We start from the raw sequence: 65353 nt of genomic DNA on the forward strand, positions 1-65353 counted from the left end.
GTCAGTTGTCCGGCTCTGAACGCGTCGAGATAACGCGGTTATCGCGGGCGATTTTTCAACGAACAAACTCGGTCGTTACGTAACGTTTTCGGAAGTAACGTATTAAATATTGCGCGATTATATAGTTATATCCGCGTATACGTGTGATGCCGGTGGAGTTATGTCAAGCATCGAGGGAGCTAACAACCCGAGAGGACAGCCTGAGAGGAGGAGGAGGCCTGGGAGAGGCATCGGGCGCCAGCGGAACAACATTGTGGTAAATATTACTTTTTATTTTGTGTAAAAGTAATTTTAATTTTTGCTTATACTTGAGTCGTTTTATTTCATCATGATTTTGAAATAATAATTAGAAAAAAATAAGTAATTTGAAATTTTATAAGAATTTATTTTTGTAAAGATATCTTTCTGAAAATGTATAATTATTTAAATAAAAGTGTAATTTTAAATGATGAATAAGAAGTTTGATGCGTAAGAATTATTTAATATCAAATCATTTATTTATAGAAGATTTATGTTACAGAAGATAACGACGCGGAAAGTGTCGCGTCGAAAGAGCTGACAACCCGAAATGACAGCCTGAGAGGAGGAGGAGGCCTGGGAGAGGCATCGGGCACTAGCGGAACAACTTTGCGGTAAATATTATTTATTTGTGATGTAAAAGCAACTTTTTTTCTGTTTATTCTTGAATCACTTTATTTCACCATAATTTAGAAGTAATAATTAGAAAGAAAGTGGTAATTTGAAGTTTTATAAAAGCTCATTATTGTAAAGATCATTTTAGGAAAATAATTATTTAAATAAATATCTAATTGAATGATAAATAAAAGGTTTGATGCCATAGGAATTATGTTTTAAAATATTGAGTTTTTTAAGCACCATTTTAATATAAATTTTATATTTGTATGTTACAGTATCAACGTAGCTACGTGGCAGATATAATTCCGCTATTGCGCATCGGTGTCGGTGAGTGATGAATTAATATATTTATTGAGGTAACGGATGTATGGTAACTTATCAAATATACATACTATATATCTAGATAAAGGTATGAAATTTGTTAACAATATAAAGATCTTACACATAAGTATATAGCATTCTATACATCCGTTGCCTTGAAATGGATCAGTTACAACAGATTAGGATAAGTTTAATTCTGGACGTTTCTTTATTATTATATTTATTATGGATAATTTATTAATTTAGTGTGCACACGAGAATGTACTCGTATGCATACGATGTGTATAAATTAAGATAGAATCTTTCGGGAAATTGGGAATACCATAATAAAATTTATGGAGGACATAATAAAATATTATTTATTAATACTTAATATTAGAATCAAATGTATCATATTTTGTTGAATTTTAGATTGAAAAATGTTTATTACAAGTATTCTATTATAAAAATGTAACAAACACTATATTATTCCTTTTTTCATCTATCTCTTTCCTAAATACTTGTCCAGGGTTAAACTTTATATAAGTTAGTGCAAAAGAGCTATATATATATGGAATATATATATGTATATATATATATCGCATAATATATTTTATTAAATTTATTGATCTCGCTTTTTTATAAAGTTACATGCCTATATGAATTTTATTATTACTTTCTTAACACATTGACTTTAGCCTAAACTGTTGTAATTAAATCATATGTAGTGATTGATAACTGGATTTTATACCAGTTAAAGTAGTAATATGACGTAAGATCCAATATATATCTATTTTGTTATAAAATAGATTTTTTAAAGTAATTATTTTAGAGTTAATCAGATCACTTAAAAATGATTTTAAAATAATATATTGTACAAAAAATAATTTTAATAATTTGCATAATACAAAGAGATATTTTTATCATTTCTAATTGTGTGAAACAATTATCCCTTTTGGATTTTACGTCATTCATCTGAATCTCTTATCTCTGCATGCTTTTAAGATGAGATTCAGCAACGAATCGTTCGAATCGATAAAAATACGCATATGGGCCTTAGATTTTATTGGAATGCGCGTCTAGTAATTTTTAATCATTTATTTTTAAATTAAAGTTTTATTAGTTATATTATAAAGTTTATATATTTAGAAGTTTAATCTGTTTAATATAAATTTCATAATTGCGATTGAATTAAAACGCTGTCGAAATTTTTTTCAAATTTAGATTTGTTTCCAATCAAATATTTATTTTAATTTTACTGGATATATTTTAATTGCTATGAATAAACGCGTGTAAAGTATAAATGCAAAATTAATTCATATACTAATGAAATTATTATTGTTATTGCAATTAACATGTTAATTGTTAATTTCGTATTTAATTGATTTAATTATTGTGATGGCCTCTTCGCGACGCGTTCGTGTTTCGTGCATCGTACAAAAGCGTAAAATCTTTACGCTTATTGCCGGCGATGATTAGCCGGCAGCAGAAAGAGCATTTCTAGGATCAAGGTAGGTTGGTGGTACACCAATCAATTTGTAAAAAATAACATGTAATAGTAAGCCTAAGATTAATCAGAGATGGAAAGATGCCGTCTCGAATTAAATCTCAATTAAATCCGAATTAATTCCCCGCGTAAATTAAATTCCCCATAAAACTCCTAAACAGTTCCGATTTAAAACCAAATTCGCGCGTACTTTTCTAATTTCGGGTAATCGCGATCGTAACTATATAGGTATACCAGACAAAGACACGGGTAGGTAGAAATATTATTCATGTAGGTAGGTAAGAACGGGTAAAAACTAGATAAAAATCGAGTAGGTAAGGATATGGATAGGTATAGGAATGCGGGAGGGGTGATTCGATGACGAAAAGAAATTAATATACCTACTTTATAATTTTAAGGAATTTAAATTTATTTCTATAATGTCTATTTCTACTAATGCGGATTTTATCTCGAACTTTTTTAAATAATATGAGGCTGAATTAAATTGCATACATATTTTACTACATTTCTTATTTTACATACGTTACAAAATAAATAAATGGCTTATTTACATTTACTTGCTATTCTCAAGTATTTTTAATCTGCATGTAACATGAATTTATATTTAGATATACTTCTATAGAAAATAAAACGTAAATTAAGAAACATATCGTACAGTTTTATATCTTCTTCTATGAATGTCAGAAAATTATCCACGAAGAATATCTAATTCCTCAGGTGTGACGTGCATTCTTAATTCTTTCTCGCGTATCACATCTTGAATTTGAGTGAGAAGTTGAGGCGCTACTTCAGCTGCGTCTATGTAAATGCTTCTTGCCCATGGACACTGTGTGACGCTCTCATGATAAATCTCTTCTCCTTTTTTCTCACATAAATTATGTTCGCGCAAAAGGAGCATATACAGTCTCCATAGCAATGGACAACATTGGGTCGATGGTATCCTGAAAATAATTTTATGTAATATAACATATAAATATGATAGCATTTAAGTATTTGTCATCTTATAAAAATTTAATTATTTTATACCTGGAAAGTGTTAGATGAAACGATAATAGCTTATTCAGTGCAGCATTCACTGCGTCAGAATGATCAAGTTTCATTAGAAGACCAATACGTCTACGAACTGCCAAGCACATCGCTATAGCACGCCACAGTTCAATTTCAGTGCTTCTACTATTGAATCTCCAGGTCGGCAATTCACTCTGAAACAACAATCATTTTATGATTATATTATCAATTTAGAAACATCCTATAGCAGTTGTTTTAATTTAATTATATAGCATTGGTGCAATTAATTAGTGTTTTTTACCTCTATGCCAGCAAATACAGATAAAGCATAAAAGTTATTCGGATATCTATTTAAAGTTTTGCTTAGAGTTTCTTTTAACACAGTCTGCATACTCTGAGTCCGTTCATGATGCAATTGCAGGATTGCAATTTGACTTTCGTACAACATTTCCTGTAACAATTTTAAAATTGTTTGCACATAATTCTTTTAATTTAAATTTACCTGTTAGTAAAAATTTATAGTCGTTCATAGAATATTAAATTAGTACCTGCAAGTAAGGATAATCTTTGGAGTGATCAATACAACTCTTCAATATGTTGACAACAGTTTGAATATCGTCATCTTTAATATACAGGAAATATGCATAGCATACAATCGCGTCGCATTCTAAGTTCGACAGAAAAAAGGTATCCTTTTCCTTCTCATTAGAAGGGACTTGCAGAAAATCTTGTACACACGAATGTAAATACTCTTCAATCAGTGATTCTTGATTTTCGTTTTTGCTAGATACCATTTGACCAAAGACTTTTAGTATCCATTGTCTGTGCGACTCGTTATATGTTCTAATATCAAGCAAGGTTTCGATCAACGTTCTATATACGTTAAAAAGCGCTGCCCTTTCACACATATCAGTAATCGCAGATGGACATGTTCCTTGAGACTGAATGGCAGTCTCAAGAATGTTCATGCAGTTACTGAATCTGCCCATCTCCAATTCTATTAGGGCATATTCCTTATAGAAATACAAGTTATTTCTATTTTCATTCTTTTTCAAAAATTCCTTCAATGTTGCCCTTAATTTCTTTCCTCTGTAATGAAAAAACTTGATTAATCTCGCATGTGAAATAAAAACTATTAAATCTTAGTAGTAAACACGGATCTTACTTGTTATCATGCTTTAAAGGCTCGTCTTTGCTGAGAGAAACCAATAGTCTTTCTAATCGCAACCACCAGACATATATACTTGTCCGTTGAAGCGAAGACAGACTTTCCGCGATTGTATGAAATATCTTGCGTACAAAATCTAAGTATGGTTCCTGCGCCGGATGGAACTTGAGATATTGAGGACCTGACGTTAAACGTCCTTCGAGAACATCCTTCAATAATTCCTTCCTTTGGTCATGACCAGCCATTTCACCTACCATAGGGTACATGAATGGAAGCAGCACTTCTAAAGATTCTATTCCCCAATGAAAGTTTTCCAATGATAATTCCTATAAAAATATAAAATATTCTTTTTCGTGATTTCTATTTGCACAATTTTATAATCTCAATGTTTTATAATTTCTTGTAATTCTATGCTTGCAAGTAATTATAAAGCGATACATTTATAGTTTTTGAATGAGATAATTTCACTTACTTTCATGTAGCAGTCTCGACAAGGCAGAAGTGGTACTTTTAAGCACAAAAGAGAATAAATGGCCATTTGAAAGTTTGAATTACGAGAAAGAATTGGGTGTATAAAATCCGCTACGTCTTCTGGCAAAATAAATCTTCTAGAATCTCCAACCAATTCCAATTCGTCTCTACTAACGCTAATCCAATGACAATTCTCTCTCAGTGACTCTGTTCTTTGCCATAGTTGATTTAGTGGTAATCGCGACATTAATATCATTTCTTCCATTCCAACTGGAAATTATTATTATTATTATTATCAATAATAGTATATTCAGTAGTATCACAAGACTCCTATTAAGTTTTTAAGAAAATTCATTAGATATTATATACGTAATATGTATAGCATTTTTCATTACATTTACCTCCTGAATAATTACCATTAATTTATTATGTAATGATTTGGCATAAGTAAATAACTCGAAACACTTGTTTCATCTGCAATTTGAATAATCCGTGCTTAATAGAAGCCTTTTACTGTAACTTACAATTTATGTACTTACTTAATTTTTTTTCATCTATAGATCCTCGAAAGGATAAACTAGTTCTGTTCAAATTCAGATTCAAATTCAGATTTAAACGTATTGTTTCCCACATTTGTTCCCATAATCCTGTATGCCTCAGGAAAGTTAAACATTGATACAGCATATCTAGATAAAACATAATACATAAAAAATTAATTAGATATGAAAAAATATAAAATAAAATAAAAGTATCGGTGAGACGCCTACTTACACAGCAACTGTGTATCGTAGACAGAAGGATTTGTTCTGGCGCGCTGTCTGAGAACGCAGAAACACTTTGAATACAAATCCAACACTCTTGGTACGGTACACATCGCCACCGAACCTTGAGTGACCATGATAAAATGCTGCCATAATATAATATTTCCTGAATCTTTATTAACTAATGCTTCCAATTGATTCGATAATTCATCAGATGGTGTTAATTCTGTCATAAAACGTAGCTTTAATTTTAATAATTCCTTAGAATCTGTATTTTTCTCAAGTGCTTTTTCAACAATCGACAACTTTTTCAATACTGTAGATTGATGCACATCTTTAGCTAATTGGTGTCTTTGATAATAGGCCAGAGTATCCTGTAACATTTATACTGAAATATTATTAATTTAACTTGGTATAACATACATTTAAAAATGACAATGTTATTAATAATCAAAATGTACAAGAAATATTCTATTAAATACCTGAAAGTTGACGTATTGCAGCCAAAGTTCAATATTATGTGGGTTTTCTGTTAGTTGTTCATTATATTCTCGAGTTTTAGATTTTTGTTCCTCTTCCAAGTTCTTGCACCAAGAAGATACACTTGCTTCCTCGTCTTGTATCATCGAAGTCTCCTTCTCATTTGTCTTCTTGATAACTGTATCCTTCTTCTTCGCTGTTTCTACAGAATCAATATTTTTGACGTAATATCTGTGAAATGGATCTTTTTTTGCTTGTTTACGCTTAACGTAACCGAGATATTTTTCACTAACATCGTAATATGGCCTTGCTCTGGGGCAAAACGTATTTATGTTATTGTTCCCCTTATCTCTACGTCTATCTTCAAAGTATATATTCTTGACATCCAGCTCATGCTCTGGCTTATATCGTTTACTGTCGTGTGTACGTCTTTTCTTTTCCACTTTTTGCTCTTTGTCAGCTTTCTGTCTTGCATGTACCTTCGTATCCCGAGGAATTGTTTCGGGTATTACTTGTTTTTCCGCATTAAGCGAAGATTCATGTAAAGACTCATCCGACGAGGAGTACGGATCAGGAGGCTCCCTTTTAGGGACTTGCGTTTGGAAGCTTGAATTTGATAACCACTTGGAGGAAATATTATCTGAAATTAAATCATACAACACGAATATCAGATATATTAATCTCGAAGCAGAAACCAACAAATTACTACAATATTTGTCTTTGACTTAATTGACTTCACAATGTAAACATTGGTCGAATTTTGAAATAATTACCTATATCGTCGCAATTTGCTGATTCAGTTTTATCGTTCGAATAAGCAGGAAAGAGAGACATTCTTATTCTTTTACTTCTCTTCTTTCTTTTTTTGCGGCGTGAAGTATCAAGTTTTTCTTCTATATTTTCTTCTTTCTAATCTAACCTCTTTCTTATTATAAAAGGCAGAGAGAAGCAGAAGACTGAGACCAAGGTCGGTAAATGGACGCGGCATCTATTTTCGAAATTGGTACTACGTAGTCATGTTCATTTTCCGATACTGCCGATAAAACATCATTTTGGTGCGCGTCCGTGCTACATCTGCAAATTGCGCGGTTTCATCTGATAATACATAATTTAATTTTATTTAATCTGGTATTAGTATCGAGGAAAAGGTGTAACCAATATTTTTAAAGGCCGTCCTGCTTGTACCGAATGTCATTGCGATTAAATGCATTTTGGACTTTGCATTTTCTTAGTTATAAATTAAATATTAGTTCTTATCTTAGGTTTTAACTATAACATATCCGATAGAAACAGGTCGACCTACAGAGGCCCTCCACCACCCCCGCCGATTCCGATCGGCGGTCCTCTTTTATTTACTCCATTCCGAACAGCTGTTCGAACGCAATCACGTGACAGATCGTAGATGCGAGCATCACAAGCATGATGTAAGCATGATGCGAGCGTCATGGATGTGAGAGATAATCGCAGATGATCGCAACGTGTATGCGTGCCTGGTGACTGACAGGTGATAGACGATGGTGCGTGATTGAAGCAAATGTGGAAAAAGGGGAGCGAAGAATGACCGAGAATCTTGAGTTTGGAGCGCGCGATTCGACTGCGTTCGACGTGTCCAGAGGTAGCGTTCGCTCAGATAAAATCGAATGACAGTGCACCTAGATAAGGATACAAAAGCATCTTCACAGACAGCCGATAATTTAATTAGCCGATTATGTAATTTGTAATTGTCTCTTTCATTCCGAGGACACATAACAATGTGTAAGAAAGGAAGTGCAAACTCGTGACGAAAAACGTAACGTCGACTGGTTAACGTAACGTTACCATTTTTTGTTCTCTCCCCGTTTCTTTCTACATTGTCCCCGCAGTCTATTGATCGCACAAATGTTTCGGAGGTGCAATCTCGTCAGGCAACTTCGTGGTGCGTCGACGGAGGCTGCTGCAGTCGCGGAGACGCCGTCTCGGGTAAGCGTCGTCCCATCTGTCGATGTGGTATATTTGATGTTTTGTGCATCAGGCGTTGTCGAGGCGATTTAACGAACCTGTCTCCGTTTATTACAGTTGCAGCGGCTCAGAGCAAAGTTGCATGACGATGAGCAGCAGGGGATACTCACGGACACGTTTGGACGTAAGCACACGTATCTCAGGATTTCCCTTACGGAGCGTTGCAACCTTCGCTGTGAGTCTTCCTCAAACTCGTACAAAGTGTTGCACGAGAGTTCTCTTGCTTGAATTTGACGACCATTCCATAGAAATATTTGAAATTGAAACGCAGAATAAACATATCGAAGAAATACATTTGTTTTGAAATGAATAACAAGCGTTTATAATTATGAAAATATTTAACTTAATGGTGAACGCAATTAAATTAAAGATAAATATTTTCATAATTATAAACGCTTGTTATTCATTTCAAAACAAATGTATTTCTTGAACGTTGGTCAAAGTTTATGTACTAGACTTAGGCTTATTGCGACATGAAATGTCATGTTTTTTTTATCGTTGCAGGTACATATTGCATGCCTGCGGAGGGCGTCAAATTGACGAAGAAAGAAGGTATTCTAAAAACGGAGGAGATAATACAAATAGCTGATCTTTTTGTCAAAGAAGGTGTGCGCAAAATACGTTTGACCGGCGGCGAGCCCACAGTTCGTAAGGACGTCATTGACATCGTCGGTAAAGTCTATTTCTCAATAGTAAACTGTGATTAATTAACTTAACATTGCAAAGTTGTTTCAGTTTTCAAAATCTGTTCGTGTATGATTTTGCCTTTTAGGACAACTGAAGCAACTGAGAGATCTGGAGCAGGTTGCGATCACAACTAATGGGTTGACTTTGACACGTCAATTGCCAGCTCTTCAACGAGCGGGATTGGATGCGCTCAACATATCGTTAGACACTTTCAAAGAGGAGCGTTTTGAGTTGTTTACTCGCAGGAAGGGCTGGGCAAGAGTTGTGGCTTCCATAGATCTTGCTGTTCAGCTTGGTTATAATCCCGTGAAGGTAAATTTAGTAAAAATTACATAAATTGTAAATATAAATTGTGCACAGCGATATACAGCGATGCCTTATGTAACTATTTTTTTTTTATTTGGCTGATTAGGTCAACTGCGTGATAATGCGAGGACGCAACGACGATGAAATAATTGATTTTATCAATTTCACGAGAGACCGGCCTATCGATGTACGTTTCATAGAGTATATGCCGTTTCAAGGAAACGAATGGAAGGAAAATAAGATGGTTCCCTTCGACGAGATGAAAACAATAATCCGAGAGAAATATCCTGATTTCCGAGCTCTGCCAAATCAGCCCAACGACACGTCCAAGGCCTATCACGTGCCAGGATTCGTGGGGCAGGTCGGGTTCATTACATCCATGAGTCAACATTTCTGCGATTCGTGTAATCGCTTAAGAATAACGGCGGACGGAAATTTGAAGGTATGCCTGTTTGAAGGAAAAGGCGAAGTCTCACTTCGAGACGCCTTACGAAATGGAGCTTCGGAAGATGCGCTTAAGGATTTGATAAGAGGAGCGGTATCGCGAAAAAAGAAGCAACACGCAGGTATGCTATATATACCGTATATATCGATTAAGGTGGAAAGAATGCGCGATATCTCATATAATAAGACTTTTGACTTTTTTATTAAAAAACCTTAGTAAAAATATTTTTAATAATTTGAAGATTTTATTCTTGTTTTTTGTTTTCTTCTTTCTCTCTCTCTCTCTCTTTCGAGATTTTGTTTTCTGTTATCTCCGTTTATTTTACAACTGTAGCAGTATCGACAAACCGATCAAGCTATATTCTCTGCTATCACACGTGTGTTTCAGGGATGTTCAATCTTACACAGATGGAAAATAGGCCAATGATTCTGATTGGAGGTTAATTGATAATTAACCAACTGTATTAAATTATGTTCGGCTTTGTCGAAACGCGCAACAGACATTATTACAAATTTTCAAATTCTTATGTTAATATAGCATCAATACTTTTTATAACTAATTTTACAACGTATTTACGTTGCAGCAAATCGTAAGAAGAAACTTTCTTGCAAAATGAGTAACATCATGTCGATGCGGTACAAATATTTCCCATATATTCCAACCTATTTTAAAAGTAATTCAAGTATTAGAATGTATTCATCATTATCGCACATAGATGAAACTGGTAAAGCAAGTATGGTGGATGTTGGGTGGAAAAACGACAGTAAACGTGTAGCAACAGCAAAGGGATTCGTGAAGATAGGTCCTATTATCAGTAATCTGATCGCGGAAAACAATGTAAAGAAGGGTGATGTGTTATCGGTGGCCCAATTGGCCGGTATTATGGCAGCGAAACGTACCTCTGACCTCATACCGCTGTGTCATCCGCTCTCTTTGTCTTATGTAAACGTACGTTTAAGATTGAACGAAGAATCGCACGAAGTCGAAATCACATCGGAGGTCAGATGTACCGGCAAGACCGGCGTCGAAATGGAAGCTTTAACCGCTGTAAGTATAGCGGCTCTCACGATCTATGATATGTGCAAGTACGCGGCCAATCCTGGCACAATGCAAATTTACGGTATAGAATTGGTGTCGAAAACGGGCGGTACGAAGGGTGATTTTGTGATAGATAAAGCGTAGACGATATCTTTACCCTGTCGATTACACGAATCATCGACAGGATAAAGATTCATTCTGCCGTGGTTATAATTAAATTATTAAATAATACAGAATAGAGTACAACATTCCAAAAGCCTCAAATATGTTTGAAGAAAAGAAGTTTGTGAGCTTGTTGATGTGTTTAGATTATTTAGAATGTCTATTATACGTAGATTTTATACATATTTTACATGGTAAGAGGGGGGTAATTATATTTTACGCGCATAATAATACATAGAATACTTTTATACACACATGTGTGTCTATACATATACGTATATATAAAATATCAGTGATAAAAACATTACTAAATCCCGCATAATAATTATCAATTTTAATTCAAAATGGCTGTATGTCCAGTCTCGTCTACATATTTTTGTACTTATATACATATATACGCGTAATTAGTGTAAAGATAAGCTATTATTGGATTACGCATAACAATGAAAACCATGACCATTCCAATATTTCAACGGGACATGCAATAATCTCTTCCTAATTTTTTTATAAGTTAAAGAGACCTTCATAAATAACGCAAGGTCTTAAATGTAAGTGGAAAAATCTTAGAAAAACGATTAATATAATGATAATTAGATCAGAAGTTATGAATTAGGTCATTAAGGGTGTGTTAATGTTTGTGTACTAAGTTTAAACGAATATGTATGCATTTGTTTAAACGAAAAGGAAAAAATTTTACTACGATTATGTACAAAATATTGGTAAAACATGTAAAGAATTCGTACGCTTTGTCGTGAAATTTCTCTCAAAAGGGAAATTAAAAGCAGAGTGCAATAACAGGAAATAACACAACGATGCTTACATTGTTGTACCTTCCGACTAGCGCCTTTTAATAAGCATTTAATATTATCACGAGGACGAAAGCATCCGTTGAAGAAAATAAAAAGAGGGTGGTAATACGTAAACAGATTTTGCCAAGAGTTACCCTATATTACGGGTCACAAATAATTCTGTCATATTGTATTTTTTAAGAATATTGTTACGTTGTTGAAAGATTTTATCGCAATATATTGTTTAATATACAAGAGACAGGATCTTTCTTGTGTATATGCGTCCGTTCCTTTATTTTCTTATTTATGCGCAGGAAGAGATTGCCTTAGAAAAATAGCGGATACGCCGTAAATCGCTTTATCCGCGAGCGCTTTGCGAGCGGGTAGAAGAGATAGGTCGGGTGAGAGCTCCCGCATGCTACGGGGTGAGAGATCGGTGTGTATGTACGTCGATCGTTCCGGTAAATCGCGATAACGTACGGCCGCGTTGTCGCGGGAGTCGCGACGCGGTCGCCAGGATAAATACGTCTCGCCGGTTAAGGGAGATCGCATCCGATGCCGAGAGGACCTTTCGGCGCAATCGCACGTGCCCCCGATGGAACGGGCACGGCGCCACCGTGCCAGGATTTCCGAGCTTTTTCCCATCCTCCGCGAGAAGCGAAATTCAGTGCTCGGCCCGCAACCGTGTCGCACCGCCCCCGACCGCTTCGACGCTCCGTGCGATCGCGGTTGAGTCGCGTGGAGAGATCGAAAGAACGAGCGTGTCGCGTTAGCGATCGTTATCGAATTAAGTAAAACCTTCGAAGTTCGTTGAACGATCTTGTCCGATGTAATTTTTAACAATTATAATTTTCAATAATTAATAATTGTGGTAAAAAGCGCGAGAAACCGGCTGATTATGCTCGGAACGATTTTTTGGTACCGCGAGAACAGCGGGAACGTTCTCGGTTCGCGGTAACGTGAAAAACGAGAGGGACACACGGGCACGCCGAAACAGGCAGCAGTGACGACGGGGCATTATGCCAACGATCGGCGTGATCTCGCGGGTGTTTGACGAAGGGCCGCGAATAAAGAGCGATCGCTTGGATCGGACGGTGGTGGGCAGGTCGCTTAATTAGATCGGGCGCGGAGCGGCGCGTCAATTAGATCGAGAGATGTGCGCGAAGTGAACGATGGCCCCATTTCACGGCATGGCCCTGCTGCTCCTGGGAATCGGATACCTGTTACACGCGGAACCACTTCACAGCGAACGCGGCATCGGTAAATGTCCCGTGCATCCTCTCCGCCCTCGCCCCCACCTCCGGAGAACCCTTTTCCGGCCCCGGAATACTCTTTTGTATCCGCGGCTGTGCGCCGCGCCACGTAATTTCAGTTGGATCGTCCGAAGTAATTTCGGCCGCGCGAAGCCCCGGCGGCAGTCCCGGCATACGAGAGAGTGGCATAAATCATTTTTATTATCGAATTCATCTCGCTGTCGGGCGAGGAGGATAAAATCGAAAGCGCAAGTTCGAAATGCGCCGTTTGTAGCGCATCAAAGAACGAAATATTTCGGTGTGTCGTTCGTAAAAATCGGAGATCAGACTTGATCTAAATTCAATAAAAATTCCATTCCTCGAAGTTAAATATTTCATACGCCGACTTTTTGAATTAAGTGTGACAAAAGAAACTTTTTTAGATTTATTGTTTTAATCAATTATACACGGAAAAAAATTTTGACGAGTTGGAATTCGCTAATTGTTCAATTTTGTGTAATTTTTTTGATTTTTTTCCATGTTAATTAATATTCTGCAGTACTTATGAAAATAGAGGGTTAATTAATCATAATTAGCGTTAACCGAGAATCATATTTTCGAGAATTATAAAATCCAGTATACTTTTATTCTCAACAGTAATACACATGTCTTTTTTGGAGCTGGAAGAGAAATTAATTAACAAAGTGATTTATATACGTTCTTTAGCGGAAAAAGTAGTACCTGAAAAATAGAGAATAATTAACAACTTTCTTATAAGTTGATATCTAAAGCCATGAAAGAGCAAAAATTATGGCATTTATTTAAGGGTATTTTTGTTATTCCTGTCCTCTCTGACATAATTTTAACGCTTTGTTACCAGAATAGCGTAATATGTTGTGAAATTATTAAACACTTATTAATATCATACATACCAACATAAAATCGTAATTAAAAATATGTTTATACTATTTTTCGTTAGATAAAGATATCAAAATTTGAAATACATTGTAAAAAGGCAAGCCAAATTGAAGACGTGCGTAAAGTCTGATCTTAATTTAATTATTTAATATAATGTAACATATAATATACATATACAATAATCATCTTAACCGTACTTTTTTTAAAATGATTATCATATACGGGTCCAAGTGTGTGTATAAAATAAACAGTTCGTGCATAAATATTTCATATTGAAAACACTCAGGTATTTTTAATCGGAGACTTCGGGGTTATTTTTTAAACCGCGGTCTGTAATTCTTTCCGACGAAAGAACGGAAAGAACGTCACCGATGGGAATAATAGGATGTCAATTGTCAACACGTAGTTTATGTTTATTTCAGCGCTCTTTCATCTCAACGACGACACGGGCAAAGGGGAGAAGTCGCAGCGTGGTCCAAGGAAAACCTATTTTTTCAAAGACACGCCGCAAAAATTAACGGTGGCTATAGGGCAGGCCGCCGTCCTGCTATGTCGTGTTAAAAACCTAGGAAACAGAACTGTGAGTCTCACTGAACATCCCCCTACCCGCGTCCTGCTTGATCTCATCGATCTCAAAAGTAGTTCGCGTGTCTGCGATAACTTAATGTGCTCGCGCAACCCTTTCGCTGCTGGCAACTCAAGCGTATAGCGTGTTCATTAGTGTTCATTTAGATTCGATAGAGTTTAAAAAACGGGGGTTCTTTGCACGACGATATCATCATAATTCGTCGTAATTTTTTTGCGGATAAAAAGGTGGAGAGGTCTGAAAAAAAAGTGAAAGCATCAGCGTTTTCGTATTCATGAACCAGTGCCAAAAAGTCAAAATCGATATTCTTATCGCTTCGGGCGGCTCCTTTAAAAATGAATCCCCGTTACGACAACTATGCAGCCATAAAAGGAGGAACGTCCGCTTCCTCCGGGTCCTCGATTTTCCCGAGTCTAGAATCCTCCATTTTTCTAGCGTTTCAAAATGTTTGAAATAGAATGCAAATTTTCCCCGTTCGGACTTGTTAATTACGTCTTTGTATCTCTAAATTCTCTCCGGTCTCGACAAGATCGAAAACTTCATTATAATGCGAGGTGAGGAACGAGCGCGCGCGCGCGGATGGGTTGAATCAGCAATAGCAGCAGTAGCAACAGCAGCAGCGAAGGGGTTGAGGGCAAACTGCAATTACCTATGCCTTATTCGTGGCACCTCGCGCGTGTATGTGTGACCCAGGTGTCTTGGATCCGAAAAAGGGACCTACACATCCTGACGTCCATGTCGGTGACTTACACGGGCGACGCGAGATTTACGGTAGTCGGCAATCCGGAGACCGACGACTGGAATCTGCGAATAGATTACGTGCAACCGCGGGACGCCGGCATTTACGAGTGTCAGGTTAATACAGAACCGAAGATATATAGAGCCGTGGCACTGAAGGTTTTGGGTGAGTTTCCCTGCGACTTTGCGAGGGGCGAGGCGTGTGTGCGCGCGCGCGCCTCCGCGAGCTCCATAAATCGCGCTTAAAGATCTCCCCGGGCGTCTTTCGCGGCCGGCAGGAACCAATTGTTTTAACTTCCTCCCCTTCTTCTCCCTTTCTGACCGTCCTACGGCGATCACGTTTCGTCTCTCGCGTCACAATGACGACGACGACGACGATGATTTGCTGAGCTTTTCGAAATGAAGTAGAATCTATTTTCCAAGGTAGAATTCGACGCGGATAGCAATAGGATCTTGCGCGTCGTTTCTCGAGTGTAATAAAGCCAATCGCGAACGACGCGCTCTGCTTCGATATTTCACTCTTCTCCTCCTTTCGTCGTTATTGCTGTTTCTATCAGATATACAGGCGAGGATCACGGGTTCCCAGGAGTTGTACATCAGGAAGGGTAGCACAATCAGTCTGACCTGCATTATAGAGCTGCAGGATCTGCCTCCGAGCAACGTGACCTGGTACCACGCTGGTGTGGTGATCGATTTCGACGGTCCAAGGTACGCAAGCGGTCGGCGATATACCTCTGTGAGATACACAATTAGCTGATGGAAATCGTCGCTCGAACGGCACTAATATCGCGGTGGAACGAACAATCGAGTCTAATCGGTGTAATCTCCCGCCGGCTTCGAAATCGCTTTCGCGCGTACACGCAAAGCTGCTGCTGCGGCATCGAAAAATTATCGGTTTTCAACAGTTCGCGCGGATGATTCTATTCTTGCTCTTCAAGAATCGCTGTCGCACCGATGTGGATATCACGATTGAATTTTAACGCGGTCGAGCGAGAAATTGGATTGACGCTGGATTGGCGAAACGGGATGACGCGATTTCACGTTAGTCGTTGAGATAAACGCAAAGCAAACCGTGCGCGCGCACACAACACACAAAACACACACACACACACAAAACACAAACACACACACACACATATATACACGCAATGTGGATTTTAGCGGAAACTTTCGCAAGTCAGTTCTCGAGAGTAACGCTCTTACGTGTTACGTTCGACAGGGGTGGCGTATCGCTGGAAACGGAGAAGGGTAAGCGTGGTACCACCAGCAAGCTCCTAATAACGCGTGCTCAACTTAACGATAGCGGTAATTATACATGCGCTTCGAGCAAAGTCACCCCGGCGAGCGTCATGGTGCACGTGCTAAACGGTGAGCAAAATACCGGTGGCAATATCGGCAGCGAAGGGGAGGTTGCGACGGGGGGGGGGATTGCAACGAGGGGATTGCGATGGCTCATCTCGAAATTCTCCGCTTCGCGATCGAGCAAGCGAGGGAGAAGCGTAATGTACTACATTGCGAAATTACTCCCCGAGCGCGCTTCGCTGATAAGGACATACATTTGTTTTAATTTGCACTCGCAATCTGCTCCTAGATTTCCCGTGCTTTCTCTCTTTCTCTCTCTCTTTCTATCCATTATGTTAATATGTTTGTTATTGGTATAAATATAAATAATGCAGTCCACATATCATATTTGCAACAAATGTTTAATGTTGCGATGAGGCAGGGCACAATTTTCAATAATGTGATATTAAATAATAATAGATTCGCTCGCTCGTTGTGGCAATAAATAGTACATATAATTAAGTAACAAATTATCCGACGATAATTTCGATATTTAGTAACGAGAAACATGACCGACTGCTCGGTCATGTCTCTCGTCTGTCTTTCTCGGGACAACGCCAACGGTCGACGATCCTTTAAATCCTCGAGGATCCCTTCGCGCGCAATACTCGTTTTCTCCTATTACTGCTACTACTTTGCGACGGGCCGTTAATAAATTTAATGTTCGTTAGCGAGCACCCGAGAAGGATTGGCGAGATCGGGACACGTAAAGATCCGGGGAAGCGACACAAAAGCGACACCTTAGTCGTCCGATGTAATTCTCTTTTCCAGGAGAGCATCCCGCTGCGATGCAACACGGCGGCACCGGTGATGTAAATAGGAGACTCGTCCTGCTCGTCCTGATTTTCCTCGTCGATACGATGTTCCGGTGAGCGACACGCCGCCAATCTCTTGCGAATTCCTCCCGAATACGCTCCCTGAGGCGTCCGCACGGATGCCCGCTCCGATGGAGAGGAATCGATGACACAGTGTGTCCGGTGTATGATTTTGCAGTACTGCCCAATTGTTTTTCTTTTTCTTATGGACGTTTTCGCACGATCGACGTTAGGTAACGCTAATTCAGAATTATTTGTTTGACGGATTTTAATCGGCTCAGACTCCTTGGACTCTAATAATGATCGCTCAAATACCCCTGCCCCTACAGATGTCAGTACGGATGTAACGTGTATGTAATGTAATAAATCTTTTGGAGTTACACAATTTGTCTGGTTATGTAAATCAACATCACCATCCCCTGTTGATGATCATTTGTTACCGAGAGTTCTTCTATAATGTCAAGGTAAGATGTGCCAAGTAAGTCAAGAGGGAGAAAATATTAATCTCTTATAATCTCTTAAATTCAATAATAAATATATAATCTCTTAAATTCAATAATAAATTAGAAACTTGATCCCGAAATGCCTTTTACTTAACGCACTTTCAGCCAAGCTCGTCGATTATTCCTTCGTCATCGTAGTATAATAAAATTGAAAGAGACAATTACATAATTCACGTAATCATATGTTTAGAAACGCCGCGACGAGGTACAATTGTATGCCAGGTTTAAAGTGTAAACCGTGGCGGAGTATCTCGCAAGACATAACGACCCAATATAAAACCGTGCCAAAACGGGCATCCTAGCGTTAAGTGCAGAAATCGGAAAAGCATAATCCGTAAAAGCAGGCGCGTGACGCGCATTCGCGGCGCCGTTCGCCGCCCGCGCCGGGTCAAAGGGTTAACGCGTTGTCCTTCTTACTCGACGGCGTAACGGAGAATCCCCGGAATCGCCGCTACCCTGCCCCGGCGATAATGGAACGCCGGGCTCTTTCCGGGAACCGTGGTCCGGGCACCGGGAAAGCTCTCCTGGTGCGAACCCCCCCACGGGACCTGCCGGATCCTGTCCGGTCTCATTTTATGCAAATCGCGCGCGGGAAGCATCAGTTAGACGTCCCGCCGCGAAGCATAGTCGCCGTCCGGGTCCGATGCAAATTCATGGCGGACATAACGACGATCTCTACCACTCGCTCTATCGCCGTCCCTTAATCCCCGCACGCTCGCGATATTTTTCTGGCGAAAAGAGCTCGGCAAGAATCATAAGCTCTACAGAACGTAAATTATCATCCAGACTTGTTAACATATGCTTCCTGCACCAAATTAAAAAATAAAGGAAAATTAATTGAAAAAGCACCGCTATGATAGCGGATATTAAATGACGAGGCGTTATCTGCGGCGGTGATGCAAATGGGAACGGAACAGTTTGCATTCGATTAATGCTGAATTGGGAATATTCGTAATACTTTAATGCATGTGGTTTGGTCTTTTACTGTATTTTATAAACTATATTTGATATATTATAAAAATTCATTTCGTATAACACGTATAACAAATTTATGGCTATATACAATCTGGAAAAAATAAATACGTTTTAGGAAGATATGAAAAACATTCTAAATAAAATATTCGGATTGGTGAGAGGCTTCTCTCGCGAGTTTGGCAAACTTCGTTTGCAAATTTTCGTCTCTTGCTACGACAGGCAGGGAACGTCGACGCGAGAGCGAGTTCTATCTCGGCGAGAGAGTTACGTGAGATCGCGCGAGTTAGGTTCGGATGATTGAATTTTTGAACGCGCTCGAGCTATCGCCCGCGCGAGTATCACCCTAATGAACGAGTTTACGCCGTAATCGCGTGAAGCTTTTGAGCGCAAAGCAATTTTCATGGATATTCCCGCGGAAAATCCCGGCACGTCGGTGGTTCCGCAAAAGCCGCGTAAACCCATCGCCGCGAGCCTCGCGTAATTCTTTTGGTGTTGCGATACCGTTCTGTCGTATCGCATTTTGCATCACGTGCCGATACTTAATTACGCGGCACGCGCTTTAGATCTTTGAACATCGAGAGCAAGTATGACGCAATAAACACGCGTATCGAAAAGGTAAATAACTTATACTTTCCGCGAAGGAGGGATACAGAAACTCCTTCGGTAGTCCGCGTCGAAGTTTAATCAATAACAATGTTGTTTGGCGCTGGTCGCGCTCGCGATTCGGCTTCCCGAGTAGGTACGTGAACCGTATAAAGCGTATGCGAGACAAGTTGAATTATTCGAGGAATGCACTATACACGCAAATGCAGCCTTTATTGAGGAGTTTCGCCTGTGGTCGATGCCATACAGGCGAGAGGACGTATGTGGCGTGTCCGCGGGGCCGTATACAATATAAAAGAATGAGGATCGAGTGGGATGGGGCGCAAGACACGTTTATAAAGAAACGGAAAAGAAAATTCATGGCGTGTTCTTTTCGCGTCCGATTCACAGAATCAAGGCTCCGCGCACATAATAGTCTCCGAGCGGTTTGCCAAAACTGACACAATGGATCGTTTCAAAGATCGTTTCTGTGCGAGAGAGATTAGCATTGTGAGCGCGCAAGAAGCTTAGCTACAAAAATACTTAACGCCTCGAACTGAACAGCTGCGAGGAGGAGGATTACGTCGGATTCAATCTTCTCGCCGAGAAAATATCGATTTCAAATCGGCTGACGAGTACCTACCTACCTGGCAAGTGTCTGATTGAAAAACGCCATGAACAGCGAGCTTCCAAATCGCGTTAGACAATTTGCTTCTGAAACATTGATTCGTTTCGTGAGCCGAATTAACGATCGATCCAACATTCCGAGGGAAGTAAACGTCACATCTCTCTCCGCAACGCGCATTGATTCTTATCGGATTTCCGGGGGACAGCGGCACTATCCGCGCGGATGTCAAATACGCGGGGGAGCGAAAGAGAAAAGTTTCGGGGTTGAGCAGTCTAAGAATTTCGCTAAAAACTATACCGGGCGGCTGCTGCCGCATTAGATGCTTGTACGGCACGGGAGCGGAATTTTATCGAGTTAGCCAACGAGTTTCTGCGACACGTTCGTGAAAGTTAGCCGCGTAACTGCTGATCGTCCAGGAAATTCTGTCGATTGTTTATCCAATCCTCTTCTGCTTTTACCGAGTTCTGTTAAAAAGAGAAAGAAACAAAAAAATAGAAAAAGCAAAATTCCCAACTTTCTCACTCGTTGAACGGAAGTGGAACGGCTCATTTGCTTTTATTGCGTCTCTGTATGCACAAGCGGCATGGGTAGCCGAGAAAAAGGTTGAGAGAAAATTACAGTTAACTAAAATTATTATACCGCGCTAAAAGGGAGCGTTGTGAAGTAGTAATGTCGACATCGTCGCACAACACTACAGGCTTTTGGTAACAGCTTCGATTGATGATAATCTGACGGTAATAATGATAAAATGACGGTAATAATGATGTCATTGTAATGCAAATCACAATCACGGTGGCATTAATGATTTTATTAGTGGTCGGCGTTTCCCGACAACAAAATTCTCGACGAGATACTTTTTATCACGCGCGCAACGTGTTAAAGTATTGTAATCACTGTTTAATCAAACCGTTAGTTGCGTTACATCGATCGAGGTGAAGGTGAAGGTGGGAAGAGACGGTTCTGGCGTTTACCTTGTATGTTCTTATAATATTCGTAATATTCGTATTAAAGTAAGTATCTGAATATTGCAGCGATTACTAAATAAATCCCCGGCGAGGTGTTTTCGGCATAGTTGCGCCGAGAGCGTAGGTAAATTTCCTTTAGTTTGTCAAAGGAAGTACTTAACGTTCTACCGTTCAAAGCTGAGCAAAGCTCGAGGGCGTAACTCCTATCCTTATATCGATCGCGGTGTTTGCAACAAGCGTCGGATAAACGCGGTTCGTTTGTGGTGCCGGATCATCTGCAATTGACAAACCGTGTCGATGCTCAACCATGCTGAACCCGCTCGATATCGATATCGATCTCGATCTTAACGGTCCGCGGTTCTGTTGAGCCGGACACTCCGAGACAGCCGGGGAATGAGACTTGCAAGAGCGCATGTTACACCAGGGAACGATGCTGCCCGGCACAGAACTCAGCACTATACTCGTTGTCGTTATGCAAAGTAACGTAATAATAAATATAAAGTCAAAATGAGTAAAAAAATCTCAAAAATAAAAAAACCTGACAAAATATTAATTTTTATTATTATAACTCCTGTGAATCGAAGTAGTAGTGAATCGAATTTGTCGTAATTAATGACCAGACACCGCTTTGTCAAACTTAATTATTTAATTTAACATTTTTTTAAAAGTTTTTTAAAGTCGTTATTAAACATTAAAAAATGAAACTGTCATCCAACAGAGAGTGTTTAAAAAGATTCGGTCATAGTCCAATTTGAACGTTGTAGACTACGCCCGGACGTTTCTGTGGCAGGATTTATCACGGCGTAGCGCACGTAATTATTTGCCGAAATTGCTCGCGAACTACGGACGGAGATTGCAATAATTTCCTCCTTTCAGCATCGTAGCTGAAATTCTTTTGATGAGCGTCCTTTGTTCCGCGCCCCCGTTCGAGGCGGTCCCTCCTCTCGTTTTCTTGAGGACAATTCGTTTACGTCACTTGTCACTGGGGCTACTTAAAATGAGTAAACACCAGAGTAAACAAGATGCTTCGGTGCCAGTATCAAAGAGTAAATTATGGCAGAGTATAGTCCAAAGATTGAGCGTCAGATTGCCGACTGATACAGAGGTAAAACATGATCAAATATATGCAAAAGTAACAAAAAAAAAAAAAAAGAACATGACGGTTAGTAAGCAGGTTAGTAATTTTATGTCACGTATATTTGGTCAAGACAATATATCTGTTGCAGAAATAAATAAAGAGTACAATTCACTTCTCGCGATTTAAATTTAATCGACAGCCAAAACTGTCGGTCTCGAAAATAATATTCATGCTGCGCGGTGCATCCATCTTATTTTCGTTCCCTGTTTCTTAATGCAATATGTATTCCTTATCGATTTCATATTTTACGATGCGCAAAAGTGGATGCTATAAATATTCAAATCAATCAGAGGAACTAAGAAATTTATGCGAGGAAACCGCTTTTATATACTTCCTTTCTTTTTGCCGAGCGTTATATTGAGCGTTACAGAGTATCGCTATGGGATCTAAAACGGTACGTGTTTCTTATTTCCGGACACAGAGCCAGACCAAGAGAAAAACGCTGTCGAAGCTTTCCATGATTGGTTTCAATGGGGCCGGCATACTCTTTCACAGGCGCGGGGATCGACTTAAGGTACGTTCTCGATCCAGTGCGGCGGAATAAATTGGATGGACGCAAATAAATTGAGTGAGCGCGGAAAATGAACAAGTTTTAATACAGGTGAATCTCGATGCGCCTGAAGAATCGTCTCGCTCGTTCTTGAAATAAGATCTCTCTAAAAAAGAAGAAAAAATTAGATAATTTTGTGCAATAATTTTCGGGGAGACGTGGCTCCCGCGATTCCGGTTAACGATGCTGAAATTTTAGAAGAACTTTGAGATTTTATCCATATGCATCTTCGATATTATGCATTTTACGACTCTTCAACGCCACCGGCGTCTTCTTATAATCTGGCGCGGTCGTTTCCACAGTCGTTTCATTTATTATCGTCGTTGAATCTTTCCGCTGATTTATTGCCGCGTTAAGTTCCACCTCCGTGGACAATATTGGTACAGCGCTTCTTGTCGTTTGGACAGATCCCGAGATACCAGAACACTTTTCGTCTGGAACCGTTTAAAGCTTTTCACGCAGCGACGGTCGACAAGATCGTTCGTGACGTAATGGAGATCAAATTATCGGCGATTACATCATATCAGCCGGATCAGACATCAAAATTGTGTTTGGAAATTGCCAGTGACGTGCTAAAGGCTGTCGGCAAGAAGGATTACGACAGGTATTGAAATTATGGAAATTTATTTCAGATTGAATTCCACTTCTCCTCACTTATTCCCGTCTCACTTTCCTCGCCGCATCTCGCTGTAATCTTTTGTAAAAATTACAAGTATCGTGTATCCTACATTCTCTACGTTCTAAAAGGTGACATGAGTCGCTGTTGTATCCATGTGTGTATCTAGATAACTGTTCTAATTTATTCCTTTTACGTGTTGGAGAAGACACGATTATTTTTAATTAAAAAATGGTGAACGATACATGTACAACATAAATAAGTATCGACATTTACGGTCACCGAGTGAGAGCTTAACAACGATTAAGTAAAACTTATAAAAATTGTCCAAGATTTAAAAATTATTAGGCAGGTCCCGATAATCGACACATTATTCGCTTATTTTGTGAGACGACTGTTTGCGACTAGGTACAAGATAGTGACGCAAGTGTACATAATCCAGCGCTTCCAACAAAGTATGCACGCGGCCTTCCAGTGTCTCTGGGACGTGGAACGCGATAATTACTCGTATCACGTGTTCGAAAACAATCACATATACGCATGGTGCTGCGTATTCGGTGTGTATTACGATTAAACGCGGCGACGATCCTGAACTAATATCCTGCATTAAGCCCGTGCAGTCTCATTAGTTTGTAATATCGAGAGAGAAATACACATTGTAACGCTTATACATATTTATCGAGTCATCGTGAAACCGGCATTAGTAATTTCAATGATACTGGCTTCAAATACAATAATATATATCGTGAATAATAATAATGTTGTAACGGCTACGAATACAATGGCGTGAGAACGCTCGATGTAATTCGCGTGTAAAATGTACGAATGTGTCCAAAGTATAAAATATATGCATATAATGTGTGATGTGAAATTAAATAAAGAAGAAATATTAAATAAAGCGAAACATATATGGTCAATATAGCAATAAATTAATAAAATCTAATTCTGGCTAGTTTCCATACATAACTAATTATTTCGGTAGGAAGGTAAGACTTTAAACTATCGTTTTTGCAGGATCGTCAAAGAAACCAGCTGAATTTATTTCCGTAAAGCGTCTCGTTCCGTATAAAAAAAAAAGAAATAATTGCTTCATTCCGTCTTACGATTCGGGAATACAAAAAGTATGCTTGAATTCCTAATTCAATCCGTTGATAATGACGATAATAATTATCGTTAATGTGGCATTTGAGCAAACTAATCGCTTGTAGTAAAATGCACCGGGCAACGCTAATGCTGGAACAATTACTTTACCGCGAACGCATGGCTGCAGCCATACAAAGCCATTGTTTTACTTGTGACAAAACGAGAAGCTTCTTGCACGGTTTCCCTGATAATTACGTTTCTTCAAGTACGAGCGATGACCCGGGATCGCGTCAGGCCAGAGTGTTTAAAAAGTCCGGTAATTGTTTCTTCCCTCGGCAGAATGAACAAAGGACGACTTAAAAAGGTTTCCCGGTATAACTCGCTTCTTGCATAAAGTCCGTCGTATATATAAGGTGTTCCAGATTATCGGTGACTTTCTTCCTTCGATTAGCTCGACTTTTAATCTTACTAAAGTTTTACTCGTGTCATCTTTCTCGCGCGATTTATTAGAAAAAAATTCTATCTTAAATATATTAAACGAACAATTACGCAACACTAATTTTAAATCGATGGAAACGTAATTTGAGGTTGATTCTCTGAAACTTCCTTCATTTTTTATCACTCACGGATCAGGGATTATCGGCTCTTCACGATATTTTCGTTAGAGAAGATAAACGTCAAGTTTTGTCCCCAAAAATACGTACGCGAAAAGAGATGCGGGTAATCTGGAACATCCCGGTATACCCGGACGTACTCGATAGGGTTGTTTCAACTAGCGGAATGACTCTGGAAAAGTTCTGATCGATTATGCAGTAACCATTCGCTATTAATATTTATTGCTTTCGCGACTTCGTGCTTTCTACCCTCTCGGCCTCGGAGTGATGATTTATCGGGAAACTTTCGGTTGGCTCGTCTACGCCTCGTCGGAATAATAGACGGCGGTTTAAAGTTCCGGCGACACCGTGAACATTTTTATGAACATTGGCACGCTCGCCGGGACGTGCCTTCGATCGCGAAACGGCGAGATTATGTTTCGCGAGCGTGATCGCACTGCGGCGAAATGGAAGTAATTTTAACGTCTCCGAGAGTGAGACGACGAACGGGAACGAAAGAGGAAAGCAAGATCGAGAAACGGAAACGCGCTACACTTTTTGCATGGCGAATTTAAGACAAGGAATTTCCGTCTCTAATCTAACTCACGTGCCACGGATTTAAAACTCAAGCGGCGAGATAGCATGTGCGATCGAAAAGTGAGTTAATGTATATAAAGCGAATTAATTAAAATAATAATAATAATAATATTCTCAAGCCTGTTGATTCTCGATTGGATGCAGGATGCAATCGATCGCGCGCGTTACGTGCAGCTCGTGACGCTGTCAAACGCAGACGACGGTAGTTCAGTCGATCGAACCCTTTCAGCGTCATTACGCAAAGGTCCAGAAGAAAAATGGACCAATGTAACCGACACGCTGATAAGCAAAAGATGGAAGAGATTTTGTTTTATCGGCAAACGCTCTCGCAATTTATGCGTCACTGCGGATTCATTTCACAATCAATGATGCTAGCTTATAAAGTCGAATCAAACGAGTAAAATTTTATTAAAGATTTATTAGAGAGAAAAATATTGTGTTAATTTTATATACTTTTTCCGAAAGCAGTAAACTACACGCCGATTTTTTGTTGCTTTTTAAAACACAGCATCTAGTCGGAATAGTAAATCCACATTATCCACATACTTAAATCGATCGCAGTTTACTGATTTCGGAAAAAGTATATAAAATTCACACAATATTATTAGCTACCAAGATCCAGTCTGCATGGACCGTAAATGGCGTTTTTCTCTCTGATTGTATGTACAACGGTCGGTTTTATTTATTATTATTTAAAGAAGGTTTGTTGTAATAATAATTAGTTTATTATAATTATTATCGTTATTATTATTAACGTTATTATCGCCTTGTGATAATAATAATAATAATAATTATATATATATATATATATATATATATATATATATACCGTTTGTTTCCACAAATATTATCCAGTGATGTAAAATAAAAATTTACGATTTCCAAAATCGCAGCACGTTTCGATATATTCTGCGGATAAAAAACCATCTATAACATCAAGCTCCGGTATTCCCTCGCGGTACTGTTAACGACCCTATTGTCAATTCATCATTTAGCGGTTGTATTTAGTATTTCCCTTTGGCGAGAGTCAAAATAATAAAATTATTCGATTGGGGATAGAGATACAATGTGCCTCGCGGGCCTCGAAGCTTGCGCGACACACACAAGCTGTGTTCTCTGGCAATGCCTCACTGGAAATTACAGGGAAAATGTGTGGCGGTTCTCTCTCTTTCTCCCTCCCGTTAAATTAATGGCGCAATTTCGATGTCCTGCCACGTGACACCGCGGTGTAGCGCGCGAGGGATGTTGCCGCCGGCGAATCGAAGAACGAAACAGGAACCGAAAACATTTGCGAGACCCCTCTCTCGTAAAATAGTTCACGGCTGAAATTCCGCGACGTTCGCCTTACTTGCGTTTCCGCGACTAACGTATCGCCCGTATTTGCCGTTACGCTATTTAACTGATTAGCCACCCTCTGCAACTCCCGGGTTAATACGGTGAGAGACCTAAGGGTGCACTCGTCTGGAGAAATCATTAACGTGGTGATCTCTTTGCCTTTATGTAAAAAATGTTGAAGGGAATTATATCAAAATGAAATAAAGTCGGATAACAATTATTATTTAAAATTGTGAATCTTCGGATATTGTTTTAGCATCTATAATTAGCGTAATGTATAATTTTTTATACACTTTGGAAAACTTATTAATTGCTGCTCCTCATAGCTCTCTTGACAAAAGAAATCATGAAATTAATGAGGTTTATGGGACGACGGAATGTACGGGTATTCTTAAACCGCGACGCTGGTAATAGATACCTGTTTAGTAGCAAACCCCGGAATGGACGAGACATGTTTTTCCTCGGGCTCGTCTGTTACAAGTATAGCGTTAATATAATCCGCGTTGTTTAAAGAGATTATGTGTGTTCCCTCAGGGATTTGTAAAATTACACTTTATAGAACGACCGTGTATATGGCTGTGTATATGCGATAGCGGATACTTTGTTCATTTTAACAAGCCGTGCTGAGAGATCTCGCCTTCGAAGTTATAATTAAATTTTCCTCGTTAAAAGCGATCCGCGGATAGCGAAGGGAGGCGTGGATCGAATATTGTTTTCGACGATACGTTTATTTTATTCAACTTTTAACGAACCGAATTTCAAATGTCGCTGCCTAATGTGATAGAGTATACCGCGGTGATTTTCAAATATTCCTGACACCGAGAGTAATATAGATCTATATCGCGTCTTCCTCTAGAAGAAAACTGAGTTGTTATAATGCTTTTACCAGGAAATACTTTTTGCCTATGTCCGCAGCTACGTCCATTGTTCAGGTATAACAATTATTCGACTGTAAATTAACGCAAGTTATTTACCTAAATAGCAGAATTTTTTTAAATGTACTTAAAACTTTAGTTCTTGCGATATAAATGTGTATAATTTTCAAGGTGTCTTTCATTTCCATATCGTATAATCTCTGACATGATGCAAAATGACGTGCAACTTATAAAATAACTTTTTACGTTATCGGTTATATAATCTCTCGAAAGAATATCGCAACGTTTAACGATACATCCTTTTTTAACGATTTGAGAATTACAGAGCGAGTATATCTCATAATGCAATTGGTTACTTTGCGAAGCACAGAAAATCCTTTGCAATAGTTAATCCTCACGTTACACACACACACACACACACACACACACACACACACACACAGAGATAGTATGCGTTTTATGTACAGATTTTACATAGAATGCACCAATCACAGGAAATTCCGTAGAGCAGTAAACCATGCACGACTGCGCACGTGGAACGGAGCTCAAGGCAGATAGCGGAGCATATATGGCGATTTACGAATTTGGACAATGGTAATGATTATTCTGCATGTAAATCCTATTATACGCTTCCTTTACCTTTCTTTCCCGTCTTAACGTCTTTACCTGTTCGTTGCTTTCTCCACCTTTCTTTCTTTTAATATTTCTATTACCATACCAAGTTCTCTATCAAACACTGTCATGCTTAGTCGTCATTTATCTTCTTTGAAAAACAGCACAGCAGATGTGAGAGAGAGATATAAGAACTCGTTAAATTTATATCCATTTTAGTCTTTAATGCTTCCTTTGTTGTTAGTCTTCCCTTAATTCTTGTAAAGCCTATTATCCCAAGAAATATTCTCTTTCTGTCGAACATTCTTTATTTGTGGTTATTTATTACCGCAATTTTTGACCATTTTTGAAAAATATCACAGATACGAGAGAAGTTATAAACATTTTACTGTAGTAAATTTATGTTACATGTCAATTTATAGTTTTATTATTTATTTTTATAGATTTGTCTTTTACGCAAGACTTTGTTTATTTACAAAAATCTATTTTCTATACTTATTTTTCTATATTTATTTATAAGTTTTTTGGCCGATCGATGCTACCACCAAGATCGAATTAGGTACATACTGAATCGCACATGGTATTTTTGGGGGACATCACCCACCATTTCATAACAACCATACACACACACTCCTTTTCTACAATCATCATTACGCTACATCAACGACACTCGTTTCCCAAAGCATAAAATAATACAATTATGTATATTTTTAAATATATGTATACATATGCGCGCGTGCACAGAGATATAAAAATGTCAAATTCTATTTAGAAAATTACAAAAGTAGATTGAGTACGAATAACAATTTCGCTAAGAGATCGCTTTAAAGATGCTGATCTTTTTCACTTGTAATATATTCCTAAACGTACAGTACAGAGGAGATGCCTGATATATATGATGGGAAGCACTATCGTTGACACATATCACATATCACGTATATTTGAACGTTAAACTTTAAACAGTTTCTCAGTCTACTCTGAGATCGCATTTTAGACGCATGTATCATACATATCGAGATATATTGTCAGTCGTGCCTATACTATCGAAAGTTATGCGGCAGAGTAGAATGAATAAATGATAAAGTACATGTTGTTTGGCTTAAAAAGCTAAAAAATATTGTAAAATAATCCAATTTTCAATTTTCAACAGTTTCTTCAATCTACTTTCTCCCCCTTGGAGCAATCCTGCAAAAGAAATAATATAATTTTAAATATCTAACGCATATCAGCAGAATATTTTTTTATACGGTTCTTATTCGTTTTTACTGTATTTCACAATTAGTTTAATTAACGTCTTTAGAACTTTCTCTTTTTCTAGTTAAGCAAAAATTATTTTTGATCTTATCTATCGTAAAATCATCAAGCATAGCTGCAAATGATTGTTGTAACGTTATAACGAGAGAGTCGACTATTACTTCAACACAAATTATAACTTCAGCTACAGACATTCTAAATTCAAAATCACATTTGTATTCGCAGTGTCAACTAATCTGCGAAATGTCACGTGACTATGCGAGATTGCGGATTCGCAATCGAGAGCAATGATGAGTTTCGAGTTCGATCCCACATGTGGATTTTAATTCACAGCCCTCCTAAAGTAGGAGGTCCTCCTACATGTTGTGTGCTCCTACCAAGATAATAGCCCGACATCACACTAATTAGCCGCGCGCGAACAAACGTGTTTTCTCGAAGGCGCCTGGCCGACTAAATATACGTATAAATGTTTTTTCGGAAAAACACTCATTGCCCTCATCGAGGCATATATTCAGTAAGTACGGGAGATTTTATTTTCAAGTTTAGCCGTTCACGTACCTTATTTTCTCTCATGATGAAGGCCATTATGTGCTTTGCTTCAGTTATTAATCCCGTCCACGGTGGTACATCATTCAAATCGTTTTCCAGATAGTCCGAGAAATATTCTGTCCCGCATTGCTCTAGCCCCAATGAAAATGTCACCAGTAGTTGTTCGTACTGATCTAGGACGTTTTGCATTTCCTCGCGGTTCCTAAACAAGTTAAATTCAGCGCCAGTATCATTGTCGCTACTCCATTGAACCATTTTCGAATTTCTCTGGTGTGCGACTCGGTGAATACTGAGCGAACTCGAGTGAGTTTCTTGCCTTAAAATTCGAGACTGACTGACCGATCCCGAGATACTGGGTTTATATAACTCGTCTTTTGCAGAAACATACGTTTTCATTCTTGTGATTGGCTAGAAACACAATTAGTTCCGAAAGCTCTAAAGGGTCTAAAAATTCCAGGAATGGTGAGAATACAATGGACAAAGAGAAAAGGTTTCTTCAGACATTTATTTTACGCATACCGAAGTTTCATGACAAGAGTGAGGGTATTTTCTTTTGTTTCATGTTCCTTAAGGTAGTTCTCCGGTCCTTGTATACTATAGAGAAAATCGATTTTCTATAGATTTTCTTGAAACTGTGAATATACGTTAATTTATTTGTGCTTTATGGTATAAACTTCAGTACCTCTTGCGGTATAAAAAATCAAGATACCGAGCCTCAAAGTTTCAACTTTTACTAAATTTTGGTAAAAATTGAAACTTTGGAGGCTCAGTATCTCGATTTTTATACCGCAAGAGGTACTGAAGTTGATACCACGCATAAAGCACACCTAAATTAACGTATATTCACAGTTTCAAGAAAATCTATATAGAAAATCAATTTTCTCTAGTACAAGGACCGGAGAATTACCTTAAAGATGACGATTTTATTATTTACAAAATATCAGGGGTGCGTAAGGACTTGAATTAGAAACCGCTAAAGTTGCGTAAAGAGAATAATTGAATTATCGCATGCTTGAGGCTCGAATTAGCCTTAATTTGATTTTTTTTTAAATTGTCTGCTGAATCCTTGAGATTTCAATTTAAATTAGATTCCATGATATTGTCAGATTGCAAAACAGCCAAGTATATTTCCCCTTTTCGCTGAATCTTTTTCTCGCATTTAAATAAATATATTAATTTACACAATACCAATACCATAATCGTAATATATTCGCGTATTCCATCGGCTCGATTTTCCACGACATGTCTCGCGACGTGCACGTCTGTTATGCACGTGGGACAACTTTGCTGTAACGTAACGCGGAAGTATTCGTTACAAGCACCTGGCACGTCGCTTGACGAGTATCAAGAACGCGTCGCCTCCACGTCGCCACGGGCTGACGGGCCCCTACGCTGCATTATCGTGTCAAGTACGCAATGGGGAAACGAGTTACACCTTTTGAACGTTGACTTTGCTGTGATATAATTACGATATAACTCCGACGCGTCTCTCGCGAGTAGCGAGAAGAGCGAAGGTATTTTCTACAGGCAACGCTGACACCTACTCTATATATCGAGAGATATCTGCTTATCGGGATGCATGTTGCACGTGCGAGAGACACACCGAAGTTATATATAAGCGATACACGTAAATCGATATGGCTTCCATTGGCTAAAATTGCGTAATAATAGATTTCTATTTTTTTGTATGCAAAAATAATAAATGATAAACTTAACTTTGTCAGACGTATCACGGTGGATGTTTTTTTTTGTAGTGTTATCAGCATAAAGACTAATTAATCTTTGTATTCAGATTAGCCATCTGCTACGCGGATTCACGAATATTACCTCGGTTATTTCGGATACTGTACGGATGGACTTAAAATTTTCTCTCTCTCTCTCTCTCTTTCTCTTTCTTTAGTGCTATACTTAATAAAGTCTAAATACTCCGTCTCCAGAGGTTAGTATAAACTACGACTTCGCCGTTCAGTCACATATCTTTCTACATTATTATATAAATAACTTGTAACAGTTATTTGCGTACTGCGTATTGCCAGATGTCCACTCATATTATCCGTCACTTTAAAATATGACGTATACATATACACATACATATATACACGCACACATATGAGAATAAGAAAGACTCTTTTCATTCGCCGTTACTTTTATTGTCAATTTCCCGCTTCGACTAGCAGATATAAAAGCGTAAGTTTACTTTAGGTACAAAAATAAAGAACGAAAACGGAGAAGAATATAATTACTTTGATCACTGATTTAAGATTTTCCGCTTCGACTTGTGGATATAAAAGCGGAGATTTATCTTAGGTACAAAATGCGAAACAAAAACGGAGAAGGATATTGGGCAATAAAGTGATATTGGATATTGTACTGTGGTTACTAAAAAGTTCGAATAGATTAACCATAACGCGAAACTTACGATCAATGTAATTTTTATTGCGAACCCATTAAATTGGTCAATATAGAAGGTACTAAATATCGCTCGCAAATCGGTAAAAGTTAAAATATAGAGAAACTCTGATTACGGAGTAATGGCCATAGGATAGCAATATAAAAAGGTACAAAAAAAACAGAATTAAATAAACGAAACGAAGAAAATAAAAAGTGTAAAGATTGAACGTGATCGGAAAGGATTAATCAGGATTCAGAGAAAAAGACTAGTCTGCAGAATTCAAAGATAATCAAATATCGAACACACAAATAACCAAATATTATTAAATATAAGAAGTAATCACCACAATCCGATTATATAGATATATATAATTACGTAAAAAGATTTTATATTTTATATCGATCCTAATTTTATAAAAGAAATTCCGATCATATATTTTGTTAATTCGTGTTTTCCGAGCAAAGATAGCTCGCGCGAAATTAATCTTCTGTTCTCTCTGAAATCGCCGGGGTCCACGATCTTGTTCCCGTCCGTCTTTCCGTCAGTATCGGAGTCAGCTCGCATGGGGTGCGCTCGCGCTTTATCGGTTTCGCGTTACCAGTGGCTGTTTACGTCCGCCCCCATCTGCAGCCTGATTTATAGCACGAGGAGAGGTACGCCCGCGTTTTGTTCCGCGTATACGCTGCTTACGCAGTTCATAAACTCCCGTCCCCGTAAGTCGCCGAGGTCGTAAGCCGGAGGTTTTCTAGGAGAGAGGGGAAACGGGAGGGGGGGCGAAGGAGGGTGGAAGTGAGATAGAAAGCGCATTATCGTCGTATCACGTGCGCGCGCGTATGCTGACATATTGCTCCGCGTAACGTAATGGGGGTCGTGGCCCGGCGCCGCGATCTTGTACGGTGCCCCATATGGACCGGAAGGAACGCGCTATTGTCGCGCCGCCGCGCGACTGTTAAGTCACGTCCCGAGCACACACGCACGATCTACCGCTTTCCGCGACGTCTCACTCGCAAAATTCACCTACGTGCAGCACGCGTCGGGAGAAATCGAGGGAGATTTCTCGTCGCCCTCCCCGGGGGACGTGCCACCTTGACACGTACACCCTTCGCGCGTATACGTGTGGGGGCGACATTTGACGAATGTGCGTATGGAATCTCGTTTCAGACACTCTCCGTTCGCATATAATTTTCCGCGGGATTAACTCTACGTTTTCTTGCTGTACGGGAACACTGAGAAGAATGCTTCTAGGATCGACGGATATATAAAGATTGCGAAATTTAAAAAGAAAAGTAGAAATAAGCAGAAAGAGAAAATACCGGAAGAAATAATGTTTCGGTATTTTTATATGAAACGCGCGCGCGCACGCAATTTAACATCGAGTCGCGGGGAATTTATCGCGATTTGCCCCTCAGAAACTCGCAACTGATATGGCAATTTTCCCGTTGCAGCTGCAATATCCAGATCTTCCCACTTGCCGGAACGTTACAACGATTCGAGAAGGAAATGTCCCGAATTTTTACTGTCGGGTGCACCTTGGCGCCGGCGAATCCATCCGCTCCTCCGTGCGAAAGACTCATAAATTCGCGTTGCATCCGTAAATGAACGTTCTCGCGCGTCGACGCGCGTCGAGGGGGGCAGGCGGGCGAGTAAAGGGGAGGTTTTTGCACGCGAGACTGAAACGACGCGACGCGACGCGCGACAAATTGTTTTCGTAGCCGCGGGATGAAAATTATCGGGCGCGATAAGCGCGACCGCGCGCTGAAATGCGACAAGAAACGGATACGGTTTGCGGGAAAATAACGTGAATTTCAGAAACGATACGTTTTAGTCGGGCGACGATCGTTCACGCTTATGGCGACAGTTCGCCGCGCACCGGCTATTCGTCTTTGTCAGATTTCGGACTTGCACGGTTGCGTTTTCTTCTCGCGTATTTATGACGACGGGACGACAGTTTCGACACCGCGGCCGATTCGACGCCAACGTAAACGTTGTCGAAGCGAAAGTAAATAAGCGGACAAAATCGAAATTCACATGCGCAAAGCAAATGACAGGTACTGCATTTAGTCGTATTGTGCGGCACGTATAGCTTGTTACAGATGCCACGCGGACATTAATCATTCTCTTTGTCAGCGAGTAGAAAATTATGCGACAGCGAACGGCACGGTAGACGCATTAGCGAGTGATTAGTTGGTACAACCTGATTTCCTTGGGACGTATTTTCGTAAATCAGCTTACATTTTCCGAATGCCGTGAATTTGCGTGAAAAATGTTTTACGTAAAATTAAAAGGAGAACGGAATATTATTATATATATAGTATACATCTAGTATACACATATGTATACAGTTAATGTATATGTAGTATATATAATTACATAAAATTAAAATATAATTTTCTATCGCAACGCGCAACTTTGCCAGTATTGAATTGAGTGGATAATTACTTTAAATAGTATAATTTAATCATTTATTTAATTATTCATAAATTAAATTATTAATTTATAATTGATAATTCAAAATCGGTCTTTTATATATACGCGTCTTTCCCAGTGTATTTAATTATATTTTACACACGCGACTACAGAGATAAATAGTAAGCGATGATAAATTCCAGTGATCGTTCATGCTGCCGCGGTCGTTTTGCGATACAGATGTATATCTTAAATGTGTCCCATATGGAAAAATAGTTCAGAGATACACGGATGATCGAAAATACCAATGCACGTAGCGCACGTGACTACCCTCGTGGCGAACCGATCGTTTTTACTTCTAAATAAAGGTTAATAAATCCTCTTTGTGAAACACAAAACGCCATTGTCGCATTTTTGCGCCGTGTCGCTCGCGCGCATGAAGATTAAAAGGAAATCCTTCCAGCGGAGCTGTGTCGACGGCGGTGTTTAATCCGTGCAACCAGTCGGCTGACGAGCGAAAAAACCTCCAAAGAAAAAAGAAAAAAAAGAGAGAAAGAGAGAAATCCGAAGTAATTAACATCCCATTTTTATCGCAAATCCATTGTCGGGAAAAAAGTAGCGCGCGCGCAAATCGTTAAACACTCGCGAGCGTTCAGCGCGAAACGCTCCCTCCGGGATAAAAATCGCCGACGAGTCGAGAGGACGGGTGGAGAGGGTGGCAAACACTCCGGGATTTCGAGCGCTGTCCGGCTGCTCGAAAGGGTACTCGAAAGTTCCGGGGGATGCAACGATTGCACGCGTGCAAAACTTTCGAGCTCGGGTGCTATATTAGATTATTATCCATTATCCCCTATTACCTACCGCACACGCGCGCTCGTTGCAATTTCCTTGTTTCGCACGACACGGATCCGGAACGCGAGAAACTTTCCTCTTCTACTTTTTTCCTCCTCTCGCGTCTCTCTCCTTCTCTCTTCTTTTTTTCGCCCTTTATAATCGCGCCTGTTTCGCGCGCTCTTGACCGGCGGCGCCGATCAATTTCACCGTGCTTCGTGGCGAGTATGAATAACCGTGCGGATAGGGGCGATAAGTCACGGTGGGAATTACTCGCGAAGCGTTTTCCCTTTTTTTCTCCCCTATCGAGGATTTGGCCGATTCGCACGCGTTCTACCTGAGCGATCGATCGTCGTATGAACGGGCTCGTTAATTTCGATATTATCCGTTGGGCTAACGCATTGTTTATTCGTAAAGTTGTGCACGGCATCGTGCAGCATGCGGTTCGCGAATGAATAGTTGTCGGGGAAATTTTCGGGAAAGCAACAACAATAGCCGTGACGAGAACAATTGCGAAACGCGTTATTACGTTGTTGTTATTATTATTCTTGCTATTGTTAATATATATTGCTTTTAATTTCTTTTTTGCAACACGACAATTGAACAGCCACGGAGAAAAACGGAGTAGCACGGAAATGTAATTTTTGGGATAATAACGAGAAAAAAGAATATTGCGGTAAATCTCGTTGCTATACATATATTCGTCATTCATTGAAATATAAATCGGTTGAAGCAACATACAGACAGTGCGGTGCTATATATTTTCGGATTTTCTTTCTCTTTAAAGAACCACAAATGTGAAACTACGATAAAACGGCAACGTTACAATTTTACGTTAATGAGTTTCATTAAAATTTTCTTTTGTTTCGCAAAATAAGGAAGAATGTGTGAGTTAACCGCGCGTTGTTCTATTCGTACGGGTCATATGTCCCGGTTATGCAAATTGTTAAAATCCAACGTGTACCATACGCCGTACGTCCGTATTCAAAGCGCGTCGTCCATTATCAGCCACGGTGCACGATTCCCCCATTGTAGCCGTCCTCGAGAGGAGTTTAAAGCACAATAGGGATGTCGAAATAAGAGATACAGGCAATAAATCATACTATTGCCGACGCGGGATGGACTTAAGTTTTTATGATCATAAAATGCTTAAATGGTTCTATCTACCTGAAAGAAAGGTCCTTTGTCGAGAAGTAATTAACTTTCTCGATTTTACTTAGCACATTAGAAAGCTTTGCAACATGTTTTCTTTCTCAATCTTTGTTTGTCTTTTTTTTCAGGAACACTTTCTCAAGACGTATTTTCAAATAAAAAAAATCCGAAAAAAATTGTTAAGGACAATACGTCAATTGTTCTGTTGATTGATACAAGTTTCGAATACGTATTTCATTTGACATAGCTTAGGTTCAATTCATTCAATGAACATTCAAAGGAATTAGGTTCAATTCACATTCATCGAGCATTCCAGTTCAACGGATTACATCTTCGGAATTTCACCTTTTGCATATCACACAGTATCACACAGTTTAAAAAGTGTTAAGCCCCCTAAGAATGTCGGAAGCGACTGTTCAACGGCGGAGGCCGAGAATCGCTTGACAACCGTGAAACGCCAAAAGTGTGTTTCCCGTCCTTTACGAATGATCGCGAGGGATAGCATTAGAGGTGGATAGAGCTCAAGCGGGGGGTCAGAAAGATCGTTCCGTGAGATTGGATCAGCGCGGAACGGTGGGCGGGTAACGTTCCTCGGAGGAAACCGGCCTCGCGTGCCGCGGCCGATAACGATAAGTCCGTGGCTTAGCTTAAGGAAAATAAAGATAAATGGCGGTATTTCGTGAGGGACAAATTGAAAACGGGCGAGCGGGCGGGCGGGCGGACGCCCTCAACGGCGAGGGCGCGCCATATATATCGGTATTAGTGCTTAGCGCATCACCAATAAACCGATCACCTTCCTTCCCCCTCGACGAGCCTTCGAGGATTTCTCCTGCTTAATTGCAACAGGCTCTCAATCAGTGAAGAAACAGAGTCGGGAGACGGGAGACTGCCAATATCTCGGCGGATTGGTACTGCTGTGGATAAACTCGCGATCATGGCAAACGGGTTTACGACGGCCGGCGTCGCCGTTTCACTAAATAGAAAATACTTATTAGTATGCGAGATACATATTATTGAGAAGATTATTCGCAATATATATACATACATATGACGGGTACGTGTTATTAATTTAAATTACTCGATCTGGAATATATACGAAGAAAATATCGCGGTAAATTTATCATTCTGAAACATACTGACATTATGACAAAAATTGTGATATTTTTCTTTAAAAATATTATGTACGTTTTATATTCTACAGAGGGGATTATATAAAATAATTATTCGTATATTTTTAAGTACAGGCTAATTTAAATTACTCGGTTTAAAATGTGCTCGAAGAAAATATCGTAGTAAATTTGTTACTTTGGAATACATTGATGTAATAATGGATTACAACATTTTTACTAAAAAATATTACATACGTTTTATATTTTACAGAAGAATTACTGTAATTACTCGAATATTTTAATGTATAATTAATAACAACCACTTTTCATTAAAGCGAGAAAAAATCTTGCAACTGAAATCATGCAATCCTGAGTGCTTTTACAGTTTTGGTATATACATTTTGTTATGCTTAATATGAAAATTATAATATAGTAACTTTTTAAAACTGATAAAAATTGACTAATTATAATGTATAAGCATTGTTAAGTGTACAATGTAAATTTTTATATGTTCATAGCATAGCTTAAAACCTTCGTAATTTCTTACAATTTGTATTGTAATTTCTATATTATTAGTAACAAAATTCTACATATATATAAATTAATTTTCAATTTTTAATTAATAAATATATAACATTAGGTATAGCCTATATAGCCTTACAATAAAATGTAAAAAGGAATATATTTTTGTGCGTAATTTATACTATAATATATTTTTCACGCAGTTCTTTAGAATATATAAGCAAGCATTTTATCTTTTGTGCATTTCCGATGTAGTCTTGCATTATTCATTTCTCTTTCTGCATCTCCGTTTATTATATATTCTTTCTGTACTGTATCTGTTCTAATACATTTGATAATGTCCACGTATGATCGACGGAGTGTTATGGGCAAATGTGCGGAGGCCCGCTCTTGGGCAACAGAGTGAGAGATATAATTGAATGGATAATTGGTGCGTGATGATTAGCGTTTTAGCCGAATCTCCGGTATTCCCTTAGTGCATTACGCGGATATCGGATGGCTGCCACTGCACACCATTATCTCTCTCTATCTCTCTGTCTCTCTGTCTCCCTCTATCCCTCTCTTGTACAAGCGAAGCGAGACGTGTTCACGTGTGTGACACAATTCTGGAATTAAAAATCGCTCACGTGATAATACGACATCGCGTTGTAAAATCAAGTGAGGTAGAATCACGCGCGAATTAACAGAACCCTCTCGACTCGATAAGTTTAATCGGTAACACGCGGCTATTTAATCCGCGCTTCTCTGTATTCGCGTACAGCGACAATTTTTCCGCCGTGTCGCCGCCGCGCTGTGTAATCGGATTTTCTTCGGCTTGCGACCTTAATTAAAACTTTTGCCGTAACGTATGAAATTTCGCATTAAAGTCATTAAAGTTGATCGGGCAATTACGCGAAGCTGTCAACGGACGTGCAACGTTGGAGCACGTTCGTCCCGGCGCAGCGCGGCGTGCCGCGACAGGCAGGTCACGTGTAATATTTTCGGCGTGAAATGGCGCGCCGTTAATCCCCCTTCTCGCAATTCTCTCGTGCGCGATCTCATTGGAGTCGATTAAAGCGTAACAAGCATACGTGATTTTATTGAGCGCTTCTAATGAAGTGCGGAAACAATTAATAACGCATCATCGCTTCTATCATATTAATAGCAATTGTGCGACGTGAAATCCGATCTCCTCGCAGAACCAGCGATCTCACCTCGGATCTCACCAATCCTGAAATGCGAGGTTGCGTTCGAACAAATATATCTCGGACTTATTGTTAGTTAGAGAAATATTAAAATACTATCTCTCGAAAAACGGATGAGAAAAATTTTTTAAACTCTTGAATCGGTTTAAAGATTTAAAAGTGGTAGATTTTCTTTTTTTCAGAATGCCAGAAACAAATTACTTATGCTTTATTTCTTAAATCTAATTTTCTTATAGATCTGATTATCTTGAAGGCGCTGGGAACTTCTTAAATTAAAAATCTGATTTATATTTCTGTCGTGTTGAGATGATACTTGAAACGTTGCTTGACCGCGCAAGAAAGAGGATGCAATCGAGTAAATTTTCTCGACTTAACAGGAAAACTGTCGAGTTTCTTTTTTAAAAAGTGTGCACATTGCAGTTGAAAGTTTTTAATTTGACTTGAAGGCTGTATTAAAGAAAATTTCTTTAATAAAACGTTATTACCACTATGTTCTTTTCAGATCATAGCGTTTGTATGCCCCCAAGTGTGCACAGTGTGCACAGTGTGCACAGTGTGCACACACTTTTTAATTTCCTAAATTGGAAATCTTAATTATCTCAGTTGTGTCGAACGACGACGATATGCCGCTTGATTGCGCGGTAAGGTGGATGCAATCGGGTAAATATCTCACGGTCAATAGGAAAAGTATCGGATTTCTCCTCTAAAAAAACGAAAAAAAGAAAGATTTGGAACCTTTAAATTGAATGGTTTTGCAAGGTTTTCTAAAAATCTCTTTCTCGAAACGGGTATATATTGCTCCACCGGGACGCTGAGTAAAAAAAGATCGTTCCGACTTGCGTGTTAATTCCTCAAATTATCTTCCGTATTTCAGTCGCGTTGGGACCGGGACACTCAGCTTACTCGATCGCGCAAGAAAGAGGCTGCAATCGAGTAAATATCCTCCGGCTTAACCGGAAAACTAGCGGGTGTCACGAACAGCGCACTTACGTTCGCCATCCCGGAGGTAAGTTATGTAATTACTCGGCTCGCTCTCGCGCTTGCTTTCTCTCTCTCTCTTTCTCTCTTTCTCCCCGCCCCTCACCTCTCTCTCTCTCTCTCTCTCTCTCTCTCTCTCTCGCTCGCTTGCTCTCGTTGCTCGCCCTCTCACCTAGTTTTCACACGGAGCATGGAGCATTAACAGCTCCGAGATCGAAATTTGTGCAGGTCTCAACCGCAATTCACGTGATCGTACGTTCTCGAGCGTGAGTTTATCGCGGAAGCGCGTCAACCGCGTTTTAGCGAGCGTCGCTCAAGTACCGATCGAGAGCGAATGATACGAACTCGTCGAACGAGCTCGACCGGCCGGTGCGGCGTTGCGATAACTATACGCCGAGCTCTTAACTTTGAAACGTGTTAATTCGAGCCGAAATTAATTTCGGCTATGACATAAACGTATTTATTATATAATACATAAACATGAATCAAATTGGAACATACCGGGGATTCAAGTAACAATATCCGTAGGACTTCCAAAACGCTCTCAATAGTCTCAATCGAACGAAATTAATTATTACTATAGATGAAACTAGGATGAGGTGCAAAATGAACGATAATAAGCTCGTTGATTGGAATTAATATTTGATATTCAAGGAAGCAAATATCCAGGATTTTTATTCCGCGGGAAATATTAAATATCACGTCGGCTCTATGTATCGTCGTGTTAATATCTTTCGAAACGCAATCATTTCCTATAATTGTAATAATTAGCAATGAACCGCGTGATTAATTAACTCTCGAGTTTAATGATTCATAAGCGCATCCATATAGGCGACTGTTTAAGTAGATATTTCATATGATTTATTCATTTAAAGTACTTAGGGATCGAAACGATAATGGCGAATCGGAATTATAAATTATCGTTTTATCGCGATACTTACAAGCGATAATTATTCCTTTAACGATGCATGAAATATATTCCGTGCTGTGCTTTAAATTTATTGCCGGGTTTGAGTGTAATCTGCTTATCATTTTCGGATTGAATCGCCGAATCGAATTCAAGCCGTATATCAACCGTTTTTCAATAATATATGTATTTCACGGTATTTATTTGCAAATGTATTGTAAGTGCCATGCTAAATTTTGATTAATTTTTTTCGATCACTCCTATCTTAATTATTAATTAATTCATTAGCGAAACGTCGCTGTTATGGAACGAATCGACTCCAAGTTGTATAGCGTCGCGTTTAATTAGTGAGTACTGTCATAATTAATCTCGTATTTTAATATTTATCAATTGCGTAGCATAATCCCGTTTATATGTCGATGATTTATTAAAAAGGGAAATTTCGATAAATTTGTTCAATCAATATAATCCATCGGGCGAGCAAAGCAACGCGCGCGACCACATTCTCATTTATATGTTCTAGATATTATATTTCGCGAGTATTTATCTCTAGTTTTAACTCGTATATTTAACCATTTATAATACAGTATTACAATGCGCAAAATAGTAATTACTTTAAAACGCAAGTGTATACTACTTGTTATGCAACATGCGAAAAGTTCGTTAGAAATATTATTTTTTTGAGAATATTCATTTTGAAACTCTCGCAAATACATTTCCCTTTTTTTCATCGAACTTCGTCTTTTCCATTTACGAAATCATATAGACATTTCATTTTCTCGCTCCGAGAAAATTTAATGTTCATAAAAATGCCATAACTTCGAAATCATATTTATTTATATGTGTTTCTCACCGTATTATATCATAGTTTATATCTTGTAAGCTTAAATTTATAGTTTAGACGCATCCCTTTAGAGCCAATCATACATAATTTCAAAGTTAAGTTCGCGTACCTACGTACCTACGTAAAAGTTTCTCGCAGTTGAGTAAATTTATCGAGAGTCGTTTTCAGAGAGGAGAACTCTCAACTCTCAGTTACCTCTTACACATTTATCATACGCTACATCATAATGATTCAGTGGATGGAATAAGAGATTTGAAAGACCGCGTAGATGAAACAAACGAAACATATAATCCCTGTTATAAGTAAAAATATTCGGAGAGTACATAAATTCCGACCTCAACGTGCATAGTATTTGTCATTCGGGCGATTTAAGTCAGTGTTTCTCAAACTTCGCAAGAGTAATGCCTACTCTTTTCTCTATAAGTGACATAATATAATTGTGTCAATTTAATACGGTTAATTAAATTCGACTGCAAATCTAATAATAAAAAGTGATTATATATATGGCGATGATAAAATTAAAAGAACTAGTATTGTAATCACGTGAACGCAAGTAAAATAAATTGTATCAATAGAGCCCCCCCCCCCCCCCCCCGCGTGTCATCATAGTAACCGAAGTTCTACAAGATGTAGGGGTTGAAATTAATCGACCGAGACAGAATTAATCGACGTACTACGGATTTATTCTCGCGTAACACCATTTGAGAAGCACTGAATTAGATGACCGCGAGTAGCTGCCGCGCATAGTTTCGGGTTCCCGAACGCACTCTCGCCCCGATAAGGGGATGCAGATTTGTGGAATCGGGCGAGGGGGATCAAACGCGGGGGTTCGCCGCGCGATTCTGGTCGGACGGTGACAGCCGGGGCGTAGGAGTGTCGGGACGTGAATAGAATTGCGAGCGAATCGGCCGCATATTCCCGCCGTTTACATTTATATTCCGCACGAGCCGTGCGGCGACCGTGCGGTCGATCCGTCGTAAGCCGACCGCCGGAGTGTATTTGCAAAGGTTCTTCCGTTCGTCTCCTTCCCCTCCCCGCCCCACCGTATCCCTTCGCTGCCTCTGAATAGCCTCCTGTGTCTTGTCGCGATTCGCGACCGCCGACAAAATCGTCACGTCTGACGCGGCTCAAATCGCTTTAACTCCCTCTCGGATCCATTTTTCATACTCCCGTTTCGCTGTCTCTATTGACTGACGCGATCTGGATTTCGCCAGATCAAACGGCGGCGGGGGTGAAGTGTGGCGAACGGTGGGTAGGGGGAGGAGAGGGTATCGATACCCTTTGAAACAAAATTTGCTTCCGGACAAAGTTAGAATTTTTAGTGCGAGTCTATACCTGTGCATTAAAGCTGGCCTTTCGATCCTTTGATTCCCTTTGCCCGCGATAGGGTTTGTTATCAATCGCTTTTCGCGTGATGAAAGGGACTGTCAAGAAAGTGTGCGTATGTGTGTATGTGTGTGTGTGTGTGAGCGCGCGTGTGTACTTTTTCGGGATATAACGAATTTGCCAGACTGGTCAATTTATATTAGGATCTGTACGCTGGCATATCTCTATTCACCGCGGTAAATGTCAATAGCGGATTCTCTGATAGATTCGATAAATTTGTAGTCTCGATTTAATGAAAATTCCATGGTAGATCGTTATCTCCATTGCAGCTTTCTAATTTTCGACATTAAATATATCGTGACTCGATTGCGCAATAGTCTGATTGAAAAACGTAATATGAAAACTTAATGCCTTAATGGTAGCGAGCCCGTATGTATTAACAATTAGGTAAATGTCAATGGCGTTTAATTAATCACCTTGCTGGATGGGTGCATGATCGTTCGCTATTAAAGCGTGGCCGATTGTATTCGCACGATATGCACCGTGCAGTTTCCTATAAACTGGAATATAAATGCTAGATGGGGAGGAGGAGGCAGGGAGGAAACAACGCGTGCGTGTGCAATAACGGTATGCAAAACCGGCTGGTTTTAGTACAGCTTATCATGAACGAATGCTGTATATTTGTATATAGGCGATCAAAATTCGCTTATCGTTGCATTCGTGCGAATTCGCGTGAAATACACGACGAGGGAGTATCGATCATCGGCCAGAGGTCGGCCCGAGTGCGTTCTTTACTTACGTATCCTATACCGTGACCATTCGCTTCTTACACCGCCATTAGCCCGAGAACGAGACGTTAATTAGGAAAGTGTCGGGCGTAACGGCGAAGAAAAATGCTCGCGGCTATGAATTCAAAGACCATCCGTATACCCCTTTAACTTCTCGACGAAGGTAAAGGCGCGTACGACGTGCCTTTAATTAAGCAATTTCACAACGTCGAATGTTAATGTCTCTATCATTTAGGGCGATGGAGAAGAGCTCGGACGTGCCACTGGACGTATAAAGCGAGTGCATGACAGCGAGTAGAAGTAAAATAAAATACGGAACGAGGGTGCGAAGAGGAGCTCGGGACCTCGAGCGAATTACGAATAATTTGATGTCATTAATTAGACAGGTTAATAATTATGCGGATCGCACTATTTTTGTTTGAATAATCAAGAATCGTATGAACCGCAAACCATGCGTGCATATTGTCGTGAAATTATTCAACGTCAATTTGAATACAACTAATTATTACGGATCATTAAACAGATATTACCGATTAGTCATGGTCGATTTATTATTCATCTTTTTTATTTATTATTTATCGCTCTATATATAGATAGAGGGAAATTCCGGTCATCTCTCCGCGCGCGGCGCGAAACTCCGGTTACGTTTTCCCGTACAAACGTCCTTTTAATATCCCCAGGGCGTTAAGGGCGTGTGTCGTATTTCTCGCGCATTCCTTCCGCAAAATAAGAAAATACCAAGAACGAGTTGAAAGTCCAGCGCGCGTTATTCCGTCTCCCCTTTTACGAATGGCAGAATGTCACGCGGAGCGCAGAATGTCCATACAAAGTTATGCGACAGCAAGAATGGTCGTTGCAACATTACAAAACGTTAATCCGTCCCGAGGGCGAGTGGATTGCGAACGGCTAGCCTAATTTACGACGTCGACGGACACGATTATGTCTCACGCTTTTGCCGCTAACGCTCGCATAATGCAATGCGACAGGCTCGCGTCTGCTTTTTGATATATTGCGCGCACAGTGTATCGCACGACGAATCGTAGCGTTTGCGAAATAATGTGTATCCCCGATGTGTATATACCCCATGCGTATATGTACCGCGAATACATTGAACTATGTAAAAGCACGGTAATAACGACGTGCGTACCGATTATCTCGCGGGCAGGATTATCATTCTGGTAATATTCGACATGACCCCAAGCCGTACAACCGGAATTCCATTAAACGAAAACGCATGGGTATTCAGGCTACCGTGGTATTCAAGTTATTAGATTTCTACTATGAATTTCTACGATGAAGCGCTCACATGCTTTTTGTTTTCCAAACGCTGCCATTTATTACAGTTACAATATATACATTTTCCGGGAAAATTGCAAATTCGGGTGATCCTGTTGTCACTCGCCAAGTTACGTATGTACACGGGAACTAACGACAAATATCTTGAATTTTTAATGAACGTATTCTGTACCCCGACGCGACATAAGCGCGAAAATCAACGCGAATTTCGTTGGGTATACACAGTTCTCGCCTACGCTTATTTGCTGCTTCATCGTTTGAGCGCAGTTCTCAATCTCTTGAAGGTAGGTTTCGGGTAGGTCTTCGGTTGGGCGAGACTTTTCAGACGCTTGGAGCATCTCGCCTTTAACGCTGCCGGCGACACGGTGAAGGCATCCTCTCGAAGATCCGTTTCTCTGCCCGCCGGACGCTGGGCGGGCTTCGCCAGAGCGATTATTCTCTCGGAAGCTACGGCATTAAACGTTATACCGTACGCTGTATGGTCTCAATCCTATCCATTAACATCGGTTTTCCGCCGGCTTATTCTTATCAACGGGCTTAAGGACGCGAAGACTAACTGCCCCGCGCTATGAAACAAATTATTTCGCGTGGCTTTCTAACGGCGACTATAATCTCTCTCAAATTTCATTTTACATACAAACCGCAGCCGTGTGATATTTGTTTGATTAGTTGGTTGGCAGCTTTGTTGCATGACTATGTGCATAACGGCAATATGGATTAAATTTCTAAACATGCGGTGTGTTTATGCCAGCGTCAATTAACTCAATCGCGATTATGAACATTCATAAATAAATAAATTTCTAATGAGGTAAAAGACTTAGAGGGAGGAAGAGAGAGAGAGAGAGAGAGAGAGAGAGAGAGAGAGAGAGAGAAAATGTTGTGTTACATTGAAATTATCTCGGCTAAAAATATTTCACGAAATGACTTGAATTTCGTATAATACACCTTGTTATTTTTGTGTTCTCTAAAGGCTAGAGAATCATCTGTCAAAATTGAGATAATATAACCGCGCGTGTGGAAAATTCTTTTCAAAATATTAACTACGGCTAAAAATTTGTTTAATATTTGATATTTTAATCTTCTCTCGTCTCTCGGGAAAAGTGGAATGTATATTTTGATTTACGTCTTTTACTTCATAGAACGCCGCACAGCACACGTGAGATATATTGTAAAAGTTCCGAGCGATCGTTTCACTATGCACCCGTATCTCGTATTTTATTACAGACGGATTTCAATGGGAAAAAATGTTGCGCTCGGTCGCTAACTCGTCGCGCGCGATTATACGCGAAAATTAAAACTGGTCGATTCTCTTCCGAGAGGCTTGTGCATCGCGCGCCTTTCCATTATCGCCGTAGAACTCGATGCACTTGCACGTTTTGTATCAAGCAACGTTTCACGCGCGAAATTAAATTCCACGCCAGCGACGAAGGACGTCGGTTATGCTTGACGACAGCCCAAAGAGAAACTTGAGGAAGCATCTCCTTAGGAATATGTTGAGCAGAGAAAGTTAGATGTGACGGACGGCGCAGCGTGCGAAATGACAGTTGAGTAATTCTACGGCGCGAAAGAGAGAGGAGAGAGAGAAAGGGAGGGAAAGAGAGAGAACTTTGGTTACCGTCCATACACAGATTTTACCCGACAACCGACTTTTGAATTACTTAAGACCCGTTTGTTTACATTCATTTCTGCCACAGCCCTTGCGCTGTGACGACGGCTCAAAGGAAAATTAATCTACTGTCGCACGGCCGACCATCGATCGATAGTGGAAGAAGACGTCGTTTAATCAGACGCGGCTGAGTAACCGTGCGGCAGGACACGATATATGTATAGACGAAGCGAAAACTGAAATAGTTGAATTGTGCGAAAGATAGACGGATAGATGTAATTTATTTCGTATCTTGGGATTTGAGTCCTCTCTCGCTCTCGGGACAGGGTATAACTACAACAGCAAAAAATCAACATAAACAAAAGAGAATAAATCATGGTAACAAATATCCAATGTGCATGGAAATAAAAAAAAATTCCACGTGAAAATTCAATAAGAGAATAGTTAATAAAAATACCGAAATAAAAACAAGACTAATATAAAAATGAAATGTGTAATAAAATGTACGACAGAGATACACACATGCACACACGTACACAGAGAGAGATTACACTCGCGTAGAAGTGCGTAAGTGACGTTTAAAAAAATTATCGAGCTATAAGAGATAGCATCCGAAAATAAACGACGATGTCATTGCAAGCGACGTTTTCATTAAATAATTACAATACCGATGAGGGAGTGCCGCTAACATTACGGTAGGAAATAGCGCTGCGGGCAGGATATAGTCTGCAGCAAACAGTACGGTAAGCATAACGCGGCATTGCTGGCAGATCGGCAACAAAACACGTTTCGTGTGCCGCGGGCTTAATGTGTAGATCGTGTCCCGTTTATCTCTCCTGTGTCCAAATCAAACGCTACAAAATCGTTACCTCGCAGTTATGGTTGAACGGAAAGATAACGCGAATTCTGCATTATATCACGAGTTCGGTGATATCCGAAACTAATAGTGGGAATATTCGATGTCGATCGATTACCGGAGGTGTATACGCCATCACGCGCGAGAAATTCTATTAATTCCATAAATTTTTGTCGAATCTCCGTTCAATTAACGCTCCCGCATAAAAAAAATATTTTTCACCCGTCGACCCGTTGCCAAAACCGTAAACCAGCCGAGATTTATTTTTCATTGATGCTGGATGGATGCTGAAAGGTGTACATTTGTTGGGATTGTTATCAATATATAGACCATTTTTATTTTTATTTCGCAATATGTGAAATATCCTTGCGGAACCTCGATAACCTTGCGAACCGCATAAGCTATTGAACAGTCGCAACCACCGACGAGTAAATCCGTCGTCTTTCTCGATGTAGCAGGGTGGTGGGATCGATGAAATCACGGATCTGCTACGTAGGGTGTCTCAGAATCACCGAGATACGGTACCGACGCGATCCTCCGTTAGGCACAAATGAAGAAAAATAACAGTTACTTTAATAATAAAATGCCCACTATAGAGTGTTGACATTTAAAAATCTGTTCTTCAATTAATTTCAGTTAATTTCACGGAGACATAAATATAACGGCATTTTAATTCAACGCTCGATTTTCAGCCCAAGTATTCCCGTTGAAATTTATATTTAAAAATTCCTAACGAATAACGTGACTTCTCTCATGAAACGCTCATCAAGGAAAAATTTAGCCAGAGTTCGCATTCAATCTCGACGGGACGATGTTTGCTGGGACACCCCGCGTATGAGCTTACTTACGACATCCAATAGCTTGTAATAGTATTGGTGCGGGGAACCGATATATAGGCAAACGGGAACGTTGCTTCCTTCGGATCGATGGCAACGCGTATCGAGCAGAGAAATCGAAGCGGGAGAATCGTAACGGCGAGGCGACGAGGCGAATGATAATAATTGTAATAGCAATGACGAGATATGTGTGTGTGTACGTGTTACTACCAATAGCTTTCGTCGCGGCGGGCGAAACGGCGCCTGGTATTCGCAGTGGGATCTCCGGATCTTTCTTTCGAGTCGCGAGTTTCTCCACTCGCTTGGTGATGCGATAGGTAAGCGCGCGCGGTGACACCTCGAAAGGGTCCCTCAGCCTGGGCTCGTGCTTGATCGTTGGTAACGCTAAGAAGTACACTCGCTCCAAGTTGACCGGCCTCCACTTCTTCTTCCTCGTACCCTGAAAATATCGGAGCGCGCGATCGATCGATCGAGCGAACGGTCTCGTCGTCGGAATCGGCGACGCGTCGAACATTTTTATCTAGATCGTTTAATATTGATTTATGAGAGAACGACGTCGCTTACGGGTTTCCTTCTTTTAGGTTTCGCAGCGACTTTGGGCGCAGCCCATTTAATGTACTTTTGCCAGTCTTCCGGTTTTGTGAGAGCTCTGCGCAGTTTCGCCATTCGTTTTCTCCTGGGTAGATATGAGAGTTGGGCATTTTATCGCGAGAATTTGGGTTTGAAGATGCTTTACTGAGGAAAAATCTTCCGGAGATTGATTAACGTGGCTTCCATCAGTGGCTTAAGAGGACTTACACATCACTAGCGGTTTCGCGATTTATCAATTCATGTCGGTTATACAAATTACGGAGATCGAAATAATAGAAATGTTATCAGCATCCGTGCTTATCGCTTGCAATCGCAAGAATTCTTACGTTTCTCCAAGAGTTAGATAAGTTCAGTAACTTTGAAAGTGATAGAGATATTTCTGATATGACTTTAGAGATCGTTAACCACTGATGGAAAATTAAAGAATCTGTAAAAGTGAAAAATGTGGTAATTGTGGCGGATTGTGGTGAAATGTCCCATATATGATATCGCGGTCTATCACAGAGAACTATTAAATTGATGTTTCTGATTGTAACCTGATCAATGATTGTAACCAATGCAATAAATGCCCAGGGTTAGCTCAATCTCTCACATTTTATTTTGTACTATATTAATAATTACTTCCGATGCAATATGTCAGATGACCTTTCGTTAATTAAACGTACAATTTGCATCCAGTTCCCAGCGCGATCAATACAGAAGGGTTTATAAGCTTACGTTTTGTTACTTGTCCGCCGGTATTGTTGCGGCTTTATGAAATCGAGCTAATTATTTAACGGGTAATTAATATCGTGAATATCTATCCATATAGTTTAAATATTAGCGAAAGGTTCATCTGACATCGCAGCAGTTTATGTCCGGAATTCTATTTCACCGAAATCCACGACGTTCCCGAGACTGAACGTGCAATAAAAAAAAAAGAAAAGAAAAAAGGATAAGAATTAAAGGGACTTCGATACTCGACATCTCGGCTGTTTAGTATTGCAATATCCGCGGCGAGTAAAATAGCTGCGATGTTTTCCGTATCCCTCTCGTTTATCGCTGGAAATCGGTTACTCGTGTGAGTATGGCGGAGAGATTGTGTACCCGGGGATGCGCGTGTCGTTTATAGAGAAAAAGTGACATGATGTTGGGAAATGTATCGGCCTTACTTTTTCCTCGCTTCTCGTTCTTGACGCGCGTTACAGAATACGCGATACCGCTGGTACCGCGACTTTCGAACCTTCACCAGCAGATCGTTCACGGTTGCCTTCATGTTTTTGGTAGTTGCCAATTTCATCGTCTCCAGTAGAAGTCTAACGTTTAAGAAGGTATCGCTTTTAAGTCATCGTATATATATATCATCGATCAAGTCATAGCTATCAATTTTCCGACGCTACCGAAAGTGCGAATAATGTTAAAGTTGCGAAAATAATGCTCATATTTTTATTTTTAAATAACTTGACCTAAAAGTGGAAAAATAATATACGAGTATCTTAAAGTGTTCCAATATCTCGCAACCTTTTTCTATAATATTAATCTGAGATTTATTTTCAACTCAAGTTTCTTATCGAGACCGTCTTCAGCATCGAGGAAATAGATGTGCACCTTCTCTTGGGTAATGCCAGATCGACGATACGCTTGCTGCTCCTCGCCGCGAGCGTCTTCGGGTGAATGCGCGGGTAAGGGGGCGGCACCGCTCTGCGCGATAATAAATTTTCTAGAGGACTCGCGATAACCTGACGAGTACAAGAGCGGACGACTGTGCACTTACGCGGGATCGTATTTCTTGGTTACGAATTTCGGTTGCGCCATAACCCGGATGCGCCTCGAGGCGCGGCTCCTGCGAACCGCGCGCGGAACTGTAAAAGGACGCGCCTGAAAATATATATATATATATATGTACACGTCGATATAAGTAACCGAGGAAAGACACAAAGGCTTTAGTAAGGAGTGCGCGCGAACGCCGCTCGAGCATCTGCTCCATCGATCGTTTTCAACTGAACGTTTTTCCGCGGAAGAACGTTCTCCCCGTCTCTCATAACGACTGTTTGATTTCATGGAGGATATCTCAACTTATATTTAACGTCCTTAAATATTCGGAGCAGGTGACGTCTCATTTTCTTATTTCGTTTCAATCCCAATTGCGAAATCAGAATTTACTTAGAAGGAAGCCGCTGCCCTGGCATTAAAGACACACAATCTCGATTCCGTTAATGAAATCCCAGAGCGGCGGACAAAGACACGCGTAATACTATCGGAAAGTGTACTCCAATCTCTTCCGATATATATTACAAGAAATAATAAAATTTCACTGAATAAATGTAAATATAAACGAAAGAATATTATCATAAAAATAGGCGTATATACCAGGACATTCGGATCAGTTCTGCGATATCTTCTCCAGTTGGGACGCGCTAATAGCGCGATGTGTTCCTTGCGCGATAAATGAGCCAGAACGTATTTAATTCTTTGCGAAGGCATCTTATCGCCGCTGCTCTTTTTCGCTCGTCGTTTCCGTCGGATTTTCCCGGCGCTCAACGCAATGATGAGCAAGCGTTTCCGGTATGCTTATTATTAAATTATACTCGCGCCGCTTTAACGATCCCCGAGCGGAAAAACAATGCATTTAACAGAGACCCGCGGGAGAAATGTACCGAAAATTAGCTCGACACACTTTCGCGGCTAACACTGTAATTTTTTCGCCACCATTGAGGCGCGTGGATATTCTACGAGAAAATTTTGTGGGTTTCGGACAGCGCGTGACAGAGGGATTGGGGATGAACAAAATACGAGCGGGTCGAACGAGCTCGAATTTTATTTCACATCGCAGTTTTCAAGGTTGTTGGCGTTTAACGCAGGTCTCTCACGTATGTATATTCTTCTAAAAGCGTTCTACGATGAATATATCACCAAGCTGAGGACCGCGGGAGTCGCATCACCGCGGATAACGTGTATAACTACGTGACAATGTTCTAACTCTGCATGACAACGCAGTAAAATTCGTCGCATAAACGCGCTCGCGCATTTGCATTCGCCGAATATCTGACAAACTCCAAATCACCAGAGAAATCTGCCGTAATAAAGTTCCGTCGGTGTGTATGACAAATTAACTGACGCGTCAGTGATTTTCGCGTGAAATATAGAATCGCGAAAATATAACGCGCGCTTTCACGGCGCGCAATTGAATAAAAAACTCGTTTCCCTCGGTCACCACTTAAAAATGCATGCGAGAAGATTGGAGAAACAAAGTCGGCTAACCGCGCGCGTACCATTATGCACTCTTAATGCACGACGGAAAGAGTTGAGAGGCTTGTAATTCACGAGAGGGCGACCGAAGAGCGAAAGGAAGACGCGTAATTCTCTGGCTCGCGCAAATCGAGGTCTCGACTCGTAATGCGGATAAAAGTTTATCCAATGAAGATCTTTTAGAGAATCTATTGGTTTTATTCGTATCGAATCGTCCACGAGAACGCACGGGCCATTCAAGGATCTGTGATCTTTTTCTTCCTCTTCGTTCTCCCTTCTCTCTCTCTCTCTCTCTCTCTCACTCCTGCTTTTCGATTGCACTTTCGCCTCTGGCATCTTCCCTTATAGTTACCCTCCTAGTTTCGACTCGTTCCATCGTTTCCGTTTCCCTCCGGCTCCGAAACTGACCTCCCCTCTCTCTCTCTCTCTCTCTCTCTCTCTCTCTCTCTCTCTCTCTCCCTCTCTCTCTCCCTCCCTCTCTCTCTCTCTCTCTCTCGCTCTCTCTCTCTCTCTCCCTCCCTCTCTTTCTCTCTCTCTCTGTCAACCCCGCATGGGAAATCTCAAATACGAGTCTGTTTACCTGGCACTTGAAATCCCGGTGGATATCGATGATAAGATTTCGCCCCCGTCGCCCTCGCCCTACACCACTCCGCCGCGTCACGTTTCCTGCAACCCTTCCTCTTTCCCATCCCCTTCGTGGTACAATTCTCCGTTTAGATTATGCAATTTGTATCGCGCGTGTTAACTACCTTTGCGGTCCGACCGTTGCGAGTGCAATAATAGTTCTCGCCGTATCAGGTCGCGCTGGAACTTCCCTCGAGAACAACGAATTCGTTCTGGGAACGTACGACGCGGATGATTGCGACATGATTGATCTTACGTTGCATTACACGTTACGCGATGTTATTGAGAACAATTAAGACTTTCGGCATGCGGAATCATGGATTTTGTTCATCTGTTAGGTGTGTAACGAATCGAGTCAGACCGCAATGTTGTTTTATTTCAAGAAAAGCGAATTTTTCGTAAGTGGTTAGTCATTAAAAGCATCAAGTAAAATATCATAATAATAAGACGGATTAAGTCACGTCTTTAATTATTTATTTATTCTACTGATATATTCGTGTATTACTACGTTTACGCGAGCGTTACTTCTGTAGTAACTTACGATAATTCACTCGTTTACGCGGAGTAAATTATCGTAAGTTACTACAAAATCCCGTTTACGCCAAGAAATTATCGTAAGTTACTACAGAAATAACGCTCGCGTAAACGTAGTATATGTCTTACTTTCAAATGCTAAATGTGAAAAACAATCTTAAGAACAACGTGTAAAGTTCAAACGAATATAAATTAATAATAAAAAACGAATCATTCAGAAATTTTTGAACAAATTTTTAAATCTCTCATTACCGGTTGAGCTTCGCAATAATTCATATAAAACGCAGATTTTTCTCTGAATAAATCAAGACTCGGAGCACTAAAGCGATATACATTTCTCTTAGAAATAAATCGTAATGTTTTATGGCTGATGCACTTTAACCATGGTTTGTGCGCAAATTAATTTAACAGAGTGCAAGCAAAGTGAAAAACCCAGGTAGTCAGAGACTACCCAGCTGTTTTTATCGCAACGTTCAGACAAAACGCAATACACATGTGTTAGGATATTCTCTTTAATAGTTTAACTTCTCTTGTATTATTATTATTTTTTTCATATTTTTTAATGGAAATGTCAGGTGTAATAATTTTCTCTCTTTCTCTATCTTTTTCGAAATTTCTTTGATTAGATGTTGCACGCGATGCGATGATAAGCGGGTTGCATCAACCTAGGTGGAAATGTTGTTTTACAAAATCCAGTAGAGCTGAAATTTCGACTCCGGGAATATTCGTCCATGGTGCGGATGAAATTGGGATTTGTCGGATTTGTGGATGCTCCGCATTGCGCTACGGCGTTACGGATATCCGGATTTTTCAATATAGCAGGTAATCTCAATCACGTCCCCCTTTCCCCGCATTCTCTCTCTCTCTCTCTCTCTCTCCATCTTTGTCCCTTTCTCTTTTTTTTATAACATCGCGACGCACACGTCACTAACCGTATTAATTTACTCCGGAATATTTGCCATCACTGCTGTTCGAAATTTTATAATGGAACATATACCAATCTGGATATACACAACGCTCTATTTTTCTCGTCATTTGTCCGTCCTGCGATTTTTTCTCTCTGCTTCGCTCGCACTAGAATAGAGATAATATATCCAATGGAAATTCCGCACAGTTAATACTAACAATGGTCTCGTCGCTTTCCATTTGATTGGCAAAGAACATATTAAATCGATCAGGAAAACACTTCGATATTCAAGCAACGATTTGATCGCGATATTCTCACATAATCCACACACAAAAATTCAGGCTGGTAAAATCCACGATTTACTAAAAGAAACTATTAGGGGGGAGGAGGGCGCGAAATCTGTTGGCGCGACGCGATTAATTTACCTGTCTATTCAAATTATCTACTCATCTCTGCAGCGGCGGCCGTGACAATTATCGAGATGCTATATACATTCAAAGGAGGGCGTGAAAAGAGTACCGATTCGCGCGGAACATCGTGAAATTCTCTAGATTTCTCTCTCTCTTTCCCCCTTTCTTTTTATCTCGTTCTCTCTGTTTCTGTCTGTGCAAGCTCGATGGTCGAACTCGAAAAACTTGGAGGATGACCCCATTCGTCGTTGGGATCAGCGCGGAAGATACGGCCGGGCCGCGCGAAGAAAAGTTATCTCGCATCTGCGATCGCGGGAATGGAGCGCGGAACGCGCGTTTTTCTTCCTCCTTCATTCCGGGATGTCGAATGGCATAATTTAGTCGCAATTGCCGTAGTTCATAGGATGGCTGATCGTCCGACTCCGTTCGCGCGAAATCATATCGACGCGCAGCGCGCTCGGAGAGCCAAGCTATTTTTATACGTACGTATTCAGCGAGCGTAGCGAGCCTGCCCTCCCCCTCGCCGCGCTAAGCAAAGTCATTTGTGTCTCCGGTTTCGTTAGCGATGAATAATCCCCTCACATTCGATCGGTTTGACTGAAATTCTGTTTTTTTGATAGCGATACGTTTGTATTTTTTTTATGTATTTATTTTCATGATTTGTAGTCTGAAGAAATTGATGTACGTATTATACGCTAAATGTATACGTGTAACATTTAAAACTGCGGGTTGAAGTAAACAAATTTCAAATGCAAGATAATGATTAATCTCTCGTATATAAAATAACTGCTTATCGAATAAATGCATTTGCCCTATTTCTCTGGCCGATGGCACGAGAGAAGGAAGCTATAGATTTATCTACGAGTAACTTAGCGGTTGCATGATATCATAAGAGTACACGCTTCATAAACATTTCAGTTTGACTCATCGTTTTAAAAATTCCCTTCATCTTACCGAAAGATATCAAAATTTTATGTTCACTCTGGTAAATCAAATATTTCAGCCGAGTGCATTTTATATCTCGCGATACGAAATTATGCATTTAAAACGAACAAATTTTCCTTTTGATAAACAGAAAATATTTCTTATTCGTTTAGTTGCGTTTAATTTTTGAAATAACTTTCTTTGTTTCTTTTTATTATAATATGTAATAAAACATAATTCACGCTATTATGAGTCGTAAATCTTGCTACCCTATAAAATAATAGACGCATTTATCTCTTACATGTACCGTACTTTACATGCTACATCCTTGCATGCACTTCAGAGTATCGTGCCGTAAATCGTGAAAACGTTCCACAGCTGTCGACTTGTATTTCGCCGGTCACTTTCGTTAATTAACGTCAATAGATATAGAAAGTATCGATAATACCCTGTAGGCTAAGACGGCGGGGCAGCAATTCTCAGGATAGTTCACGTAGAACTTTAACGGTTATTGTCTCGAACGTACCTTCTTACGGTACCCTGGATTGTCCTGAGACCCTTCACGACCCCATCGATGCGCCTAACGACCATCGAGTTTGAAGCGACGTGAAAGCTTGTTGCTCCGTAATACGATTTGATATCGCGGACTTTTTACTCCCTCGCGTTCTTCGTTTGGCGTTCAGTAAAAATCAATGCACGGGGACATACTACATACACGTAAGCGACTGTGAGCAGAAATTTGCCAGTTTAATGCCAGGTCGTTGACATAATAATAAAAACAGTATCAGGCACAGGCCGGTTAACGAACTAATAGCCTTGCGATCACGTCACGCGATACGAAACGCAGTTCGCAGTTGACATCGATCGTAAATATGCAAATCATTCGTTTTAACGATCGGGACATCCGTTTCGTCGAATGCGAGCGATATCAAATGTCGCGGAGTAGCATTTTACGTCCGTTTTCCGTCCGAGCGACGTGCCGACGCTGCCGACGTAAGTCGTATCGCGATTATTCCGAGCATTAGTTTCTACCGTACGCTATTCACAGCTGGCAACGCGAATACTCGCTCATCGCGTAATGTATTAAGCTCGCGTGACGTTGGACGATTACCATTGTCAGACGCGGATGTTATCCGACAATGGACAAAACTCTAGTGAAACCGGCGGGTGCATTAAAGTCAGAGACGTTACAGATCGCGGAAACGAAATGATGGAGAGGATAAAGGAAAACAGCAAAGAGAGAGAGAGAAAAAGAAAAATATAGATAGAGAGAAACGTAGACGGTTTCGCAAACCCGGATTTGCGGAAACGTGGGGTAAACGAACGGAGATAGCAGTGGCTGCCTCTAGCAAAAGTTCTCGCGAAAATTTTCAGGCATCCCCGCGTTGTTGTTTCGCGTTGTCGCGCGGATTCCGGAAAGATAACATCGTGGGCGTGTGTGCAGGACAGCGTATACGATATGCGGGATGCACCGACGCGACGCGACGCGACGCTACGATATCATACACATATACGCGGTGTTTATTACACGGGGCAACGTGACGCATTGTGCGGGATCGAGCTGGACTTCGTGCCGGCGAAGTTTGTTTTAATCCTGCGGTCGCTTTCCTGAGTCCTGAGCTCTCGTCTCAGGGGTCTCGTCCTTCGAAACGGACACCTGCCGTTTCCCTTCGACGCGACGGTCGACGGCAAGTACTCGCGCAATTACGGGAATGAAGAATAAAATCCGCTAGATAATTATCATGGAAAAAAAAGAAAGATGGCACGGTAAACAAAGCACATCGCAGAATAATAGATCGATCGGCCGGCGTTATCGCGCAAAAATACGCTCGCATTGTGTTGGCCGGGGAAAATGAGTTCAACGTGAACTCGACGGCCAATAATTCCGATTCACGGGGCATTACGGTATTGCACATGCACGGAAGTTAATCGTCCTGTCGCGCGAGGCTTTATGGCTTATACGATGCCACGTATGCGTTCATTGTCAGGGCGTATGATACGAGAGAGCGAGCGTGTGCTCATGATTTTTTAAGGATTTATGGACGGACGTGCTCATTCTCTTCCGCTAATTAAAAGCCTCCCGCGTGCAGCTTCGCGGAAAAAAAAGAATTGAAGAATTGCTGCGCGATCGATACCAGAAATAGGGTATCTACCGCGCACGATAATCCGACGTTTAACGGGAATTACCGGCGACGCTAATGGCACGACAGTAATAAATGCATTACGTATTTATAATTGCTCAGTAACGCGATATACGCTGCGTTTTCGGCGAACCAGTTTCACCTGCATCTCTCTCTCTCTCTCTCTCTCTCTCTCTCTCTCTCTCTCTCTCTCTCTCTCATATTGAATATTGCGTAAAATTTCGATGCCATCGTTATTGTTACCGCCCGGAAATGGACATAGGTTTTTGGGAAAGGGAAAAAGCGCATTCGACGGTACCGATGAATAGTATTGTAACTGCAAAACTGTAATTTTTCACAGTTATTTTTACGACAGTCTTCTACTCTAGAATTCTTTGTTTCTTCAGTTACAATCGAAATAAAATATTAAACAAAACAACATAAACTTTTCAAGTTACAGTATTGTTTTGAGACGTACCATTGTGTGATGAAACGGCATCGAAAAAAATAAATATTGTATTGTTTACGCTATAATTGACAATACCAAAAATGTAATTTTTGATACTTTCTGTTGTATATATTTTGTATAATAAATAATCGTCTTGTAGAGGAGAGAAACAAAATAACATTTTTTACTCTTGTATCTTGGGAAAAAGACGGAAGAAATCTCTTATCCGTTATTATAATTGCACGAGTAGCCGTTAATTAAGCTTGATAGACAATCTCAGATTCTTTCGTAAATCACAATGATGAAGGACGATTACATTCGTTTTATGTAGAAAATTTGACGGAGATTGCCGGCTTTTGTTGTACGTTCGCACATAGACGGTAAGTCTTTCGCTGCATTAAATGGAGAGAGTTATAACCCTGTCAAGCAATAAATAATGCATCGTGGATGCGTACGTAGTATACTCAGCGTATTGTGCTACGGGTAACATGCCCCGGGCTGAGCATGTTTAACGACCGAATAAAATTTTGATTTCGCGGCATTTTGCTGCGCCAACATTCATTAAATCTTTATAATCTAACCACTTTATGTCGTGATATTTAGTTCGTTAAGCCATACATGGTGCATGGCGGAAATCAGTCGTGTCACGAAAAAGCACGTTCGCAAACAACTTCTATAATGTAAACGTAGAAATATTATTCATACAGGTCGCAATCACATACATATATTTCGCTTTAGTCGTAAATTCTTAAAAGGAACAATTTCAAAAAATTGTGTTACTCTTGTCGCGATCGAATACCTATTTATTATTTATATCGAATCCTTGATTTACTAGCGGTCATTATTGATGAAACACGTAATGATGATTGTAAGCAAATTATTAATATAGCTATTTTTATTAAGCTCGACTGTTTGATATAATTAATAACAATACTAATCATTAATTATATAATTGCAACTTCTGTATCAATAGTTACACGAATTATTTTACTCAAAGCGCCATTAGCTAGGGTATCTCATTGGTTAGAAATATCACTTGAAATGCCATCCTTCGGTATAAACGATAATCAAATCACATTATCGTTTTTAACAGTGTCCTCCTCTCGGAAATGCAGCTTTCAAGTTGCAACATTTCGCGCAGTATCTAGTGATTGGCAAATTTCTCATGACCATGACGAGGCAACGAGAGCTTACCGTCTGCCGCATGTCGAGATAACATTGGAAGGTAATATCTCCTCGATAAAATATTATTTCTATCCTATGAGCAATATAATAAATAAAATTTTTAAGTTGATAAAATCCAATAAAGATTCAAGAATTTGAATTAGCATTCACCAATTTTTCAACTGTGATGTTTAAAAAATAATTGTTTAGAAAAAGTGTTTTCAAGTTTAGAGAAATATTATGGCGAAATGTAGACGTTTGTGCTATATTTTTTGATAAATATGCTCGGAATATGAAAGAGAGAATAAATATTAGAATGTGTAATAATTAAATTCTATTTTAAATCTTACGATAATCCTTTGCAAGGTAACGCATTCACCAATTGCAGGAAACAACGTTCCTGTTTATTCCGACAAGCGGTACAAAGCCAATTCTGTTCGCGCGTTTCGAGTCGTATCGATTTTGTGTTGCTGTTCTTGAATTATCGACGCGCGTACAAGAAAATAATTATACGAACATTTATTACGAGGTATAATAAATCAAAATATAAAGTTGGTTTCTTTTGGTTTTCTACATAACGCACGTGTTTAAAAGAAATTGCAAATATTTCTGAACACAGTTCTTCTGCAGAATCTCTCGTTGAAGACTTAAGTTAATCGTTTCTCACATCGATCCGTTCTCGAACCTAAATGCGATCACTAATTATTCCTGCATTGTACAAACTTGCTTCAAGCCGTTCTCCGCCATAAACAGATTAATTATTTGCGCTCCCAGTTTCGCGAAACGCCTCCGCGCCAGAAACTTCCTGTACGATTTCAATCGCGACTAACGCTATTCGAGCAGGGCGGCATTAACGGCCGCTAATGACAATGGGAACCGAGGAGAGCCGTTTTGTGAATTAGATAGCTCCATTCCTTGTTTCCGTCACAGCCGAATGATTTCAAACTCGATCGCGATGATCGTCCCGAAACTTTCGTCCGAGTATCGGGAGAGCTGAAGGGAAGAAACGTAAAAGAGGACAAACGTCAGGCGGTCGGCTATTTTCATTCATTGGACCCTCTCCTGCGAGCGGTAAAATAAATTATAGCCTACTGGAGAGTCATATGTAGATGTAGTAAGGTGCGCCAAGCTATTTCGGACAGTCGTAACTCATATTTACGACCAATGGGAGTTACGCCAACTTTAAGAGGCTGCATAATGAAATCCAGTGGCGGTAGCTTCCCCGTTCCCGTGCCCGCTCTTTCTGTGGCTTTACCTACCTCGTTCGCGCGCGCCTTTCCACCTCCGGCCTCATTTTTACTCCTGTTACGTCCGCTCTTCTTTGACGCCTACGAACCTCCATCCGCCTAATATTCGCACTCTCGCCTCGCTGGAGAAAGGGGAGTAAGGCGAATATATCACTCGCGCCCTCACCAATCGCCGGCGTCTGGAGCACCGTAAAAAGCTCAAGCTGGAGAGATATGAGCGAGGAAATACCTGAGATAGCGTTCGTGTCTTTAAGGACACCTCTAGCGTCGCAAATTTGTATTCCAAATGCATGATACCTATCCCCCCCCCCCCTCGGTTGCTAATGATCAGACGTAAAATAAATGGATTGACAGATCAGTAAATTGTTGGATAACTAATATGTTCGCCGAATAAAAATTCTACCCATGCACTTATCAACGAGCAAAGAATATATCGTTTAAAATTAATGACAAAGAAGATCGTTACGACCGATAAAACGAAGGTTTAGCGCGATAAACGAACTTGTAATCCGAAAGTTAAATTTCTTTATATTAATCGAGTGCCGCAAAGGATTAAACATTGCAACTACTCATTGTCTACGCGTGCAGGCACTCCATCCATTTTATCCCATCCCGTGTAGTTTCGTAGCTTTAACCGGTGCCGTGTCGGTTCACCCTGTAATTGCTTCCTGCTCTTTAAGGCCGTGTACACATCGGCAAGTGATAAAGCTAATAGAAGAGTTTGCTCGTTAAATGCAATTGTGACACTCGCGATTTAACTCTGAATTTGCGTTCGTAAAGTAATTTATGAAATGCTAATTTTCGTGCTGACAAACTCGCTGCTTGTTGGTCGTCTCTTAAGAGGTTGCACGATTAAAAAATTGATCTTTCGGTAGATAACTACCTTTGCAAAAGTGATATTGCTCAATCATGCTCTGCTGTGGAAAAGTCTCGTTCGGCTCGTCCACTTCATTCTTCGGCAGATCTCGCCGATGTGCACGCGGTCTAACGAAAGCAACGACCTGGCGTCGCGGAACGAGATCCATCTTCCCGGAGAAACGCTTTGGTCTCCGTAAACAAATAACGAACGCTCGATTACGGTAGGGTTCTCCTCGTTGTCTTCGTTGTCTTCGTCGTCCTCGTCGTCGCAAAACATATATCGCCGTGTATTTGCTCTCGGTGATGAGTGTAGCACGTGGGTGCCAGGCAGCAGGACGGAAAGGCGCGGGCGTCTCGACTGTCTCGAGTCGAGGTCGGTCACGATGCCGTCGTTTGTTCGCGCTCCGTACGAAGCCCCGGTCACGTTTCTTCCGCGCTTTATGCCGCCCAAGAAGTTCGAAACTATGGGCCCGGACAGCGGCGGACGGTGGAAACATAAAACTCCAGACAACATAACTCACCCATTTCCAGACTATCCCTTCGAGAAATTATTTTGCAGGTGGGTGGCTCTTTTTCTCTCCTCTCCACTTTCTCACTCTTTCTCTTTCTCTCCTATTCTACGGCTCCGCGCGCCGTAGAGAAGCATTTTCTCCATGTAAGGAAGATACGCGGAAGAGAAAGATTGCTGCACGATTCTCGTACGAGGAAAGCCAAGAAGCTCCTCTCTCTCTACTTCTCTCTCTCTCAGCCTAGTGAAACATTAATCATATCCGCTCTCCCCGCACGCCACAGACGCCTTGGATAAATCGCCAATGCGTCTGCGGTTAATTAGGCGATTAGGCAGCCGCCGCGCTCCGTTCCGCGCTTTCGCTAGCGGAATTCCGGCCCCGCATTCTTACGTCTGATTGTAACGTTGTAATAGTCGGCGTGATCGATCGATCAAAGCTTTAGCTATGTGTTTGCGAATATAGAGAGAAGCAAGGTGAGACTGATTGCGTTACATAGAGGCGGTGCTACTTTATGATGGTTTCCGAAGCGAATTATAAGTACACGATCTGAGACATCGCGGATTGTTTCGACAGAGAAAGAGTTTACAGTCTCGCGTCTTTCCTTCAATTCTTTCCTTCTTTTCTCTCTTTAAGATTTCTCTCACGTTCTCGCGTTTGAATTAACGGAAGCTGTAACTTAGTACGAGCTAATTACCGATCCGAATAAAGTGATTAGTGACCTAATGATGGCGGAGGTTACTGAATATTGCGTCACGGTAATCGCGCATTATTTCACCGGTCACGTTTCCACGAGGGGGATTTTAAACCGTGACGGTTAGGTTGAACCGGAGGGAATGAACGTGATCATCCCTTAATTATAACAACTCACGTATCTTAGCTATCGCGCGCGAGATTATTCTCGGGCTTGCGTTAATTCAATTTTCGCGTATACGTATTGACACAGACTCCGCTCGAAATTCCGCGACGCTGGTTACAGGAGGAACGTATAATAACGTGTTATACGAGATGCGTTTAATCATTTCGCGAGCACGGCGATAATCCACGAAGGCGTTACGCAACCCGGAGTTTTCGTGTCCGCAGGTAATCGAATGTAACGCAAATTCGTATAATTCGTTTAAAGTCGCGCAAACTTCTGGAACTTTACCCGGAGTCGCCCCTAAAGTACAATGTATTGACTTAGCTATACTTCGTAAAGTATCGCGACGCATCACACGGCGTATTCGAAATTCGAAACGGTGTTACAGAAACTAAATGAGATTTAACGCTGGCGATAAGACGAGTCAACGAGAGATTAGGATTGCGAGATCCAAAACGCACTTTCGTCTTTCGCCGCCTCGAATTTTGGAGATGGACCATTATCACGGAAGTCATTCGCCTGGCAAGCGCGTTCCACATTCTTGCGAAGTATTCGCGCTCTTAGCTACGTCGCCTGGCTTGGCAAGCGGCGCGGGCGCGGCGCGTCGAGAAACATTGCCGTGTCTGTAATGCGCCCGCTATTGCGCCACTCGACTGTTCGCTATTCCACTTCTTCCCCTTTCCCTGTTTCCCATCGTTTTCGATCCACTTCCCGGTAATCTCTGCCCTCCCATCCGCGAGAACCCATTCCCGCTCCTGATGTTTAAACACGCGAAATCTGATGTACGAGATGTACGGAGAGTCGTACTGTTCTCGATAGTATAGATACGCAGATGAAAATATTATTTGTCGCGGCGTTAATAACTTTCGCATTATAATTAATTAAAAATGTGCGGAATAAATCCTTATAAATCCGAGCACAGAAATGTAAATTTCATGTGATGAAACTTTATTTTTCAGCTTTATGTAAATTTTTATTTAATCAGTCATATATCAAAGTTACACGCCTGAATCGTATAGAAAGAATAATTTAATGGGATCTCTGACAAAAGAGAGTTAAATTCAGGTCTATCAAATTAACATTCTCTCTCTATACTGTATGATATGTAGAAGTATCATAATTATGCATGAAAATTTTCGCGGGCATAAAGCTTTCTAAAACCCCTTCTAAAAAAGACAGAAAGAAGAAGAGAACGACGGGCTTCATCTCTTTAATTATCTCGATCCTTACGAAACTACATTAATAATAGTAGAAATGAGATCCGCTCGTCCCAAGGTGATAATCATTTTAAGAAAAAGAAATAAATCGAGACATACACAAAAAAGCACGCTTTATGGGTACATTCGGCGTATAGAAGCGCACGTACGACAATGGTATTTGCAGGCTCCATTGTTCTTTTAATTGGTTGGTATTCCTCGTAGATCCGTGAACCTAGTCTAGTAAAATGTCGATGGGCACATCGTCGTTGTGTGAGGACTGAGGCAGGTCGACTAAGAACAAAGTTATCGCGTTTGTTGAATACTCGTGTCCCTATTGAACGCGAGTCGGGGGAGGAGAGGACGGAATTTGCCGCCGTTCTTCTCGGAATGAATATGCGTGAAGGGTCGAACGCGAAAGGCGGGTTGAAAGAGAGAGAGAGAAAGAGAAAGAAAAAACGAGA

General features: G+C 40.3%; 5 protein-coding genes and 1 long non-coding RNA gene across 10 annotated transcripts; 4 read left to right on the top strand and 2 right to left on the bottom strand.

Moving 5' to 3' along the window:
- Positions 1–22: 22 nt before the first annotated feature.
- LOC112461553 lies at positions 23–1257 on the top strand. Its single transcript, XR_003041572.1, has 3 exons — positions 23–256; positions 521–632; positions 912–1257. It is a non-coding gene; the product is annotated as an uncharacterized LOC112461553 (long non-coding RNA).
- A 1114-nt stretch (positions 1258–2371) lies between these two features.
- On the bottom strand, positions 2372–7243 carry LOC112461544 (protein NRDE2 homolog). Of its 2 annotated transcripts, none has more exons than XM_025026825.1 (10): positions 6625–6717; positions 6334–6533; positions 5862–6225; positions 5630–5776; positions 5092–5360; positions 4617–4945; positions 4000–4540; positions 3753–3902; positions 3470–3645; positions 2372–3384 (listed from the first exon to the last, which is right to left on the bottom strand). In XM_025026825.1, the coding sequence occupies exons 2-10, from the start codon at positions 6475–6477 to the stop codon at positions 3132–3134; spliced, it is 2373 nt and encodes a 790-aa protein (XP_024882593.1). In that variant the 5' UTR covers positions 6478–6533; positions 6625–6717; the 3' UTR covers positions 2372–3131. The 2 variants fall into 2 exon arrangements, with proteins under 2 accessions (XP_024882593.1, XP_024882592.1); XM_025026824.1 differs by adding an exon at positions 7105–7243 and having other exon boundaries at positions 2373–3384; positions 6334–6971.
- A 512-nt stretch (positions 7244–7755) lies between these two features.
- On the top strand, positions 7756–12012 carry LOC112461546 (molybdenum cofactor biosynthesis protein 1). Of its 3 annotated transcripts, XM_025026829.1 has the most exons (7): positions 7756–8290; positions 8387–8504; positions 8834–9001; positions 9102–9328; positions 9429–9888; positions 10155–10205; positions 10351–12012. In XM_025026829.1, exons 1-7 carry the CDS (start codon positions 8210–8212, stop codon positions 10947–10949), a joined length of 1704 nt encoding a protein of 567 aa, XP_024882597.1. In that variant the 5' UTR covers positions 7756–8209; the 3' UTR covers positions 10950–12012. The 3 variants fall into 3 exon arrangements, with proteins under 3 accessions (XP_024882597.1, XP_024882595.1, XP_024882596.1); XM_025026827.1 differs by lacking the exon at positions 10155–10205 and having other exon boundaries at positions 7758–8290; XM_025026828.1 differs by having other exon boundaries at positions 7761–8290; positions 10155–10382.
- An 85-nt stretch (positions 12013–12097) lies between these two features.
- LOC112461547 (hemicentin-1-like) lies at positions 12098–17770 on the top strand. 2 transcript variants are annotated; one of them, XM_025026831.1, is made up of 6 exons: positions 12098–13015; positions 14328–14485; positions 15185–15395; positions 15787–15937; positions 16449–16597; positions 17342–17770. In XM_025026831.1, the coding sequence occupies exons 1-6, from the start codon at positions 12928–12930 to the stop codon at positions 17440–17442; spliced, it is 858 nt and encodes a 285-aa protein (XP_024882599.1). In that variant the 5' UTR covers positions 12098–12927; the 3' UTR covers positions 17443–17770. The 2 variants fall into 2 exon arrangements, with proteins under 2 accessions (XP_024882599.1, XP_024882598.1); XM_025026830.1 differs by having other exon boundaries at positions 16449–17435.
- A 4265-nt stretch (positions 17771–22035) lies between these two features.
- On the top strand, positions 22036–23916 carry LOC112461551 (tctex1 domain-containing protein 2-like). Its single transcript, XM_025026837.1, has 4 exons — positions 22036–22143; positions 22598–22690; positions 23134–23330; positions 23751–23916. Exons 1-4 carry the CDS (start codon positions 22036–22038, stop codon positions 23914–23916), a joined length of 564 nt encoding a protein of 187 aa, XP_024882605.1.
- Positions 23917–46225: 22309 nt separating this feature from the next.
- Positions 46226–52327, bottom strand: LOC112461596 (testicular haploid expressed gene protein-like). The gene is made up of 7 exons (XM_025026914.1): positions 52214–52327; positions 51618–51721; positions 51452–51544; positions 51016–51159; positions 49838–49949; positions 49484–49700; positions 46226–46422 (listed from the first exon to the last, which is right to left on the bottom strand). Exons 1-7 carry the CDS (start codon positions 52325–52327, stop codon positions 46226–46228), a joined length of 981 nt encoding a protein of 326 aa, XP_024882682.1.
- Between the last annotated feature and the right edge of the window lie 13026 nt (positions 52328–65353).

Source organism: Temnothorax curvispinosus, unplaced genomic scaffold (assembly GCF_003070985.1).
Source record: "Temnothorax curvispinosus isolate PA1 unplaced genomic scaffold, ASM307098v1 QBEX01011515.1, whole genome shotgun sequence".
Taxonomy (NCBI): domain Eukaryota; kingdom Metazoa; phylum Arthropoda; class Insecta; order Hymenoptera; family Formicidae; genus Temnothorax; species Temnothorax curvispinosus.

Excerpts from the sequence above, each read along its gene's own strand:
- LOC112461547 (XM_025026830.1), top strand. The coding sequence starts at position 12,928 with ATGGCCCCATTTCACGGCATGGCCCTGCTGCTCCTGGGAATCGGATAC. Across the intron at positions 14,486-15,184 it reads AAAACCTAGGAAACAGAACT|GTGTCTTGGATCCGAAAAAG; the intron begins GTGAGTCTCACT and ends TGTGTGACCCAG. Across the intron at positions 15,396-15,786 it reads CGTGGCACTGAAGGTTTTGG|ATATACAGGCGAGGATCACG; the intron begins GTGAGTTTCCCT and ends TGTTTCTATCAG.
- LOC112461544 (XM_025026824.1), bottom strand. The coding sequence starts at position 7,165 with ATGTCTCTCTTTCCTGCTTATTCGAACGATAAAACTGAATCAGCAAAT. Across the intron at positions 4,946-5,091 it reads GTCGAGACTGCTACATGAAA|GAATTATCATTGGAAAACTT; the intron begins GTAAGTGAAATT and ends ATATTTTTATAG. Across the intron at positions 3,646-3,752 it reads CTGTATTTGCTGGCATAGAG|AGTGAATTGCCGACCTGGAG; the intron begins GTAAAAAACACT and ends TTGTTGTTTCAG.
- LOC112461546 (XM_025026829.1), top strand. The coding sequence starts at position 8,210 with ATGTTTCGGAGGTGCAATCTCGTCAGGCAACTTCGTGGTGCGTCGACG. Across the intron at positions 8,505-8,833 it reads GGAGCGTTGCAACCTTCGCT|GTACATATTGCATGCCTGCG; the intron begins GTGAGTCTTCCT and ends TTATCGTTGCAG. Across the intron at positions 9,002-9,101 it reads GGACGTCATTGACATCGTCG|GACAACTGAAGCAACTGAGA; the intron begins GTAAAGTCTATT and ends TTTGCCTTTTAG.
- LOC112461596 (XM_025026914.1), bottom strand. The coding sequence starts at position 52,327 with ATGCCTTCGCAAAGAATTAAATACGTTCTGGCTCATTTATCGCGCAAG. Across the intron at positions 51,722-52,213 it reads GAACTGATCCGAATGTCCTG|GCGCGTCCTTTTACAGTTCC; the intron begins GTATATACGCCT and ends ATATATTTTCAG. Across the intron at positions 51,160-51,451 it reads CTGGCATTACCCAAGAGAAG|ACTTCTACTGGAGACGATGA; the intron begins GTGCACATCTAT and ends CTTAAACGTTAG.
- LOC112461551 (XM_025026837.1), top strand. The coding sequence starts at position 22,036 with ATGAGTAAACACCAGAGTAAACAAGATGCTTCGGTGCCAGTATCAAAG. Across the intron at positions 22,144-22,597 it reads GATTGCCGACTGATACAGAG|AGCCAGACCAAGAGAAAAAC; the intron begins GTAAAACATGAT and ends TTCCGGACACAG. Across the intron at positions 22,691-23,133 it reads GGCGCGGGGATCGACTTAAG|ATCCCGAGATACCAGAACAC; the intron begins GTACGTTCTCGA and ends TCGTTTGGACAG.